At 37.9% G+C, this 72,089-nt stretch overlaps 2 long non-coding RNA genes and 6 other non-coding genes across 9 annotated transcripts; 2 read left to right on the forward strand and 6 right to left on the reverse strand.

Moving 5' to 3' along the window:
* Nucleotides 1-19,398: 19,398 nt before the first annotated feature.
* Nucleotides 19,399-19,594, reverse strand: LOC141654365 (U2 spliceosomal RNA). Its single transcript, XR_012547925.1, has one exon. It is a non-coding gene; the product is annotated as a U2 spliceosomal RNA (small nuclear RNA).
* Nucleotides 19,595-20,211: 617 nt separating this feature from the next.
* On the reverse strand, nt 20,212-20,430 carry LOC141654124 (small nucleolar RNA U3). The gene has a single exon (XR_012547695.1). It is a non-coding gene; the product is annotated as a small nucleolar RNA U3 (small nucleolar RNA).
* Nucleotides 20,431-21,536: 1,106 nt separating this feature from the next.
* On the forward strand, nt 21,537-24,790 carry LOC141652187 (uncharacterized). Of its 2 annotated transcripts, XR_012547014.1 has the most exons (4): nt 21,537-21,706; nt 21,806-21,873; nt 23,212-23,297; nt 24,660-24,790. It is a non-coding gene; the product is annotated as an uncharacterized LOC141652187 (long non-coding RNA). The 2 variants fall into 2 exon arrangements; XR_012547015.1 differs by lacking the exon at nt 23,212-23,297.
* Nucleotides 24,791-28,284: 3,494 nt separating this feature from the next.
* LOC141652188 (uncharacterized) lies at nt 28,285-30,055 on the forward strand. Its single transcript, XR_012547016.1, has 3 exons — nt 28,285-28,470; nt 28,570-28,637; nt 29,987-30,055. It is a non-coding gene; the product is annotated as an uncharacterized LOC141652188 (long non-coding RNA).
* A 3,481-nt stretch (nt 30,056-33,536) lies between these two features.
* On the reverse strand, nt 33,537-33,724 carry LOC141653989 (U2 spliceosomal RNA). The gene has a single exon (XR_012547574.1). It is a non-coding gene; the product is annotated as a U2 spliceosomal RNA (small nuclear RNA).
* A 1,296-nt stretch (nt 33,725-35,020) lies between these two features.
* On the reverse strand, nt 35,021-35,139 carry LOC141654140 (U5 spliceosomal RNA). The gene has a single exon (XR_012547707.1). It is a non-coding gene; the product is annotated as a U5 spliceosomal RNA (small nuclear RNA).
* Nucleotides 35,140-56,277: 21,138 nt separating this feature from the next.
* LOC141654319 (U2 spliceosomal RNA) lies at nt 56,278-56,473 on the reverse strand. Its single transcript, XR_012547880.1, has one exon. It is a non-coding gene; the product is annotated as a U2 spliceosomal RNA (small nuclear RNA).
* Nucleotides 56,474-57,767: 1,294 nt separating this feature from the next.
* On the reverse strand, nt 57,768-57,886 carry LOC141654141 (U5 spliceosomal RNA). Its single transcript, XR_012547708.1, has one exon. It is a non-coding gene; the product is annotated as a U5 spliceosomal RNA (small nuclear RNA).
* Between the last annotated feature and the right edge of the window lie 14,203 nt (nt 57,887-72,089).

The raw sequence follows: 72,089 nt of genomic DNA on the forward strand, positions 1-72,089 counted from the left end.
AATTCGAGTCAGAGTCGGAGTCAGAGTCGGAGTCTAGAGAAGTTCCTAGAGAGTCTCCTCTTGTCGTCATTCCCACCCCCCTTGTTTCTCCTAGCTTAATGTCAAATAGCAACAGTAGTTCGGGAAATGTCCCAACAGCTGTCCCTTTGCCACCACTGACTACAGATCAGATGGCTTCTTTGTTTCAACTTTTCTCGAATTTTAATATGAATAAATCAGGTTCTGCTTACTCTTCGTGTTATCTTGAATGCAATTCTGTTTACGATGACGATGAGGATGACCCAGACTCAATCGAAATACCTCCCTACATAGCCAAAGAAATACTACAAGAAGGGGAAGGGGGACCAGTGATAGAAAATACTGAACCCATCAACGTAGGAACTAAACTAGAACCCCAAGAACTTAGGATAGGGACGACCTTGAGCCCCACCGAAAAGGGCCAGTTTCATAGACCTCCTGCACGAGTTCAAAGACGTCTTTGCTTGGTCCTACAAAGATATGCCCGGGATCGACAGGGACATCGCAGAGCATATAATCCCAATCAAACCAGGTTTCAAACCCGTGAAACAAAAGCTTCGTCGAATGAGGACATAATGGGCTCTTAAGATCAAAGAAGAAGTCGATAAACAATTCAAAGACGGGTTCATCAAAGTTTCCGAGTACTCAGACTGGGTAGCTAACATAGTACCCGTACCCAAAAAGGATGGGAGAATCCGTGTTTGTGTTGACTTTAGAGACTTAAACAAAGCGAGTCCCAAGGATGACTTTCCTCTACCATATATCGACATATTGGTGGATAATACAGCAGATCACGCGTTACTATCCTTCATGGATGGATACGCAGGATATAACCAGATCAAGATGGCCATGGAAGATATGCATAAGACCGCCTTCGTCACTCAATGGGGAACCTATTGCTACACGGTTATGCCATTTGGATTAATCAACGCCGGAGCTACATACCAACGCACCGCAACTACACTCTTACATGACATGATGCATAAAGAAGTTGAGATATACGTAGATGACATGATTGTCAAGTCCAAGGATAGAGAGGGGCGCATTGCGAACCTTCGCAAATTCTTCTCAAGGCTACGGAAGTACAACATGAGACTCAATCCTCAGAAATGCGCATTCGGAGTAACATCTGCCAAACTCCTGGGGTACGTTGTTAGCCAACGAGGTATAGAAATAGACCCTTCTAAAATCAAAGCTCTAATCGAAATGCCGCAACCTCAAACAGAGAAAGAAGTTAGAGGATTCCTAGGCAAGGTGCAATACATAAGTCGATTCATATCGAAACTCACCATGATCTGCGAACCTATCTTCAAGAAGTTAAAGAAAACAGATCACACCATGTGGGATGATGACTGTCAGAAGGCTTTCGACCGAATCAAGCAAATACTAGCCAAACCACCGGTGCACATGCCACCGCAACAAGATCAACCTCTTGGTTTATATCTCACGGTAACTAAAACGGCCATGGGCGCCATGCTAGCTCAAACCGTAGGAAAAGAAGAAAGAGTTATCTACTACCTTAGTAAGAAGTTCTTGGAGTACGAGTGCAAATACATACCACTCGAGAAGACATGCCTCGCTCTTGTGTGGGCAATGAAGAAGCTACGCCACTACATGCTTAGCTACTCCGTCAAAATATACTCTAAAATGGATCCTGTCAAATACCTCTTCGAGAAACCCGTTCTCAATGGACGTTTAGCAAGATGGACTTTGATGCTCTCAGAGTTCGATCTCAAGTATGTACCTTTGAAAGTTATAAAGGGGCGCGCCGTTGCCGAATTCTTCGCAGAAAATCCCATCAATGATACACAAACGATAGACACCTGGTCGTTTTCGGATGAGGATATACTCCAAACGGATGTAGACTCCTGGGACCTCTATTTTGATGGAGCATTGAACTTAAGAGGATTTGGGATAGGAGTGTTTCTCATTTCTCCTGAAGGCGAGCATACACCAATATCTGTCAAACTCGACTTCGAGGTGACAAATAATGCAACAGAATACGAAGCCTGTCTCATTGGATTGCAAGCGGCAGTAAGTTTAGGCATCAAGAATCTTCGAGTACATGGGGATTCATCTTTGATCATCAATCAAATTACGGGATCTTGGAAAATCCGAAGCGAAAGCTTAGCACCTTATCAAGCCAGAATAGACCAAGTTGCCCACTTCTTCGATCAAGTAACCTACCTACATCTACCTCGAGAATAAAATCAATTTGCAGATGCTCTTGCAAAACTTGCATCTTTGATTAATATGTCGGACAGCATGGTAGAAATGCCTTTATGCATCGAACGACGATCAGAGCCAGCTTATGTGCACCAAATCACCAATGAAGAGGAAATCACAGAGGAACCTTGGTTCCAAGCGATCCTAAACTTCAAGCTCAATGGCACCTATCCACCAGAAATGGACAAAAGGAGACAACGCGCTATCCGCTTTCTAGCTTCCCAATACATTCTCATGCAAGGAGAACTATACAAAAGAACACCTCTTGGTGTAATCCTACGTTGTCTTGATCATTCACAGGCACGGAAAATGATGGAAGAAGTCCATGATGGAAAATGTGGCCCTCACATGAGTGGACCCATGATGGCAAAGAAAATCACACGTTTGGGGTATTATTAGACCACGATGGAATCCGATTGCATCAAATATGTAAGACATTGCCATAATTGCCAAATCTTCGGGAATGTGCAACATGTCCCTCCTTCATCGCTTTACACCATGACATCTCCCTGGCCATTTTCTGCTTGGGGAATTGACATCATCGGCAAGATCACTACAGCCGGAACAGGAGGTCACTGTTTCATCCTAGTAGCAATCGATTATTTCACCAAGTGGGTAGAAGCGGCTTCCTACACCGGTCTTACCAAGCCAAGTGGCAAAGTTCATACAAACCAACATTATCTCGTCGATACGGTTGCCCACATGAGATCATCGGTGACAACGGATCACATTTCAAGCCGAGATCGAACAATTGCTAGCCAAGTACAAAATTAAGCATCACCACTCCTCGCCATATAGACCACAAACCAATGGCGCGGTAAAGGCGGCAAACAAAAACGTTGTCACGATTCTCAAGAAAATGATTGACAACTATAGGGATTGACCAAGAAAGATACCCTTTGCTTTATGGGGATACCGTACTTCTGTTAGGACGCCCACTGGGGCCACCCCTTTCTATTTGACCTACGGCATGGAGGCTGTACAACCAGTGGAGCTAGAAGTACCATCCTTGCGTATTTTACTCGAAAGTCAAATCCCAGAAGCCGAGTGGAAGAGGGATAGATATGAAGAACTCATCCTCCTGGATGAACGAAGGTTACATGCATTACATAATGTGCAAACATACCAAGCACGTATCAAACGAGCCTTCAACAAAAGGGTTAGGCCAAGGAACATCAAAGAAGGAGACTTGGTCCTCAAATCAATTAGAGCTCTTTTACCTGTCGATCCACGAGGAAAATTCAAACCCAATTGGGCCGGACCATTTCTAGTCAAGTCCATACTTCCAGGGGGTGCAGTTAGAATCACAGACCTAGATGGGAACGAATTTGCCAACCCAACAAACCTCGACCAACTGAAACGTTACTATGCCTAGAATAGGAGCAAAAAAAAACGCGCCTCGCGTAACCTCACGTGTCGCTCTTGTGGCACGATATAAACGGCCCCTGGCCAAGCTGGATCAAGCTAATGTCATCTTGCTCTTGCATTTTGACAATTTGTCATTCTCATATCATCAAATAAACTAAATTGCATTTTAGGAGTAAGTAAAGCTCATGCTTATTTTCTAAGTTCATTACAAGCTATTGCTTAGAACAATTATTCTTTTACATTTACTCGAACTACGCACAAGGGTTTGATTTCATTTTCTAAATGAATACGTAGGCAATCCTTCACGGGATACAACCCATTTAATTATTTTAAAAAGTAAATAGAAGGACATTTGCAATTGCATTTGAAATTCGACAAGAATAATAAAAAGAAAATCACAACGGTTTCATAACCGATTAACCTTTTTATTTCATTTCATTAATAATAATAATAGTACGTTACATAATAAAAATAAAATAGGCTAGGATTCTAAAAACCCCAACTTCTTCTTAAAATAATAATAATAATAATAATAATAATAATAATAATAATAATAATAATAATAATAATAATAATAATAATAATAATAATAATAATAATAAAGACTTAGGCTATTCTTCCATTTTCCCTTTGCCTTTGTCATTTTTGTCAAATTTCTTGTCCCGACCTCGAGTTGGACGCTCTTGCGCCACTTCGGACCTAATCACCAACGGTCTCTCTCGTGGTCTTGCTTTGCCATTTTTGTCAACCACCATCTCGACGGCAGGAGAAGTCTTCGGTTTTTTCGAAGGATGGACAACTCGAAATCCGGCTTCTTCCTCTCCCTCAGTCAGATACTTCTCCTTCTCCTTTTCCACCTCGCGAACCTTGTGGTCAACAGGCTCGCGCTTCCTTAATCTCTCACGCTCCTCCGGAGTAGTAGCTTTCCTCCACCGCAGATAAGAATCCGACACCCATAGAGTACTAACAGAAGAACTCAAGAACCACATGTTTCTTTGAGCCCATTCTCTTCGACCCTCAGTAGTAAGCGCCACGGCAGTCTGCGGGATAGTGTCAAGCTTTGGAATCATTTGTTTCAATCCAACCTGCCTCATCAACCTCTCCGGGAAGATGCATACCATAAACTCCAAACCGGGAACGCGAATAGATCGGGTAGGATCCAAGGAAGATACTCCAGTGACAGATTTGAGATGCCACCATGGTACGATCCATCTAATTACGGGGCCATCTTCACTCTTCAGTTTGTTCTCCCAATAGTTGCAGACTCGAGTGAAGTCCACCATGTAGAGCCTGGTCCTCATTGCAATTGAGCGAGCATGATAAGCAGGAACTTTAACTGGGGGCTCGATCAATCGAAGACGCTCCATAAGCCAGACCTAACAAAAGCGGGTATAAAAAAAACGAAAAAAACAAACAATTCTTTTACCTGCAATATAATGGGACTTCCCAGATAAGGAAGGTCACGGTTGGCTTTCCTGTTATCTAACCCCAACAGGATCTCTTCTAAGCACAGGCAAGCTGGGCTCCTGCGCAGCTCCATTTGCTCAATCATGCTCAAGTAACGAGGGTCGCCTCTCAAATCCTCATCAACATACCCTTGAAGGACATATACATGTAGAAGGCAAAACCCGAATGCCCTTCGCCAGGCAACATAAGAGATAGTGGGATCTGCCCTATTAATGAATCGATCGATGAAATCCAACATTCGCACTCCTTTAGAAGTCACAAGACGGTCCACATCAACTCTTGCCAACCCAAGCAAGTCTCTAAACTTGTTCTTATACCCCTGAGAAGTGGAGGGAATAGCAGGCAAGTCTTCCGGGTCCCAACCACCAATCGCAGCAATTTCTTCGGGAAATGGGCAAATGTCGCCTCCAAGGAAGGCAAATACGTGATCATGCGGGTCCCAATAATCAAGACAAGCATCTAGGAACGTTTTGACTACCTTGATCAGCTTCAAACTCAAGAGCGATCCAAAATTATAAGCACCCATGTCATATTTCTCCACATTAGAGAACTCATTTGTCCATTCTTTTAGACGAATTTCGAGAGTATTCATGATGTATGCTTATTTTGGGAGCTTTATGTATTAAGACGAAGAAAAGACGGAAGAATTATGAGAATAAAACCTCCCTCGACGTCTCTATTTATACTAAAAGTTGTTTCCTAAAATCCGTCAGGACGGGCGCACTGGGGAACAGGCGCAGCACCTGCTGCGCCTCTTCCTCAGCCTTCCTTCTGTGATTTTCCGCGCTAGATATTTCCTAATTTCCTCAACGAATAATTTCCTATTCATACGGGTTATTATTTTGGTAAATACGTCAAGTTGCCATGTTTCGTGTTTCCTAATTCCACGGGCACGCATTTCGAGGCGATATCGACATTTTCGTCATTTTAGCACACTTATACATTTCTTTTTTCTTCTTTTCCGGGAATTATCTCACCAATTTAATTTAATTTATTCATTTTCAAACTTATACATTTCTTTTTTTTATTTTCTTTTTCGGGGAATCATTTCACTCCCGTTCCACATTACCTTCCAAACTTATATGTTTCTATTTTTTTCTTTTTTAGGGGGTAGCCCTCCCTACCATCTAGTCATTTCCGGCAAAATTTTTGCATTTTTTGCATTTCCAAGTTGTTTTGCGCTAATTTAGGCCATGTGTACAAATGTATGTTCTATATGATTTTTATGTAAATTTCGGCAGCATGACGGCATAAACCGTCATCTACCAAACCTGTTCAAAGCTAACCTGCAGGTACAAACAAAGCAACCCAGCAGCAAAGGCACTCGGGCCATCATATATACAACCAAGAGAGGATATGTACACCAAACTAGGGGATCGAGCCCCAAAACAAAGTCTGAATGTCCAAAAATGTAAGTCCCAAAAATGTACAAATGTACAAAACACAAACAAACAAAAAAAGAAAACAAAAAGCTACTGATGGTCGCCATCTAGCTCAGCAACTCTCGCCTCGAGAGCAGCAACCTCGGCGTCGCGGACCTCGAGCTCCCTCAGCAGGCGAGCTGTCTCCTCCCGGGACTGGGCAAGCTCTCGCTCCAGCTCACGCTCCCTCTGCAAACAACAAGAATTAGCTCATGTCAATCATTTCAAGTATAAGGAAAATTAGAAAATTCAAAAATGAAGTAAATGGAAGGTTCATACCTGACGTCCTCGGCCGCCAGCAAGTGCCTCAACGGCAGTAGCCCGCAGCCGGTTGGCTACCCTCCATAAAGCCACTAACCGGGATGGCGCAACCTGCATTTCAAAAGAAAAGATTCTTAACGATTGGACAAACTCGAGCAAATGTGTTCTTACACAAAATTATACAAGTTAGGAGACTCACCCTCCGAATCAGATGCTGCCACTCGTCCAAGCCAGCATCTCTCACCGCCGCATCAAAGTCGCGCAGCTCGGAGATCGTCGTCATCCCCGTCGCGTCAGTGTACTCAAGGGTCTCGGGGTACTCTGGGGGCTCGATGCCCGCCGCCTTGACCTCCTGCAAAATCAAATGATTTCCATTAACCGATGATCATTCATCGTGTTCCCAAAATAATAAAAAATAAAGGAGGGTAAAGCACTTACCACAACCGGCCAGTACGCCAATCTCCCGTAGAGGAACGCCGAGTAGTCCTCGCCCGGAAGAAGAAGGGCGTCGCCATCAACGCCAGCCAGGTCAGCCTCCCTCTCAGCCTCAGAAGGCTCCCTAAACATCGTCAGAGGAGGATCGATGGGAACCGTCAAGACGTCCTGAGAGCACTGACGAGCCAAGCGCTCACCCAAGTACCACACAGGACCCATCGACGTCCTCAGCAGCAACCGGCTCGAGCTCCTAGGTCGAAGGACGTCAGCCACAAAGGGAGGAGCGCCAGCGTACTCCACCCAAGGCCTGGGCACCCACTGGGAAAAGCAAAAAATAAGTCATTCTTATAATCAGTTCTGAAAAAGTAATGAAGAAACAAACGAAGGTGAAGTACTCACGCCGTCCAACTGAAGAGCGTTCACCTCCCGTCGACAGACGTCGTGGAAGGAACGCCGACTCCTCGTGCGACACATCACCCAATCCCGCACAACGGGATAGGCCTTCTCCACCGGCTCCGTCCTCTTGGGCGCGAGGCCCGGAAGGTAGGAGTACACCCACGCCTGTAAAACAAGATAGTCAAAAACGATCTTTCGTGATTTGACAGAAAAAGGAAATGATCTTTCATGAAATGAAATGAAGGTTCATACCTCCAACAGCAGTCCAGGGCCGACAGCAGCAGGAGAAGTCCCCTTCTCCATCAACTCCGGACGAACCATGGCCCTCATAAAGCGGATGAGGACCGCAAAACCAGCAGTGACCCAGTCCCAACGGCCTAGGGAGCTCAGGTCAGAAAGAAAGGGAATGAGCTTCGTCGAAAGCCTATCTCGCTTGTCTCCGAGGTAGATCGAAGACAGAAACCACCATAGCCACAAACGGACTCTCCGCTCTGCGGTACAGGGATAAGGAGTCGTCTCCCTCCCCTCGATCACCACTGACGCCGGGGTATTCCCCGCAAAGTAGTCCGAACGTAAGAACTAGGCACCAAACCAGGTACTGCAGCCGCCTTCGGCGCCAAGTTCCAGCCGATCAACCTCCTAGCCTCAGCCGAGTCAACTCTCATGGCTCTCTCCGGCCACTCCACCACCTCAGCCCCACACGGCAGACCAGAAATCATGCCGTAGTCCTCTAACGTGACCCCCACCTCGCCGAAAGGCATGTGAAACGTGGAGGTCGTGTCCCAAAACCGGTCCAAGAAAGCTCGGATGAGACTGAGGTTAGCCCGAAGCTTCCTCCTCGCGATATCCCTCCAAGCATGCACCAGGGCGCCGAATGCTCCCCGCTCGATCATGGCTCGCTCTTCCGCCGACAGCCTCTCGTAGCACCCCATCGCCGTCGTGTAGCCCGAGAACGATCTGATGTTCCCGGCCTCCTATGTTGATTTGAAACAAAAGCTATCTTTAGCTCAGATGAAGAAGAAAATCTATGACAAATAGAAATGGAAGAATATGAATGAAGAGTGGTGAATTCGATTTACTAAGCTCTTCACCGTCCTGTAGGACAGGTGACCCTCCGCAGCCCAAAGCAGGTGCCTATTGTCCCAGGTCTCAGTCCACGCAGGTGCTCCCCTCAGCTGGTGACCACCCCGTCCAATGTTGGCCTGTCTCGGGGCCTCCTCCTCCTCAACAACCTCCTCCTCGAGGACCTCGTCCTCAGCAGCCGTCGCCGCAGCAGTGAAAGCCTCCTCCAACGCCTCCTCAAGCATCTGAGAAGGGTCAAGAGCAGTGTCCACATCCATGGGATCCTTCCCGAATGTAGAAGCCTCGTCGCCTGCAAAATTAAAGTGAATGTAGGCCGCGTCAAGTGACGACAAGCCTTAATCAGGGGATTTTCGAGTTTTCGGAGCTCCGAAATCGATCTTTTCTCGCCACCTTTGGCCTTTTTTCTCACAAACCCGACCACTCATGTGGTAATTTGGGTCAAGTCAAGCCTAAGTTTAATCATAGTCATGGGTTCGAGTCGGAATTTTGACAGCATTTCGTTATAACGGCGATTATGCCCTAGGAAGTGTCCTGAAAAAGCCGTCACCAATCAAAATTCCGAGATGGTAGGAAGTTTATCCATCATACAAGGATTCCAAATAACAAGTTTCGTCACAAATGGGCAATACTAAGGCTATTTTCGAAGCGATTTACGGTTTAGCTGTGAAACCGTCTCAATTTCACTCGAATGCTCAAAACTCGATGAAAATTCGAAACAAATACATGGTTATGATCCTTATATTACCAATTAGCCATTTATAAGGTCAATTTTGAAAGGCAAAATCATTTGGGGGAAAAGCCCCAAATTTTCGACTAATTAGGGTCGAAAACCCTAATTTTGTCAGTCCCATTTGATCAAAAATGCAAGATTAATACACATACCTCGATTAGTCATGGCAAATGCAAGCTTTTGGATCAAATTTTGACGTAAATGGTTGGAATTTGAGAGAGAAATTAAAGAATTATATTTCGAAAATAATGAAACAAACCCCTATGTTTCATCGGGTTTTTACGCAGGATTGACACGCCAAGAAAAAAAAGCAGCAGGTGTTGCGCCTCTTCCAAGGGATGCAGCTCTTGTTGCGCCTCTTCCTCAGTTTCCCTCCATAGGAATTTTCTAAGATTCGTTATAAGTTCGTTATTTTTGTGGGCCCATCTTTGGTGCGCCTCTTCCTCGATGTTGTATCACATATTTGGTCCGTTTGACATATATTCTTCGCCCGGATCCGTATTCCCAAGCCAACAGCAAACTGTTGCCCTATTTTCGCCAAAACCTAGCTTGCTACAACGAGCGGTTCTTCTTTGACAGGTGTTTCGACACGCCTTTATTATGTTCCCCCAGCGAGAGTACACGAATAGACATTCCCTCTCGAGACATGGAGAACAGTTCTCGATTATGTTCCCCCAGCGAGGGTACACGGATAGACATTCCCTCTCGAGACATGGAGATCAGTTCCCGATTACGTTCCCCCAGCGAGAGTTCACGGATAGATATTCCCTCTCGAGACATAGAGATCAACATCGACCCCAAGCTCTTCCGAAGTTTGTTTGAAGCCGACCACAAGCAGATTTCTCCCAGCAGCTCCTGACTACGTCCTGCTGCCTCCTCCCAATATCGCGTTTTGTTTCCCCTGGAGTTTCAACGAATTTCAGGTATGGTCTCTTCTTATGGCTGGCGAGCCTCCTTACGTAGTCTAATGGACTTTAACCGACCCTCCCCGATAGTCGACAGACTCTAAAATGTTCCCGACGACAGGTCCTTGGTTCAGACCCCTTGAGCCGCCTCGCATCGCCATAGTCGTCAGGTTGTAATCTTCGATTGACCTGATGGCTATACTTTGACTTTCGCCTTGTCCAAGCCTCAGTCAAAGTGGGGGCTCAGAGATACCTCATTTTCGCACCTCCCGCAAACCACCCGGTGATGATTGGGCCGCATGTTTGGTACGCGGAACGATTTGTGATTCGTAAGTTTATCGTCGGTGATCGCTCAAACACTTATGTCTACCTCTTAATTATCATCTACGTGCCGATACGGTCGTTCGGGCGATAATTAGAGTACCTTTGGAGTCCGGGTCAAAAACCGTCTTCATTTTCTAAAACCGAGTCGAATGTTTGGAATGTTAGGATATTTCTATTCCATATTTTGCAATCTTTTAATCTTTGGTAAAGTATTTCCCGTAATATTCACACAAGATATTAAGGAAAACAAGATTAATCCGTTATTCCATAACCAAAACATGGAAATCTTTCTTCCGCAGGAGGAAACCACTTGGGAAAGAACGCAGCAAGTGTTGTGCCTCTTCCAAGAGACGCAGTGCCTGCTGCGCCTCTTCCCAAGTCCTTTTCTGCGTATTTTTCGTATCTTTTTCATATCTTTTCGAGATTCACTTCCAAAGTTTCTCCGAAAACCCTATTTCCTCCGTGTGATTAGTATAAATAGAGACCTTCGGTCTCACATATTTCTCACGCGAGTGTCCGCCCTTCTCTTCTCCCTTTGCATTCTAGACCACGTTCTTACTTTTTGGCGTCTACGTTCTTGAACTTTCGACCACGTAAGCTCGGATCTTTCTGAGTACCAGCCTCGTTTTGCATGACCTACCAATTTGACCAACTCCACCATAATCAACTTTAATCAATCTTGTTCGTTTTCCTCTTACGAGGGCACTTTCGCCTACATTCGAGTCGAGCATCACTAAACGTTAACTTAGTTCATCTCGTTTCGTCAAACATGTAAGTCTGAGGGTGTAAATCCCTATTTTATTATTGTTATTTATTTTTGTAATCACAGTTGTAAGATTTATGTCGAAAGTATTCTTAAAACCGATTTGTAAAACCTTGTTTAAAAACCCTTTTTACGGATTAGCATAAGACAACCGTCGAGAAAGAACGCAGCAACTGCTGCGCCTCTTCGAAGGGACGCAGTACCTGCTGCGCCTCTTCGTGAGGCTGCCGCAGTTCCTGCTTCCTTTCTTCTTCCTTCGTCTTTTGTTCGTCCTTTTGTTTTTCGCTTTGTTATCAATTGTTCGTTGTTTCATTAACATAACAATTTAAGTATGATAATTTTGACCTGTAATTCATTAATCATTATTAATTAATTCATCTTTCAAAATCCCGACCTAAATCCCTTATAATCCATATTTGCGGGTTTTCGTCATTAAGTCAATTCGGGTTTTAGAGATTCGATTTACCCATATTGAATCTCTGGAATTCGTCGTTGATATATTTGTATCTGTTATTTACCGTCACCATCATTAATCCATCATTATAAATCTGTTTAGCCTAATTAATTTAATTAGTTTGTTAATTTGTAATTAATAATCTTATAAACCTAATTAATTCGTTCTATTTAGTTTTTATTCATGTTTTATCGTTTTTATGACCTCATTCACATGTAAATAATATGCTAATCACTTTCATCTGAGTCAATTATTCATAATCGATCATTAAAATCACCAACGAACGTTAACGATTTGCAATTCCGGCTTCACAGCCAGAACTGAGCCAAGGAACGGACTCAGCAACTGCTGTGCCTCTTCCAAGGGACGCAGCTCTGCTGCGCCTGTTCCTGGTTGATTTCTATTTCTGAACTCCCGTTTCTGCTTTGACCTAGTTTAGTTTACGTATTTAATTAACTATTATTCGTATTATCACCCTAATTTCTGTCCGTTAATTCATTTATTTATTCTTTCTCAAATCATCTGTTTTAAAAGTATTTTCGACATAAATCATTAATCCAATGTAATTATTGTAATTTTCCTTTATTGTATTATTATTGTATTTCATTTACTGTATTGCTTGTATGCCTTCACATATAATTAATTCTAAATCCTACCGCGACATTAATTGTATGCTAAATTACGTGTTTACCGACTTAGTATTAATTCTCACATGCTAGGATTAATCTAATAGATGTTGCATTACATGCATATAAATCGACAACATATCGAGTATAGATAATTTCCCTAATCATTAGTATAGGCCGCTATCGAGGCGGGCGGGATTAGGTGTTCGATCAAAAGAGCTTCCTAATACGTACCCTCACCCCTTACTCCAGATCTCTGTGAACATCCGTGTTCATTGGCATCCACGAGAGTCATTCTAGACATAGAATGCTAAGGGTAACGAGTTCTTGGTGTTCATGTCATTACTTTGTGTCTTGACATGACACGAGGTATTCGAACGGTTTCCAATTTTCCACAATAAATTGGTGGCGACTCCACAAATGCAAACGCTTGTTTCCCAAGCGCCCCCGTGGGCCCGCGTCCACAGGTTCACTCTTATATCTTACTGCTAGTCATCTAGATATTCTTTATATTGTGTGTTTGTGTGCCCGATTTCAGTCAAATCCTAAAGAATCACATTTAACAGCTGTAAAGCGTATTCTTCGATATTTGATTGGAACTCGGGACTTATATCTATGGTATCCTATGGAATGCAATTTCACTCTCACGGAGTATTCAGATGCAGATTATGCAGGTTGCTCAGTTGAGAGAAAGAGTACCTCTGGTATTGCTACTTTTGTAGGACTGTGTCTTATCTCTTCGGCTTCCAAGAAACAAAACACGGTTGCTCTATTTACTGCCGAGACTGAATATCCTGCTGCTGCTCAATGTTGTTCTCAAATCTTATGGGTAAGACAACAGTTGCGGGATTACGGTATGATCATTAATTGTGTTCATATTCTTTATGATAACACTAGCGTAATTAATATTTCAAAATAAGGTGCATGCCATTTGTGGGTGAAATGGGTGCATGCCATTTATATAAAAGGAAGAGTTTGGAAAGATTATACTCCATCTGCCAATTCCAACTGGGCTTGGAGAAAAATCTGCCAGACTAAGAACATTATGAAAGACTGTATTTGGAATCAGAACAATGTTTACTCTATCAAGATGGGGTATGAGTGGTTACTGGCTGCAACTTCTACTGTGCCATGGTACCCGTGGTCATTGAACAATTGGATTTTGCCTAAGAATGGTTTCATTTGTTGGCTTGCTGCTCAAAACCATCTTCTTACTCAGGACAGATTGACAACGATGCACATTACTCAAACAAACTGTTGTTATCTATGTGGTCTGGTACCTGAAGATCATAATCATCTTTTCTTCTTATGTGCTTACAGCTACAAGTGCAGCAGCTTGATATCTGACTGGTGCTCTGTTCAGCTTCCAGACCAAAATTGTTTTCAATGGTGGACAAAATTGAGAAGTAGGAGCTTATGTCAGAAGAAGATACTTGGAATGATCCTGTCATCACTGGTTTATCATTTGTGGTTGGCTAGAAACAAGAGTTGGCAGGAGCAATTTGTTTTCAGGCCTGATATCTTAGTTGCTCATATTAAACAAGATGTGAAGACTCATTTGTTGAATTGTAAAATTAAATGTAGAAATGATCGAGTCCTGGAATGGCTGCGAGTCATTAGAAGTACCTAAGGTGGGTCAGATTGTGTCACACCTTAAAAAAGTATGGTTGTAAGGAGTTTTTGATCTTAATGAAAAGCTTTACACTTTCCCCAAAAAAAAAATTAATACTTCAAAAATTCCTGTTCAACATTCCAGGACAAAACATACTGACATTCGTCATCATTTTCTCCGTGATCATGTAGAAAAAGGGAACATATGCTTAAAATTTTGTAAAACTGAAGATCAGTTGTCCGATATTTTTATTAAACCTTTGGCCATAGAACAATTTGTGAAAATCCAATTAGAATTGGGTCTCTTGTATAGTAGCTCATAGTAACGTACGTCCTAAAATTGAAACCCCCCAATAATTGACTAATTTGGAGAGGTCGTTATTACGTGTTGGTAATTTGTCCCATATCTTTGAGGTTGAGGTGCAATCTGCTTACTCTAGTCGTTTTGTTTGTCTTATATAGATTAGTAGTGAGTTGACTATTGTGGGATGTTAATCTCCATATCTTATGCATATATTCTATGGCAAAATAAATCCGTCTCCTCTCGCCTTAATCAAACCTTACCTATATTACCTCCAACCGTCCCTCCTCATAAAACCTCACCTAATATATCAAAAATCTTCATCTACCCGTCTCTCTCCTCAAATTGACCCCAAATCAACCAAAAAATCCTAACTATCTTCGACGGCAACCATGGTCAAGAAGAAAACCCAATCCACCACCACTAAAACAACGACTACCTACAAAAACACCACCACCACCAGATCCAAAGCTACACTCACCGACAAATCCCCTGCCTCCGACATACCCGAAACCCCAATCAAACCCAACACCACACCTTCACCAGAAACAACCACCATACCCGTCAACACCGTTCCCAAATCAAAAACCCGAACATCAAAACCCTTTTCTTCACCCTCCACCGTATCCACCCGCTCGAAAATCTTACATGCAATTGAACTTGAGCAGCCCGTCACGGAAGTCAAAGAGCCATCAACTGCTCCACTGGATCCGAGGAATAACAAACCGGTATTCAAGAGAGCTGCAAGAACTCAAAAAGGGGTGAGCAAAGAGGTTACGATAAATGAACCCACGGAGTGCGAAAACCGAGAAGAAGCTCCGGTTGTGTTGGGTAAAGGGAAGGAGAAATTAATGGAGGAAGAGGATATTTGTGATGAATATTGGGACGATATCTTTGATGATGCAGTGATTAATTCCAAAAGTGAAATAAAAGCAAAGGGTCGATCTTTAAAACGCAAGCGGACCAAAGATGATTCAGATGATGATGATGACATCCATAATGTATCCGCTACGCTTTGTACCTCGATTGACAAAGACCGAGTTATTGATATTCTCAAAGGCTTGGGGTTGTCAGAGACGGCAGTACAGCGATGCATTCAACTATGTGAGCACCCAATTCTTCTGGGTCGCTATTATCCGCAACATTGGTTACAATATGAGAAAGCTTTTTCTTTTTTCATGGAAATACTTAAAGCTCAAAACTGGGTTGGTATGTTTTCTGTTCATACTGTGGTTTTTGTTCCTGAAATTCTTCAATTTTATCAGTCTATTATTGTCCGTACATCTGGTGATTTTCTGTCTGCGGTGGTCAATGGGAAGCCATTTATGGTGAGTACTGAAGAGGTCGCCAAAATGTTTAATATTCCAAATACGGGTCTTGAATTGGCTGATCCGAATGGTTGGCCTCCAATAGAAGGACTTGGTTCTTTGGTTGTTTTGCGATACTTTGATCCATATGCTACTGTGAACACTCGTATTGCCCTGGTCGTTTGAATGGACCACATCAGTTTCTGTTTAACTGTATTCGTCGCACTATAATACCTCGCACGTACTCTCGCGGTTATTGCTCTATCCCCGATTTGTTGCTCCTGTTTTGTCTAATGACGGGGAGACCTGTGAATGTGGCTTCTATAATGTTTTTTCACATAAAGGAAGTTGCAGCTGAATTGCATAAGGGTGTTATGGCCGTCTCTAAGAGGAAGTCAAAGCGTGGGGCTCAGACGAAAAGAGAACTTCCGTATGGTATGTGGCTGACACATATCATGTGGCATAAGAAAGTGTTACCTACCGATGGATATTGTGTTTCTATGAAGGACTGTATGACCGATGGGTTGTTGGGTCAAATGCATCTTTGCATTGTTGATGATAAGCTGGTTGGGTTGAGTGGAGATGGCTATGCAGGGGCGGGTTCAAGTTCTAGTAGTCTTCGAGGTGTCACGTCACAGTTGAGGGCTCTTTATGACATCGTGGTTGGTCGCTAGGGGACAATAGCGGACGACGTCGAGCTTATCAAACCTGTGCTTACCCCACTCTAGGCTCTACCTAACCTTCTCGAGCGTATTATCGCTCGTCTCCCCCTCCACCTTGATTTGCTCTGACATCACCCTTTTATTTTGCCTGTGCTTCTTTATGCTAAGACTGTACGTTTAATACTCTCTCTAATGGTCGGTACTTGCTATGATGATGTCTATTTTGATTGTGTACGGTAGTTGCATTAATGCCTCCTTGACCATGGTAATATGCGCTGACACATTTTGATCGTCTCTCTCCTTTGATGATGTCAAGAGAGGGAAAGGTTTGTGGATGTTAGCTTACTAAGTTAGCTATTTACTATTAGACTTTTGACTATGATCTTCTCTTGTTCCGTGAACATTGGTTTAGTTTATGTACTGATCTTAATGTTTCCTCTTTCTATTTATGTTTGTCTTGATATGTTTGTCTTAATAATGATTGAAGCATTCTTATGTTGAAGGGGAACATTTTTAAAGGGACTTGCCATCATCAAAGGGGGAATTTGTTGCACTTATTATGTTGATGATGACAAGTCCTTCATCTTTACATTCCCTATTCCCTATTAACTTATGAGGTTTGCTAGATGTGTCATGACAGGTACATAAGGCGGTCACTCGTGTTCGGAAGACGGTTGAAGCAGTGTTTCAAGTCTTGGATGAGTGTCTAGTAAAGTGTAAGAGTATAAAACCTGTGTTTACTCCTTTTGATCGGTCTAATAAATCACGGCTTATTATATTTGATAAAGAGATTTCGAAATATAATTTTATCATATGTTTTTGACAAAAAATAACTTGTTGGAAATTTCCTCTTTTGGTGCTAAAATATATCTTTTGGTTTGGTGAGGAATTTGTGTTTAGTAGGCAACTAAATATTACGTACAAGATAAAGATAAAGATTTTATTTTGTAATATTTGGTTACCTAACTAAGAGGATTTGATTTGGTCAACTTTTAACAATTATATAAGGGAGGAATATTATTGTTGCCGGAGTCACGAAAAATACACTTTGAATTTTGAGAGCATTAGTTTGATTTCTGTCAAAACCGTGGACTTCAAGTTTTATTTTTGCAAATCGTTTTCAAGCATTAATTTTGTGTTTGCAAAATTCTTTTTAAGGCGTGTTTTAAGATCGTTCTTGAGTACACAAGTTCTTATACTCATAAGGATATTTTGTTCTCCATCATTCCGATTGTTGAACCATATAAGGAGACAAATTGTGTTGTAATCTTCTTTTTGTGAGATAGTGCTTTTGGGGTACGGGTTGTACTCGAGTCGCTTGATCGAGGTTGATCGTGGGGGTTTTCTTTGTAATCGAGTTTGGTTATAAAGAAAATATTAATAAGTGAGAGGGTGGACGTAGACCTTTAGAAAGTAGGTCGGACCACGTTAAAAATCTTTTGTCTCGTGCCCTTTCTCTTTATTTGTTTTATTTATCGCTTAATTGTAGAGTTCTTGTTTCACGCATACGACCAAAACAGTACAGCACAATTCGTTTGTTTGAACAGTCACCGAGACTGTTCAATTCGCATGTGTACTGTTTCAGTATCGAACGAGAACGCTATTTTAGCTTTAGAAGTTTACAAATTTTAAAAATGGTACTTAATTCACCCCCTCCCCCTCTTAAGTATCGGATCGATAAACTCAACATATAATTATTTTGTAGTCAATAAATGTCGTTTTCGTTGTATTTTGTTATGGCCAGCAATTATAAACCCAAAAATTAGGGTACAAAAACAATGAATAATTTTAACCTAATTCAATGGCCGTCAATTATAAACCCACAAATTAGGGTAAAAAACAATGAACAATTTCAGAGCAATGAATAACAATCAATTTCACGACATTTCCAAATTAACAGAAATCAAACAATAACTTACAAACAAATTCGAAAGAAGAGATAGAAGAACAACTTACATCAACTACTAAAGTGATAGATGGTGATGGATGAACAATCGATCAATAATTAAGGTTTAACTTGGATTATTGCGGAATTTTGGGGGAATCTTTTGGGGAAATATTTTGATGAAATTAGGTTAAACGGGTGAAAGAAGGGAAGTAAATGAAGAGTCACAACTTGAGTGATAGTTGTAAACGCGGGGCAATTTCATCACTTCATAAATTTTTTCACCTGAAAATGGCTTTGGGTGCAAATTATAACCTGAGATATTAATTTGGGTGTAATTTAATAAAAAATTTGACGTGGGAGTAAATGTAAAAAAGTGGATTAAGCGTGGGTGTAATCGATTATTTACTTTATTGTTTAGTGGTCATGAGTGTTATACAAGTGTGAGAATTGGGCAACTATATTACAGAGTCTAAACTGAATAGTTTTCGAGGGTGTTTAGTTAGGACCTGACCAACGATCACCAAAATATGGTGTGCCTTAACTTAAATAAAATGTTTTTGCTAATTCTAGAAATGATCCAAATTACTACATGATCTAGGAATTTATGTAAACATCAAATATTTAAGTTTTAAACTAGATATAAAAACTGAGGTACTATACTGCTATGCTAATTAGAACAAATGTAACAATATATAACAATTGCATTTTAGTGGCAAGCCAAAGCACTTGGTTACTACAAACACGATTAAAATCGACTTTCTCAATTCTTTTTTTCAGTATAATTAAGGGAAATTTTGAAAAAACCGTATACAGTCAACTAACGAGTATGTCATGTCGAGCGAATAGTTACTCACTCTCTGCATATTGTTGCTTAGATTTTTAGGCTTACCCGCTAAAAGGCAAAGATGATTATAAGGAACTAAAAATACGGAGAAGCAAGTACTCCGTTAGAAATAATATGAGGATCCTTGACGTAACTTGAAGAGGTGATTATATATTACACAAATCCATAATTCTTTATCAAATGTGCAGCTGTGTGAAATAATCAATAACCCATTTACACGACTAAAGATTCTAGCTCAAGTCAGGATATTAATTGAATAAATTCCAGATCAACGGATAACACATCAAATAAATGATTAAACTGAATTGGAGAGGTGCGCCAGGCCCAAGCAGTAGTGCAACGCACGGGCGACGCATGAAGGCCCAGGCAGCAAGCTACCTTGATGGACCTCCCCTCTTAAAAAATAAATTTAATATCGTGTGAGCCAATGGCCCACATATCAGATATTAAACTGATAAGAACAGATACTACACTTGATCTTAGCCAAAAGGCCGAGAAAGGTATGCCTATTAAAAACGACCGGTGCGGTTTATATATTCTGACGAGTCCTCTCCTTTGAACTATCTGCTTGATGTGGGACGGAATCAGTTCACTTGTGACTTGTCTTTTATCATTCAATTCTATTCTATCTATCAATTTATTGCAATGATCCTGCGTGAATCCTAATCATCTAAGCTATATATAGTATGCATGGTCTCAAATTTATTTTCCTTTTCATACGGACTTAATGTACACACAACCCCATCTTCATTGCTAGGCAAATTTAGTGACTTGCAGAGATATAAAGGTTTGAAACTCCCTTTCTAACCTCGAAACTCTTTCAAACCTCCATAACTAATGGTCACTCGCTGAAAACCCGCAAACTTAGATCGTATTGTTAAGAACTGACAACAAACATATTGTTAAGAACTCCATTTATTTATTTTTTAGCTGTAGGCAGTATGTCTACTACTTGCCTGCTGCATTTTGGCATACGAAGTCCGTAAACCCGATCTGGTTATGAAAAAAAAAGAGGGAAGTGCTTAGAAACGCTCGATTGCATTACGCCATTAAAAGATCTCGCAAGTCCACGATGAACATATTGATATACACAAGGTAAAAATAAAATAACAAAAGGGGGAAGTGCGTCAGACAACCATGCGACCATCCCAAGCCCACGAGTGGACTGAGGAACGATCCTCTACAGCAAACCACTGGTCCAAAGATTCAATGGCAGCCGTTAATCACGCTCTGATCGCATGGCTATGGGTTCATCAACCACACTTTGTTTCCTGCCTCTGTAGATTTCAAGGATACAGAGGTACGAGCCTATAGAACAGATCCTGTTCAAGTAAGGTCGTGTCAAGTATCCTTTGCTGGGCTTCTATAAACATCCGTTTACTCCACTATTTTGCAAGTATGGGTTATTTTAAATAATAAAGAAAAAAATCTTATGCACATATTCACAATGTACAAATTCATTTGCATAATGTGTTTTTCCATTTTTTAGGGGAAGGGATGCGTATTGTTATGTACATTGGAATTGAATCGAAAGTAATTTTTTTGAATTTGGAATCATGTAAGTTTCACCCCAAAAAAGCAGGTTCGTAGAATACTAAGCAGGAGTCACTGCCAGCCTCAACGCATATTCCAACGACCTTAAACCCGAATTTTTTTCTGTAAAATTATTTTTTATATGTCCGACAAATTTAGAAAACCAAGCGGATTGGAGAGAGTGCATTATATGTATAAATATAATTATTGATTTTAATCTAGACCCACGATTTTTCACAAGATGAGAACTTTTATTGTAACACCCCGTATTTTATTAAGACGGATAAAATTCTTTTAATTGCTATTTTGAATTTAATTACATCATTTAACGATTTATATATATATGCTTAGCTAATTAATTAATTTCATCATAATTCGATACGTTAATTTTAATAATCATTAATAAGTTTATTTAAAGTTAGTTCGAGTTTATTGAAATTAGTTCGAGTTTATTTATTTAATAATTTCCGTTTCTTTACGAGTCCTTGTGAAAGTTGTTTTAAGTGAACCCGAGATGGATTTTGGGAACAAAACCGTCCAATTAGCTATTTTGAGCTTATTTCACTAAATTAGCAATTTTTATTAATATCCGTTAGTTTTGTAAAAATCGCTAATAATTCCGATTCAAGCTGATATTGTATTATTTACGTTAACTAAATTTGAGTTTATTTTATTTTCACTCATTAAATTTATTTATTATTGATTCCGTTTTATTACTGAAACTTTTACTTAAATCGGTTAAATTTAACTCGAAACGGTTTTAATAACGATCGAAATTTCTTAACGATGAAGAAACGTACGTATAATTAGTAGCTATTTTAGCAAGCTAATTGGTGTTTCATTATTATTATTATTATTACATTATTATTGTTGTGGTTGATCATGCGTGACACCCCACACCTCCGTCCTCTTTTCCTTTCTTTTTCGTTCTATCAGCAAACAACAGACAACAACAACATTGAAACAACAGCTCCTCCGTACGCCATTTCCCATCGTTCAAACCCCAGATCCCGCCTCCATTCTCAACCAAATTCCGTAATTTTTGTACCATTCTCTTCCCCTTTCCTTCCTCCTCCTTTTAAGGTAAGAAAGTCTCCTTTTTGTAGTGGTTTCGTCTTTCGCCGTCTTATAAAAGTGTCGTCTTTTAGCTTCTTTATTCCGTTTTCTTGCCCTTTTATGAAGGATTCGAAGACCCGGGGTGAGGCTCGTGCCTTGTGGACCATTTATTCGAAGAATAAGGAGCGTTTAAGGTAACGGTGATAGGTTACTCGAATTATTTATAATACTAGCTATTATATTTCCTATTGTTAAGTTAATTAATTGTGAGATGGGGTAATAAAATTGTATAATTGAGATGGAAGGTTGTTAAACATGATTTGCTTAAGATTGTGCAATTAGTATTAAAAGAGATGCATGGAATATAGAGTAAAGTTAGTTATGAGGATGCTGATCGAAATGCTAAACAAGTATTGATTAATTAGTAAAGAGGAGATTTTGGTGACGTGGTGTCTTAGAGCTGGGAGTGACTTATTAACGAGTACGTATATGGTATGTTAGTACTGAGTTTGGAGATTATCAATTGGCTCTCAACTTTATGTTGTTGGTTTATAAAGAAAGTGGTGGTCGTGACTTATGGCCCTTGGATGCAGGTTTGAGACGGTTTTATACAAGTTTTATTTATCCATTTTGAGAAAAGTTGGTACCTTTGGATTCATGGTGAAGTGGGTGATTATGTTGGGTAATTTAATTGGGTGAATACTATCATTTTAATGCTTAAAATTTCGTCTTAAGACGGTCACAAATGAGCTTCTTTAATAGTGAAAATGGGTTTTGTCGAGCAGTTTTAGCGGGCTGTTTTGACGGGTTTCTTTATGTTAAATTGAACCAACTTTCTTGCTATTGTCTCAAGTACATGTACATATTTGGATTGGGTCTTTTGTACGGGTGAAATTAGTCTTGGTTTGGCCTAGGAAACCGTCCTAAGACGGCTGGACAGTAGGGATTGGCTGCATCTTTTTGTTGCTTTGTACTATGTTCGGTGCGGTGGGTCGTTTCGTGCAGGATCGTGGCCAGGCCTTGTAGGCCTTGGTGAGCCATGTCGAGGGTACAACCAGGCCGTGGTCTGGGCAGTGCCGGCCATGGCTAGGCCGTAGTCTTGGTTAGATTAATTTTGACCATGAAATACGTGTATTCGACCTTAATTCATTTAACTTCCGTCACTTACTTTTGCATCCTAAATTGTTTTCCTACCGCCCATTTATATTTATATTTCTCACATGATTATATGTTTGAATTTTACATAAGTATCAAGTTGGGCTTAATGTGATTTAATTGTTGGACTCCTTATAGATTGCTTATTGGACTCATAAATGAGTCACTTGAGCTTTGTCACATTTTATTCCGTAATTTCATATAACGTAAATTATTCATCGTCACTCATAATATTTTATTTAACCGGCATGTTAAATTATATAATGGAATATTTATTATTATAAGACAAGTTTGAGTTATTCGAGTTATTTAAATCCCGTCTCATATTTTATATAACGATAATTCGTTAATATCGTCCTTTCACATAATTATTTTAGGTGACTCATATGTGGTTGAAGATGAAGAGTAATTTTGGGTTTTAGAAGCTTTCTCAAGTTATTACTTGTCTCTTTGCTAGCGTAAGGTAACTATTCCGAGTTACTCGACGAATTAATGTCACATTAGTAGTAAAAATTATGTTAATGGTAAAAATTAAGTTTATATTAGTAGTTGCACATGTTAGGATAGATTATAAAATAAAATTGTAATGAATAGGCTCAAAATAAATTTTATAGTGCTAATTGTAATCTTTTGTTGATTGTCAAAATCGAGCCTTAGTCCCTTTGACCGATTCGATGTCGGTCAATTGAGTGAGTGATTGGTCGCCGCAATTTAACCCGCACTGCCGCAGGTGGGGTTGCGGGTAAAAATTCGGTTGGATGAAATTTTATATGAATTGGATAATCGGCCTTTTTCTTGTTTTAGGCCATTTATCAAGTTTTAGTCACATGTATAGTTGGTTGAATTTAATAGTTTCTTATATTGTAAAAACGGCCCTAGATTCCCTGAAGCCTTTAATATTGTTGGATTGTTCTGCTGAATAGACATTTATATAGCCTTTCACATGATAGAATGTTAGCATTTATGTTGGTAAGTTGGACTCTTTGCTCTTATGGTTAAGTGGGTGTCTTACTTGTCTTGTGTGGTGTGGGCTAAAGTATTCAAGCTGGGACTAGCTGGGACTAGGTCCTAGGTGAGTGTTTTGGCCTTCATCATAGATAGGTCTTTATAGTCTCTGACGAGTATATGTTCACTGCTTAATAGCCTTTGTGTTCCTGACTAGTGGATTTATATCCAAGTTGGGGCATGACCTCGTTACTTATTTTGTTAGTAAGTGGTCAGCTTAAGTACTAGCCAACCCTTTGGTGGACTCCTTAGGGTACTCACTTTGTTTTAGAAAAATTGTGGGTCTTGGGTGCGGTGGTGTGTATCCGCATGTCTAGGTCTGCGCAGATTTTAGGCTAGGGTTGTGTTGTGTCTTGGCCATGTTTTATTAATATTAACCGCTGAGCCAAGATACCGGTTCGATTACCTTCCCTACCTCGTGGTATAGACTCGAGTTACAGAGTGACTATTGACGGTGCTAAGAACTTATGCCTGTCTTTGATATATTGCCCTTTCTTGTTTGATGATTGTATGAATCATAGAAGGTGAGATGCAAGCCGGCTATGGTTGATAGAGTTTGGATTCCTGGATGTTATGTGATTCACATGATAGTGTAGTATGAGTCGGTCTAGTATTCGCATGCTAGGACTATGTGTTGATGTATTTTTGTTCACGTGATAAGCACGATTGTCTAGCATCTATATGCTAAGGCTATGTGTGATTCGTATTCATATTCTTATGTTTACATGTTATATTAATTATGACATTTCGTGGCTGGGAGAACTCGGAGTTACTCCCCACTGACTGTGGCTTTCGTATTTGTATAAAGTGCGAATGACAGGTAGGTGATGCATATATGGGGTACATGGACGAGCTAGCGAGCAAAGTAACCTTGGGACCTAGACTGGTTTTATTTCATTGTGACCCTTAAACCCTTTTTATGTCACATACATTTTAGGGACATATGTCTCCCTCTTTACATTTGGTTGTATAATTTGCTATTCACGACTTTAGCAATGGTTAGGTTATGAAACTTCTAGTTAGACCTTGTATGTTTGACACCTTCCAATTTGGATATCTTTATAACAGGTTCAGGTTTTAAAAATTACAGGTTTTTACCCAAATGAACCTATTACAAACATATCCTGTCAGTTTTTCTGTAGAATTACGTGTTTACTTTTCCGCAATAAATGAGGGTGTCACAGTTGGTATCAGAGCATATTTGCTCCCGACGCACGTTTGTGCACCCCAATATAAATAACTTGACCTTAAAATAATAAACTTGAGAGATGGGTAAGATGGATAGACTTAGGACCTTATGTTGTAGTCTCTTTGTGTTTGCTCTTTGTTAGGAACTAACCTGTTTGTTGATTGTCATTTAATAATTGTTGCGTTCTTGGATCAATGACCGTGAGCTTATCTATAGCTAATGGAGTTATTATCCTTATTATAAAAAAAAATTTGAACTAAAGGTTTTGAAAATATTTTAATGTTTTTCACTGGTTTTAACGTCAATTAGTGTTAAAGCTTGTTATTGGAGACGTCTGATAATTAGTTTTATCATTTGTTGGTGTAAAAATGTATTTTTATGTCTTTGAATTGGAATATTGATATTCTTGAGTGATCGCCAAGAGTATCTCCGTTCCATTGAAAGGACACTTATATTTTACGAAGATCAAGATTTAGTGCCGATTGCTGAGGATTGAAGATTTGTTCAACCTTTGAAGAATGCTTTTACTTCCTTGAAGATGTTTCTCGTTCTTTTTGTATCTCGCCTTATTCTTAATCTCTTGGTGCTTATCCTCCTTCTAAAATCCCTTCAGTTTTACTTTAAAAGCTACGCTTGTACTCCTAACTTGTCTTTTGTTCCTTGCTTATCCTCCCTTAACGCCATTTGATAGTACTCTTTCTTGTGAGGAATGTTGACCTGGGTTGGAAAATTCGACTTTTGAGGAGATTGTTTGTGTCTGGCCCTTAACCCTGGCTTTGAGAAGTCGTGATGTTAGAAAGACTTAGGTAAGGTGATGAGACATACTTAGTGATTCTTATACCTAGTTCCTTGACTAAGTAAGTCGAGTTGTGATTGGCTTCCATAATCACTTTGGACATGAGAGTTTGATAATGGGTATGACCATATGAGAAAAGCTAATGTGGGATTATTAGTTGGCTCTTGAGAGTTCTTGAGTTGAGAGAGATTTAGTATTGAGAAGAATTTGTTAACCCTATAGTTGTATAGACCTTGAGGTCGCATTGAGCACTTGAGATGATGGGATGATGTCGTAGTGAGTGTAGCCGAGTGTAGTTCCGCTTTTGGGAATCCTTGATAAGTAAAAGGATAGAGAAACTTGAGATCCTATTGATTTTTCAGATTTTGGGGTTGGTATGTTACTACCTTGTTTTGAAATGAGAACCTTGTGGAATATTTGAGGAACCTTCTCTTGGAGTTTAGAGCTTGGTATTGGGATTCTTGATTGAAGGTTTACCTTTTTGAGAAACCCATAGTTGACACTAGTTGGATACGAATATATCTTTGTTGGAAGCCTTGACCTTAGGCTTGTGAAAGTTGTTTCTGGATGTTTGAGGATTTGGAGCGATGAAATCACACTTATAGTGGAGTACCTTGTTTCAGGGAATAGATTAGGATGAGGTAACATAAGCGATTGAGGAAAACCTTGGGAGTGATGTGGTTATGAGTTTTGTTGTTAGGAAGTTTTCGGAACCGTTTTGAGTGATGTTGTTGTTTGAGATAAGAGTGTCTGGCGTTTCTTTGTTGTTTAATTTTCCATTTCTCCTCGTTCATAAGCGTTACCGTTCATACCTCATTTCCTTGCTTCATCTTGCTCCTCCTTTAAATTTGACACTCGTATCTTGTGAAACTATATCTTTGACATCCTTGTAATTTTGACTTCAATTTTTACCCTATGAAAGTCATTATAGCTCTCTTGTGGCTTAAGTTTGAGCTCTCTTAACATACTTTGTTTTTATGCTATCTAAGTTACTTTCCTTTTTGTACAATTTCTAAATATTTCAAGCTACCATTTTTGGTTCGTTGCTAAAATTTTATGTTACTATTACAAAATTTTCCCTACTTGTAAAGATTTGGAAAAATGAAAATTCGATTTAATTCTCTAATTGCTCTTTGAGTATAGACTTCTTTATCATAGTTTTGAGTTGCTAAACCTGAGATTTTTGTAAATTTTATCCAATTTCTATTCACTTTGATCTAATTATGATGCTTTTGTCAAAGTTTAATTTTACACTTTCAGGGATTTGACCCCCAATTGGGTTTAAAAGTGAAACCTTTATTTCTATTTTGGCTTTTTGCAAAAGAAAATTTGGGTAAATTACCTTTTCTTTTGATTTTAACGTTGATCGGATGTTAGAACTCGTTATTAGAAACGTTTAATAACTTGTTCTACTCTTGTCGACGAGTGATTTTCGGTTTTAAATTTGTCTTTGACTTGGAAAGTTAGCGCTCTTGTGTGCACGACAAGGGCAATTTCGTTCCATGAATGAGACTTATACATTTGAAAACTTTTCATTAATGTTTTGAAAGTATTTTGATTTTCGATTTATACAAATGATTTGCCTTTGACCTTATCTTGGATTTGGAATGTGATGTTCTTGAATGCGCAACGAGAACACTTCCGTTCCTACGATGAGAATCGGTTACGTTGGAAAATTTTATTTGAAACTTTTGAAAGAATTTTGATTCTTACGATAAGTGACCTTTTAAATGTTTTGTTCGATTCCAATTTCAGTTTTATTTTTATAACCTTTCATTTATACTTTCAAGTTTCGAGGACGAAACTTTTTAAAAGATGGGGTGATTGTAACACCCCGTATTTTATTAAGACGGATAAAATTCTTTTAATTGCTATTTTGAATTTAATTACATCATTTAACGATTTATATATATATGCTTAGCTAATTAATTAATTTTATCATAATTCGATACGTTAATTTTAATAATCATTAATAAGTTTATTTAAAGTTAGTTCGAGTTTATTGAAATTAGTTCGAGTTTATTTATTTAATAATCTCCGTTTCTTTACGAGTCCTTGTGAAAGTTGTTTTAAGTGAACCCGAGATGGATTTTGGGAACAAAACCGTCCAATTAGCTATTTTGAGCTTATTTCACTAAATTAGCAATTTTTATTAATATCCGTTAGTTTTGTAAAAATCGCTAATAATTCCGATTCAAGCTGATATTGTATTATTTACGTTAACTAGCTGAGTTTATTTTATTTTCACTCATTAAATTTATTTATTATTGATTCCGTTTTATTACTGAAACTTTTACTTAAATCGGTTAAATTTAACTCGAAACGGTTTTAATAACGATCGAAATTTCTTAACGATGAAGAAACGTACGTATAATTAGTAGCTAGCAAGCTAGCTGGTGTTTCATTATTATTATTATTATTACATTATTATTGTTGTGGTTGATCATGCGTGACACCCCACACCTCCCTCCTCTTTTCCTTTCTTTTTCGTTCTATCAGCAAACAACAGACAACAACAACATTGAAACAACAGCTCCTCCGTACGCCATTTCCCATCGTTCAAACCCCAGATCCCGCCTCCATTCTCAACCAAATTCCGTAATTTTTGTACCATTCTCTTCCCCTTTCCTTCCTCCTCCTTTTAAGGTAAGAAAGTCTCCTTTTTGTAGTGGTTTCGTCTTTCGCCGTCTTATAAAAGTGTCGTCTTTTAGCTTCTTTATTCCGTTTTCTTGCCCTTTTATGAAGGATTCGAAGACCCGGGGTGAGGCTCGTGCCTTGTGGACCATTTATTCGAAGAATAAGGAGCGTTTAAGGTAACGGTGATAGGTTACTCGAATTATTTATAATACTAGCTATTATATTTCCTATTGTTAAGTTAATTAATTGTGAGATGGGGTAATAAAATTGTATAATTGAGATGGAAGGTTGTTAAACATGATTTGCTTAAGATTGTGCAATTAGTATTAAAAGAGATGCATGGAATATAGAGTAAAGTTAGTTATGAGGATGCTGATCGAAATGCTAAACAAGTATTGATTAATTAGTAAAGAGGAGATTTTGGTGACGTGGTGTCTTAGAGCTGGGAGTGACTTATTAACGAGTACGTATATGGTATGTTAGTACTGAGTTTGGAGATTATCAATTGGCTCTCAACTTTATGTTGTTGGTTTATAAAGAAAGTGGTGGTCGTGACTTATGGCCCTTGGATGCAGGTTTGAGACGGTTTTATACAAGTTTTATTTATCCATTTTGAGAAAAGTTGGTACCTTTGGATTCATGGTGAAGTGGGTGATTATGTTGGGTAATTTAATTGGGTGAATACTATCATTTTAATGCTTAAAATTTCGTCTTAAGACGGTCACAAATGAGCTTCTTTAATAGTGAAAATGGGTTTTGTCGAAAGCGAGTTTTAGCGGAATTTGTTTTTGACGGGTTTCTTTATGTTAAATTGAACCAACTTTCTTGCTATTGTCTCAAGTACATGTACATATTTGGATTGGGTCTTTTGTACGGGTGAAATTAGTCTTGGTTTGGCCTAGGAAACCGTCCTAAGACTATTTGGACAAAGAGGGATTGGCTGCATCTTTTTGTTGCTTTGTACTATGTTCGGTGACAATTGTGGTCGTTCGTGCGGGATCGTGGCCAGGCCTTGTAGGCCGCGGCTGAGCCATGTCGAGGGTACAACCAGGCCGTGGCTGGGCAGGTGCCGGCCATGGCTAGGCCGTAGTCTTGGTTAGATTAATTTTGACCATGAAATACGTGTATTCGACCTTAATTCATTTAACTTCCGTCACTTACTTTTGCATCCTAAATTGTTTTCCTACCGCCCATTTATATTTATATTTCTCACATGATTATATGTTTGAATTTTACATAAGTATCAAGTTGGGCTTAATGTGATTTAATTGTTGGACTCCTTATAGATTGCTTATTGGACTCATAAATGAGTCACTTGAGCTTTGTCACATTTTATTCCGTAATTTCATATAACGTAAATTATTCATCGTCACTCATAATATTTTATTTAACCGGCATGTTAAATTATATAATGGAATATTTATTATTATAAGACAAGTTTGAGTTATTCGAGTTATTTAAATCCCGTCTCATATTTTATATAACGATAATTCGTTAATATCGTCCTTTCACATAATTATTTTAGGTGACTCATATGTGGTTGAAGATGAAGAGTAATTTTGGGTTTTAGAAGCTTTCTCAAGTTATTACTTGTCTCTTTGCTAGCGTAAGGTAACTATTCCGAGTTACTCGAATTAATTAATGTCACATTAGTAGTAAAAATTATGTTAATGGTAAAAATTAAGTTTATATTAGTAGTTGCACATGTTAGGATAGATTATAAAATAAAATTGTAATGAATAGGCTCAAAATAAATTTTATAGTGCTAATTGTAATCTTTTGTTGATTGTCAAAATCGAGCCTTAGTCCCTTTTGATTCGATGTCGATCAATTGAGTGATTGGTCACCGCAATTTAACCCGCACTGTCATCGCGGTGGGGTTGCGGGTAAAAATTGATTGGATGAAATTTTATATGAATTGGATAATCGGCCTTTTTCTTGTTTTAGGCCATTTATCAAGTTTTAGTCACATGTATAGTTGGTTGAATTTAATAGTTTCTTATATTTTAAAAACGGCCCTAGATTCCCTGAAGCCTTTAATATTGTTGGATTGTTCTATTTGAATAGACATTTATATAGCCTTTCACATGATAGAATGTTAGCATTTATGTTGGTAAGTTGGACTCTTTGCTCTTATGGTTAAGTGGGTGTCTTACTTGTCTTGTGTGGTGTGGGCTAAAGTATTCAAGCTGGGACTAGCTGGGACTAGGTCCTAGGTGAGTGTTTCGGCCTTCATCATAGATAGGTCTTTATAGTCTCTGACGAGTATATGTTCACTGCTTAATAGCCTTTGTGTTCCTGACTAGTGGATTTATATCCAAGTTGGGGCATGACCTCGTTACTTATTTTGTTAGTAAGTGGTCAGCTTAAGTACTAGCCAACCCTTTGGTGGACTCCTTAGGGTACTCACTTTGTTTTAGAAAAATTGTGGGTCTTGGGTGCGGTGGTGTGTATCCGCATGTCTAGGTCTGCGCAGATTTTAGGCTAGGGTTGTGTTGTGTCTTGGCCATGTTTTATTAATATTAACCGCTGAGCCAAGATACCGGTTCGATTACCTTCCCTACCTCGTGGTATAGACTCGAGTTACAGAGTGACTATTGACGGTGCTAAGAACTTATGCCTGTCTTTGATATATTGCCCTTTCTTGTTTGATGATTCTATGAATCATAGAAGGTGAGATGCAAGCCGGCTATGGTTGATAGAGTTTGGATTCCTGAATGTTATGTGATTCACATGATAGTGTAGTATGAGTCGGTCTAGTATTCGCATGCTAGGACTATGTGTTGATGTATTTTTGTTCACATGATAAGCACGATTGTCTAGCATCTATATGCTAAGGCTATGTGTGATTCGTATTCATATTCTTATGTTTACATGTTATATTAATTATGACATTTCGTGGCTGGGAGAACTTGGAGTTACTCCCCACTGACTGTGGCTTTCGTATTTGTATAAAGTGCGAATGACAGGTAGGTGATGCATATATGGGGTACATGGACGAGCTAGGGAGCAAAGTAACCTTGGGACCTAGACTGGTTTTATTTCATTGTGACCCTTAAACCCTTTTTATGTCACATACATTTTAGGGACATATGTCTCCCTCTTTACATTTGGTTGTATAATTTGCTATTCGCGACTTTAGCAATGGTTAGGTTATGAAACTTCTAGTTAGACCTTGTATGTTTGACACCTTCCAATTTGGATATCTTTATAACAGGTTCAGGTTTTAAAAATTACAGGTTTTTACCCAAATGAACCTATTACAAACATATCCTGTCAGTTTTTCTGTAGAATTACGTGTTTACTTTTCCGCAATAAATGAGGGTGTCACATTTATATTCAAAATATTTAAAACATACTTCGTGTTAATACTCTTTTTAACTTAATAAGTGTAACATTTTACTTATCTTAGGTTAAATAGAATTCTAGAAGTTCCTTAATTTCATTTGATCACCGATCATAGCTGTTCTGAATGGCCCTAATTTCGCCACAAGTACATACTAATATTTGCAATATTCTTTAACTATACTCATCACTGTACTAACTCCGATCCCCATAGGCTGAACCCCACAATCCAAAACATGCTTGGAAATTCACGTTTACTCCTTGAAGACAATTTGTGTAATTTATGCTCGTGAAATTTTACTTGAAAACATCCGGAATTAAAAAAGTGGTGGTTCATTGGAGAGAGCCCATTGCGTGTTTGATGGGTCCGGGTGGCACCAACCTGTTATCCTTCCACTGACAGGTAGGGGTGGCATAATCCGGTCCGGACCGGAAAAATGTACCGGTCCGGACCGGAATCTAGTGGACCGGAACCGGAATTAAAAATTCCGGTCCGGTCTCCGGTCCACCATTTTCCAAGATTCCGGTTTCCGGTCCGGGACCGGTATTTTCCGGTCCGGACCGGAATGCCCGAAATTATTGTTATTTGCATTTTTTTCTTAATTGTATTTTTATTCCGGTCCAACCGGTCCAATGGACCGGAATTTGAAAAAGTGGGTAATTCCGGTCCAACCGGTCCGGTCCGGTGCCCACCCCTACTGACAGGAGAGGAAGGTTTGCGTTGCTCTGTGAAACCAGCCTCACGAGTTCCCCTCCACTTTAGGATCCATGATCTCCAAGCCTTCGCTCAAAGCCCATGGATCAACTCCCAACTTAGATAGGGCAAGCCAGCAAATAGCCAGCCCAAGACGCGACCCAACGAGCTAACTCCATGTTCCATCACATTGATACCCCCACTTGGGTCACAAGCTCACGTTACTAAGCTCAGCAATGGAAGTTGTTATAGTGAAGTTTATAAACATTTGATATTAATTTCATTATATTGGCGTGGGTGGAATAATACATACCTCATCCAGATTAGCTCTCTGTGCTTGCATTTAAGCAATTAATAATGTTATTAGCAATGTTGTATGTGAGAACCTATATTCTGTACTGCAAACTTGTAATCCACCCCTGAAAATTATTTACGAACTTAAATTACTTACTCGACGACAAGAGTTGAATGTGGGGTGTGTATTGTATACAACGATTTTATTTAGCATTAGTACTATGCTCTGAAACGGTTGTAGTATCATGATGTACGAAAATCATGTCTAACCGCCACACAATCAATGAAAAACGTTGAAGGGACATGTAAAGACAAAAACAAATAATCAATGATTTCGTTTCGTTCCAACTTTTTGTATGTGCTTCCACTTTGTCTCTACATGATCTACGAATTAATGTAGACATCAAATATTAAGTTTTAAACTAGATATAAAAACTGAGGTACTACACTGCTATGCTGATTGGAACGAATGTAACTACACCAATCACGTTTTAGTGGCAAGCCAAATCACTTAGTATTAAAATCGACTTTCTCAATTCTTTTTTCAATATAATTAAGGAAATTTTGTAAAACGTCTACAATGAACTAAGGAGTATCGTCATATGACGACTAGAGCATATTATCGAGCGACGAGTTACTCACCGACTGCATATTGTTGCTTAGAATTTTAGGCTTCCCAGCTAAAAGACCAAGATGATTAAAAGGAACTAGGCAGCAAATAATAAATGATTAAACTGAATTGGAGAGGTGCGCCTGGCCCAAGCAATAGTGCAACGCATGGGCGACGCGTGAAGGCCCAGCAAAGCTACCTTGATGGGCCTCCCTCTTAAAAAATAAATTTAATATCGTGTGAATGGCCCACATATCAGATATTAAACTGATAAGAACAGATACTACACTTGATCTTAGCCAAAAGGCCGAGAAAGGTATGAGTATTCTAAACAACCGTTGCGGTTTATATATTCTGAGGAGTCCTCTCCTTTGAACTATCTGCTTGATGTGGGACGGAAATAGTTCACTTGTAACTGGTCTTTTTTCATTCTATTCTATTCTATCTCTCTAATGCAAATTGCAATTATCCTGCATGAATCTCAATCATCTAAGTTATAGCATGGCTCAAATTTATTTCCCTTTTCATACGGATTTGATGTACACACAACCCCTCTTTATTGCCTGGCAATTTTAGTGATTTGCAGAGATATAAAGGTTTGAACTTCCTTTCTAACCTCCATAACTAATGGTCACTGATTGCATACCCGCAAACTTAGATCCTATATTTAAGAACCGACAACTTCTAAAATAACCACGTTCTGTATTTTCAAATGGTTCACGAGTGGTCAACATGCCAAAAGCAACGTTGGAAGCGAAAACAAAAATACACTAAAGTACCTCCACAAGTCCTTACTGAAAACTAAAGTTGATACAAGGAAAAATGAATGCTGCATATATACGAAAACATAATCAATCTAAACAACCAAATAGTCATTTATCTAACCCAAGTCATTAGACATATAAAAACCACCCTGCTGTGAAAAAATGCCCAAGTTTGTACTTTAGGAATAACCAACTCATATAATTAGAAGACTTGTAATATTATGATTTATTATACTCCCTAATGAGATAGAATATCCGATATCGTATGGATGTCTACGTTATCGTATGGATCTCAACATTTCTTGCCAACCGACAGCCGTTCTTGTTGTTCTTTGTACTGTTGAACAGTGGTGCATCTTACCCTTCCCCTCGACGAAGTTTATTAATTATATATTTCTTCTTTCAAATACGTGAATTGAACATATTAATTTTATATTTCTTCTTTCAAATTTTCATCTATTGTTCAAATAATTGATAAGTGAGTTTTAATGAAAATGAATCATGGGAGAGAGCTAATCACACAAGATTAAGTTTATTAAGCTCCATCTTTCAATAATTAAAGGAACTTCTCTTTATTGCTGCCAAACAAAAATAGGTTTAATTAAAGGCGAAGTAAAAAAAGGTGGTGGTTCATTGGAGAGAAGCCCATCGACTCAGTGCATGTTCGATGGATCCTCGCTATTGAAAATCAAGAATGTAAAGCAAGTGTCAACCTCTCACGACATTGTCATACTCAAAACTAATCATCCACCAAATTTGGAATTACTATAATGGAGTCATTTATTCACCCAAATAATGGTCAGGAGATCTCAAACTAAATAATGGTCAGAAAATCTCAAACTTGAATTGATGGAAGCTTCACATGAAAGCTTTCCTCCAAAAACTTACTTATGCCACTAAAATGCAGTGAGCACACGGTATTCTTTAGTAAAAGGCGAAAGAATAGTTTGCTTTGTGCTCACTACATGGCTGCATGAGTAACTTTGGAAACAATAAGTTGTTATACTGACATTTGGAGCTAAAAATAGTATCCTCGGTAATGTGGGATATTTGTTTCGTCGTTTTTCCATCTAGTGAAATAATAGAGGCGTAGAGGAGTAATCTTACTCGGTATTCTGTACTTGTAATATACCCCCTCCAATTCGTTATAATGTTCCCCTTTGTTTTTTGCACGATACTTGAGAAATACTATTAAAAATGAATAAAGGACATTGGTGGGGTTGGTGTTAGGAGAGAGAGATAAATTATTAGGGGTTAAATAAGGAGTTGTGGGGTCAAAACATTAAGAAAAGTAATAAAATAGGAGTCAAAGAGTTGTGTGGGGTTTGGTGATAGGAGAGATGGATGAATAAAATAAAAGTAAAAGTTACCAAAAAAAGAAAGGGGAACATTACTTGAATAATCCGTTTCGGGAAAGAGAGAACATTATAGCGAATAAGAGGGAGTATATGATATGTAGTATGGAGTAATAGCAGAAGCAACTTCAACTATTCGTAGTTCAATTTAAAAAAGCTAACAAAATTCATTTTAGCAATTTTCCTTGTAGTGTACTAATCTTATCTTATCTTATCTTATATATATATATATATATATATATATATATATATATATATATATATATATAGATTTAGGATCCGGTGAGAACGATCACTCGGTGCAAACGGTGAGAACGACCTACATCAATAGGATTTTATAATGATTTTATACGGTCTGCCCGCCTACTTTTTCTAATTTTCGCGGTTCATATATATTTGTGATATTTTTTCATTTTCTTCTCTCTCCTTTCATTTTTTTAATTTCGTTCTTCTCTCTACCTTTTTCCCCCAAATCACCATAAACCCTAATTTCTTCCCCAAATCATTTCATCGTCAATTTCCGGTGAATTAATTGTTGATAACGATGAACGATTATCATTCGTCTGCCGTTTACTCGTTCTAATTTCCTTAATCGCTCTATTTCTATGAATTTCGCAAGTAATTTGGTATGATTTGATCTTCAACTTTTAGTTGTTAATGTCTATTTCTTCGATTTTTTGTTTTATTAAGCTGGGTTATCCTTTAATAAGCTGAATCTAACTTCGTCGTTGTCTTTCGAAATCATTAATGCAGGTTTACCCTAATTTCTTCCCCAAATCAGTTGTTCGTCAATTTGCGGTGAATTAATTGTTGATAACGATGATCGATTATCATTCGTCTGCCGTTTACTCGTTCTACTTTCCTTAATCGCTCTATTTCTATGAACTTCGCAAGTATTTTGGTATGATTTGATCTTCAACTTTTAGTTGTTAATGCCTATTTCTTCGATTTTTTATTTTATTAAGCTGAATTATCCTTTAATAAGTTGAATCTAACTTCGTCGTTGTCTTTCGAAATCATTAATGCAGGTTTATCTGCGTTATAGTTGAGTTTCTGTTAATTAGGTATTTGTTTCACTGTCGTGATTAATTTTAGGTTTATTTTTGTTTATGTTCGGCTTATTCATTGATTTTATTTGATATTTACTTCCGTTCGGTTGCATGCAGGTTGTTGTTCTGTTTCAATTTAAGAGCATCGTCGTCTTGGTGTATTCTCAACTAGGTATTATATTTTCCCTACTTTTTTTGTTCGATTTTACATTTTTTTTCCTCCTTTTTGCTGTGTTATCATTCTAAGTTTAACATGATTGTAGTTTTGAAGTTTTTCTTCCTGAAATTTGTGTTGTTTACAACCCTTTTTTTTTTGTTTTTTCTTGTTGAGCTAATTTTATGTGTATTTTCCACGTTATGACCTTGTGTTTGCTTTCAGAATTAAGTTTGTGTGTGCTTTATCTGCCTTTTTGATACGTTTAAATGGTTCCGTATCAGCTAGGTACGTCACAACGGTTATCAGTCACACTAAGTCAGTTGCTAGGTACATTCATGTGGTTTGTTTGACTTAATGATATGTCCTACGTATTTGTGGCATTTTTGTATGCTTGGCATAAGGTGCTTGATATATGCTTTTTTTGACTTTTTGTATTATTTTATTTATTTGTTTTTGTTTTGTTGTGTGTTTCAGTTGGAGTTTTACACTTAATGAGTATTTTAGGGTGTAGGTGCACTTTAATACGCGTTAATCACGTCATTTAGTCCATACGTACGTTATTTTGAGTTTAATAACAATGACTGCATTAGTGCCCTTTCAAGAGGGTGACCATATCTGCATTTGGTCTGCAATTTATTTTTTTTCCGCTGTAACGTATCTGTGATGCCCTTGGTATGTAGGGAGAGTATTTTTTTCATGGATTGTTTGTGTGTTGATGTGAGTTTTGTTCATTTATGGGGTTATGTGCCAGTCAGGTACGTCAATACGGGTTATATGTACGTTGAATGAGTTGCTGGATACGTTTTTTAGTTTATGTTGTGTGTATCAATGTACCTATGCATATTGTTTCTGGAAACGTTTTTCATGGCTTGTTTTTGTTTAGCTTGGTCATTTTCAATGAGGCTACTATGTGTTTTGCACCGTGAGATATAGGTTCAGTTTATCACATATGTCCGTACGCATTTGTTGTTTGTTAGGTACATTGATTACATTGACATCTACATTGTTTTATGATTACAGGTGTCATTATGAAGAGAACACGTTCAGAAACGTCGGCACTAGACGGAGCAGGGACAAGCAGACATCAAGAAGTCCCTGTCACAAGTATGCAACAAGCTGGATGTGATCCTTCTGAAGATTTTCCGGTATTGAAAACAAGGATGAGTCCTAGCGGTCTTCTACAGTTCATCAATAGTGGCCTCTCCGACAATCAAATCTCAGACATTCAAGAGATGGGCTTTGGCGGTATCCTGTGCCTTAAAACGGATATCCTTCCCGGGCAGTTAGCACACTGGCTTGTCTCAAGATTTGATCCATTCACGTCTTCCCTCTTAAACAACCAGCTGCCTATTCGCGATGAAGATGTTCATCTTGCCATGGGGTTACCTATGGGTGAGGTAGAAATAGTGCAAGCGACTCGTTTTGATCAGACCGAGGTGTTTGTAGAGATGGTTAATGCATGGAAGTCTCAGTTTGAGGGTGTTGACAAAGTTATCAACACCCACATATTGCATAAGATGGCTGAACAGAGACAAGGTGGGGACGATTTCAAGAGAAATTTTATCGTATATGTTGTGTCTGCGTTTCTTATGGGAATTAAGGGAAGTGTTCCAAGTGTGCGAATACTCAAGTGTTTGAGCGATGTCTCCTTGATTCCAAAACTGAGATGGTGCGATTTTACCCGAAGAAACTTAAATGCAAGTGTCGAACAGTGGAGAGATGAGAAGGAGAAGGAGGCCAATGGGAGCTGCAAGAAGATCTATAAAGGTCCTATAATGGTTTTAATTTTCATTTACCTCGATAGGATGGTTTTTAAGGCTAGATCAGTTAAGCGGGTGTTCCCAACATTATGTACATGGACGAAGGAAGCGATATCTTTGCGAATATCTAAAGAAAAAAGGGAAGCTCATCGGTTTGGTTCGGGTTTCATTGATACGCAGTTGGTAAAGCACCCAGATTGCTTTGGTCCTGAGTATGTGGAGAGTCGTGGCAGAACAGCACCTGATGTTGTGTCTGAGGATGATGATATTGTTGGCAATGATGAGGATGATGCGGCTGACAACAATGGACGTGATGGGCACGATGCCAACAGATCACATGTCAGTTCTTGCATTGAAACGCTGGCAAGCACAGCGAAAGCCCTTGCTACTGCATTTCAGAATTTTGCAGATTCTATTAATACTGCCAAGCGTATAATGCCGAATTCTGCAGTTGTTTGTCAGCTGTCCGCCATGGCAGACTCTCTACTAGGGGGTTTCCAGTTAACACCACCTATTGTACTTGAAGATGAGGTTGGGACAAAAGTGGATCGCGGACGGGGTGACCCAGTTGTTGGTGGCAATGACATGCGCACTGATGAATCTGCTGCTGCCCCGGGTTCAGGTGCAGATTCACGCACTGTTAAGGAGACGCCTGCTATAGGGGGTCTCCGAGGTTCATGGCGGTCATGTTCCATCTACACCAGAAGGCAGTAATGACGACCCTTGTTGGAACGATCCTACCTTTGTGGCAGCGGCCATCGCGTTGGGTAACGCGTTCAACAAGGATCCAGTGGATGTACCTGTACCAAAGAAAAGACGAGTTGCTCCTGAGTTCCCGACCTTCAACCTATTTCAATCTCAAGATAAATCGCAGCCAGCTGGTTCTCCGGACTGTCCTAATGCACCTGTTGTCCCCCCCCCCCCCCCCTCCGTCTGCTGCTCCTAATGCACCTGTTGTTTCTCCGGACTGTCCTAATGCACCTGTTGAATCAGTTCACGTAGTCCACCATGCTGCCAACATAGAGAACAAGAGAGACGTAGTTGTTCCAAATGTATACAAGTCACCCTTTATTCAAAGGAATATATCTATGTTTTCTGAATTGAGCCAACCGGAGAAAGATGTTTCTGACTTGGTTTTTGAGGAGGGATATGATGATAGGTATTTATAATCTTTTTTTTTTACAACCTATTTCAATTTCAAGTTAAATGTTTAATCGTGATCAGTTTGTGGGGTAATTCGTTAATATATCAGAACGTATCTATATTTTTTGTTTAATGTTTCTGACTGTCTTGTTATTTTCAAGCGAGGTATTGTTCAGAATCGTTTGTTCAGCTAAGAAGATACGATTTAATGTCCTTTATCTCAGACACAAAGATTTCTACAAATATGATAAATGCATGGGCTAATATATTGAACAAGCGAGAGGAGTTAAAAGCTGCCTCATCCCCTTTGCGTTTATATACTTTTGTTACTCATAATGTAAGTTATCCTATGATTGATCTATGTTTGTTTTAACCTTTAGTTTTAATCAATGATGTGTTTTCCTATATAGATATTCTTGCATTAATATGCTATTGTCCTACCTGACTTTATTATTTTTGTTAAATATGTTTAACTTCACGGAATTAAATGTGAAAATATAACCGAATACGATAAAGTCAAACTGGTGAGCTTCAACTATGTCTTTTTTATTTTTAGTAACATTCGTCAGTTTTGTCCATTTTATGTTTCCACTAAGGCTGATATATGTGTTTCAAAACCAGGTGTTGTTCCCATTTACACTCCGTGAGCCGCATCTGATTTGTGTCAACATGTTGTCCCGAAAGATTGAAGTCATTCATCCTATGCGTCCTAATTCAGTAGACTTCTCTGATTCTGTCCGCATGGTGGTGATAATATGATTTTGCGCATACCAGTTCACTTTGTCAAACGTTGGATTTAGTTTTCTTCACTCCGTTAATGTTTCTGATGGTAATCTGACTTTTTCAGAGGGATTTTGTTCGATGTGACATGACCCCTAAATCATCCAGATTTAAGGCAGTCCCGTTTTACTCATGTGAAGAATTCGTCCCCAAAACGCATGTGATTGACGTCGTGGACGATGGCATTTATCTGATGTGTTACATGGAGATATATACGGGGTGCCGCCAAATGCTCAAAACTCAGATCATAAATGTAAGATACGTCCTTTTTTTGTCTATGTACGTTTAGTAAATAATTAATCACAAATTTCTCATTAACAAGTTTTACACATATTGAATCATCCAGTCTAGATCAGGGGCTGCAATTGGCAAGATCCTTCTTAAACAGAAGATGAAGTACTGTTTTGCTGTTTTTTCGTGCCCTCAGAACGAATTATCAAAACAAGTGTTGATGGCTGCGAAGCGTCTCAACGTCAAATCCGGGCAAGCACCCATATTTTTATTTTTCTTCTTTTTTTTGGTTTTCTTTTTTGTTTGCAAGTGATCGTTAATCTTACTAATTATATTTTCCTTCTTCGTTTTTTTAAAGGAAACAAGCGGCTGTACAGGAAGTGGAATATACTGATATGCACCTGTTAGACTACGTGTTCCTTCTACGTGCGGGAGAATCAGCTAAAGAGTAATGTTTCATCCTTTTTAGCATGTTTACCTTGTCAACCTTATATGCGTTGTTAGAAATAGCACATACTGAGCTTTTTCGTTGGTGTATACGTTATTTTTGTAGTGACGTAGTCGTCGAGTCAAGCTTTGGGCAAGTAACAAAAGAGGGCATGTGCTCTCCGAGACCTCGGAAATGGGTTGTGGATATGGTATGGTCACTTCTTAATTTTCATACGTGTTTCTTTCTATTTTATGTAGTATACAACAACACTCGTTTTTTCAATTTAGGTGATCGATATGTTCGGGATCTATTCAACTATGCTCAAGCCAGATTTGTTGTATATCCCATCTACCGCACGTGTGAGTGTTACCCTTTTCATCCGTGATTCAATTAATATTATCAGTTTGTATGTTTGACTTACTAATCGATATGTTTGTCTATTCTAGCATCTCAATCCTCAACGAGATAAAAATCTTGGTCGCAATTACATCAAAACATCATATATGCCTAAAGATGGGATGTGTGTGAAAGCTGTAAGTATATTGTTGTGTCTTTTTTAAATGTGGGTATGTAACACTCTGTATTTTTCGTTTATGAAGACCAAACTCATTTCATTCATACCATACGTCTTGTAATTTTGTCAACAGATTTTTATACCCATCATTGATAACGAACACTGGTTTCTTATCGTGTGTGATACGGAGATGAAGACGAACTATATTCGAACTCACTACGTCCTAAGGATATCCAGGGATGACATGAACTTGCTGCGGAAGTGGTATATTTTTTTAAATATTATAAATGTTTTCGTTCAGATAATGCTTTCCTTAATGATTCATAACTAATAGGTTCAATGTATCGTTTTGTTCTAGGTTAGTAATGTCTTCAAGATCTTATCTTAGGTCCAAAGGGTACAAGCATCTTGTAGGGGTGCCTCTAGCTAAGTTTTCGACTCTGATTGTTCCTCAAAGACAAAATCTGTAAGTACACATCTTTTTTTATTTACTTATCACCTGAGTATGTCACACTAAGTCAGTTGCTAGGTACATTTAATGCAGTATGTGCGTCGCGACGATATGTCCCATGTTTTTATTTGATTTTTGTATGCTGGACATAAGGTGTTTGTGCACGAATGATATAGTAAGGCTGCCTGTGTTGGTACTTATTTTAGTTTTGTTTTGGTGAAGGTTTGATTGCGGCGTTCATGTTCTCAAGTGGTTAGAAGCTGGACGCAACCAAGATCTGTGGGAAGACAATAGCAACTTCAAGGCGTTGGCTGTATATAGGAAGGACGTCGCGCTCAAATTGTTACGTTGGCAGGAGAACAAGCGTAAGGTATTCAAAATTAATCTCATTTTTCATTTGTCTTTATCGTCAGTTTTAACTGATCACATTTATTTAAGTACAAGGTTTACATCGTTTTTTTTTTCATGTCTGATATGTAGGTTTACTAAAAGTCATGGAAGCGGCTTTGCGTTTGGCAGGATTGTGGCAGGATTGTGGCTGACATGTAGGCTTAGTAAAAGTCATGTATATCTTATGGACTTTGTGATGGTGTAATTGGGGTTCTGTTACATTGTATTAACTTCGTTTACGGTTATCTGAGTATCTGGTTATCTAAGTACAAGGCGTCTTTTGAAACGCCTTTGGTTCATGTTGTTTTCATCTGTGGCATCCTGTTGGATATGGAATCATGATAGTTTTGTCAGTTTGTAATGGAAGGGCATCACCCCTACTTTTTGTGGATAATATGTAGGATATGCATCCCATTCCGTTTGTTTGTGTTTAGACAAATGGTGGTGTCTATGTGGCAATGGGCTGAAAATTGGGCAACCTCTTTCTTTTGCTATGTGGCAATGGTCTGATAAATTAATCGTCATACAATATTACACTACTACGTACGCTCATCATGTATAACATGTGCAACAATCGTGTTTATATACACGCTTGTTTACTTTTGCACATAGACACAACATCAATCGTGATAACATATTAATAATATATACTTACACAACCCACCAACAATCGAATTTTTTTTTAGTGTCATACAATATCAATCGTGTCTAATGAAATCAATCGTGTCTAATGAAATCATTAGGTAATAGATAATTAGATGTCATACAATATTAGGATTTTGTCTATGGAACTTAAATTCGCGAATCATTGTTTATTAATATTTTACGCTGCTTATTTACATAAATAATACTAATAGGTACGATTTTCATGTAAAACATGTGCAACAGTCGTGTTAATATTCACGCTTTTTGTCTCTTGCACATAGTTAGGAAATCATCAGTTATTGGACAATAGCTGAAAGTTTACTTTTTACCAATTCACATATAAAAAAACGAGCAGATTCAATAGCTCTTAATATCAAAAACTCAAGCCTTCCATAAACTTTCACTTGTATATGTTAATACAAGTGTTTCCATTCACAATCCTGATAGATACACTTCCAGCCTTGCCAAATGCACATATAATCCATGTAGATACGCTAGTATCTTGTGATATACGAATAATAAAAAATAAAAGACATACAAAGGAAAAAAAAAAAGATCAAAATAAAGAATGATAAAAAATCACATAGAACAGCTCAAAAATGAAGTCTTCAATCATTCTGCCATTAATCAATATCTTTGTGTTTGTGATCCTCAACTATTTTCGTTGTTCAATCCTGAAACAAAAAAAGGATATCAAACATTAACGGTTACAAAATTTTGTACATACAACAATACTATTTCTTAATCAAGTACCATCTTACAAATTTAATCTGCTTTCCATATTCTCTAATAATGAATACACCATAAATATTAGCGTACCTGTATGAATGGAATCATACTCTCCCAGGACAATTCCGACTATCATGAAATCCTAATTCTCCACAAGCATTGCATTTACTGGGCGCTTTCTTTTGTTCTTTCGTAGCTTTTTCCTTTTGGGACAACATTCGTTTTCCAGACCCTTTCGTCTTTGACTGAATAGGAGGCAAGACAACCACTTCTGTTGGTATTTTTGTTCCTAAGAGCATCTCAAGTTCCCTAGTCTTGTTCCTCATCCTATCACCCGTGTTACTAGTACTACTACATTATGACGTACTGGTTTGTGCGCTTATCTTGTCTTTGAAACCTTTCAGAATGCCCGTTAATTCATCCACATACTCAGGTTTTTGTTCAGCGAGTGTCACACATGAGAACACCTCGGACTATAGGGTACCAATTTTGTGCCGTCTAACATCTAATGAGTTACAATCTTCAATTAAAGTATGTGGCACATTATTACAAATCGGCTGACATGTTGCCAATTTGCTCCACCTATGAAGAGTCTATTGATCCAAAATACTCAAGAGGGGGGGGGGGGGGGGGAATTGAGGATTTAAAACTTTTTGGAAGCTTTTTAGATTGTGCGTATGTAATTGATTATTTAAAGTTTATTGATTAAACTTTAACTAATCAACTAATGATTGTAAGCAAAGTAAACGAAAGAACAAAACAAGAAGAGACACACGGATTTTTGAAGTGGTTCAGTTTCACAAGTCGAAACCTACGTCCACTATTCTCGATTAATAAATTTAGTACCTTTCTACGGATTACAAATTTACTAACCCAACTCGTACAACTAACTCTAGCTGTAACTCAATGAGTACCGTTAAATACTCGAGTGACTAAGTTACGCTAATAAGAAAGCACTAATGATTCTAACAAAGGTTCACGTTAATGAACAAGTTAAGAAATCAACTAAGCACTATTATCTTATAACGATAAATGAAGAACAAGTATGCGAGTTTTATAACACACGACCTTTCAAAATTGCAAATCGGTTTTTGTTGAAAACACACGGTTTGCTCTTTAAAATATGAAAACAATTTTTTATGCTTAAGGTCTCTATTTCAGATGTTGTAAATAGCAAAGTATTTATAGGCAAAGAAGAGGTAGGCTACACGGTTTCTACAAGAACCCTAATAGCCGAAATAATAAGATATAATTACAAATTATATCTTCTCATTATCTCTTTCCTAAAAGCCAAAAAAGATAATAAAGAATATTCTAAAAGATAGAATATAATCTTTCCAAATATTATCTTTACTATAAATTTTAAGATTATGATAAGATTTCCTAAAACAAGAATATCTTTTACCATAAACAAATATATTAAGTAAGATATACAAGATATGTAAAGATCTTATTATAGAATAAAATCTTTACCTAATATCTCTTAGGCAACACGGCATAACACGGCTCATAGGCTCGTGAACCATGCAAACCCTAATCTTAGTATATAATTAGAATTTAGGTTTTAGGAGAGGCTAGATGGAAACCCTAATTGATAGTAGAGTCCAACTCATAAGTTGATTCAATAACCATCAATTAACGCTAACAATAAAACCGGACTCCTCACTAAACATACTGACATTCGTCATCATTTTCTCCGTGATCATGTAGAAAAAGGGAACATATGCTTAAAAGTTTGTAAAACTGAAGATCAGTTGTCCGATATTTTTATTAAACCTTTGGCCATAGAACAATTTGTGAAAATCCAATTAGAATTGGGTCTCTTGTATAGTAGCTCATAGTAACGTACGTCCTAAAATTGAAACCCCCCAATGATTGACTAATTTGGAGAGGTCGTTATTACGTGTTGGTAATTTGTCCCATATCTTTGAGGTTGAGGTGCAATCTGCTTACTCTAGTCGTTTTGTTTGTCTTATATAGATTAGTAGTGAGTTGACTATTGTGGGATGTTAATCTCCATATCTTATGCATATATTCTATGGCAAAATAAATCCGTCTCCTCTCGCCTTAATCAAACCTTACCTATATTACCTCCAACCGTCCCTCCTCATAAAACCTCACCTAATATATCAAAAATCTTCATCTACCCGTCTCTCTCCTCAAATTGACCTCAAATCAACCAAAAAATCCTAACTATCTTCGACGGCAACCATGGTCAAGAAGAAAACCCAATCCACCACCACTAAAACAACGACTACCTACAAAAACACCACCACCACCAGATCCAAAGCTACACTCACCGACAAATCCCCTGCCTCCGACATACCCGAAACCCCAATCAAACCCAACACCACACCTTCACCAGAAACAACCACCATACCCGTCAACACCGTTCCCAAATCAAAAACCCGAACATCAAAACCCTTTTCTTCACCCTCCACCGTATCCACCCGCTCGAAAATCTTACATGCAATTGAACTTGAGCAGCCCGTCACGGAAGTCAAAGAGCCATCAACTGCTCCACTGGATTCGAGGAATAACAAACCGGTATTCAAGAGAGCTGCAAGAACTCGAAAAGGGGTGAGCAAAGGGGTTACGATAAATGAACCCACGGAGTGCGAAAACCGAGAAGAAGCTCCGGTTGTGTTGGGTAAAGGGAAGGAGAAATTAATGGAGGAAGAGGATATTTGTGATGAATATTGGGACGATATCTTTGATGATGCAGTGATTAATTCCAAAAGTGAAATAAAAGCAAAGGGTCGATCTTTAAAACGCAAGCGGACCAAAGATGATTCAGATGATGATGATGACATCCATAATGTATCCGCTACGCTTTGTACCTCGATTGACAAAGACCGAGTTATTGATATTCTCAAAGGCTTGGGGTTGTCGAGAGGCAGATACTGTGCGATGCATTCAACTATGTGAGCACCCAATTCTTCCGGGTCGCTATTATCCGCAACATTGGTTACAATATGAGCAAGCTTTTTCTTTTTTCATGGAAATACTTAAAGCTCAAAACTGGGTTGGTATGTTTTCTGTTCATACTGTGGTTTTTGTTCCTGAAATTCTTCAATTTTATCAGTCTATTACTGTCCGTACATCTGGTGATTTTCTGTCTGCGGTGGTCAATGGGAAGCCATTTATGGTGAGTACTGAAGAGGTCGCCAAAATGTTTAATATTCCAAATACGGGTCTTGAATTGGCTGATCCGAATGGTTGGCCAATAGAAGGACTTGGTTCTTTGGTTGTTTTGCGATACTTTGATCCATATGCTACTGTGAACACTCGTATTGCCCTGGTCGTTTGAATGGACCACATCAGTTTCTGTTTAACTGTATTCGTCGCACTATAATACCTCGCACGTACTCTCGCGGTTATTGCTCTATCCCCGATTTGTTGCTCCTGTTTTGTCTAATGACGGGGAGACCTGTGAATGTGGCTTCTGTAATGTTTTTTCACATAAAGGAAGTTGCAGCTGAATTGCATAAGGGTGTTATGGCCGTCTCTAAGAGGAAGTCAAAGCGTGGGGCTCAGACGAAAAGAGAACTTCCGTATGGTATGTGGCTGACACATATCATGTGGCATAAGAAAGTGTTACCTACCGATGGATATTGTGTTTCTATGAAGGACTGTATGACCGATGGGTTGTTGGGTCAAATGCATCTTTGCATTGTTGATGATAAGCTGGTTGGGTTGAGTGGAGATGGCTATGCAGGGGCGGGTTCAAGTTCTAGTAGTCTTCGAGGTGTCACGTCACAGTTGAGGGCTCTTTATGACATCGTGGTTGGTCGCTAGGGGACAATAGCGGACGACGTCGAGCTTATCAAACCTGTGCTTACCCCACTCTAGGCTCTACCTAACCTTCTCGAGCGTATTATCGCTCGTCTCCCCCTCCACCTTGATTTGCCCTGACATCACCCTTTTATTTTGCCTGTGCTTCTTTATGCTAAGACTGTACGTTTAATACTCTCTCTAATGGTCGGTACTTGCTATGATGATGTCTATTTTGATTGTGTACGGTAGTTGCATTAATGCCTCCTTGACCATGGTAATATGCGCTGACACATTTTGATCGTCTCTCTCCTTTGATGATGTCAAGAGAGGGAAAGGTTTGTGGATGTTAGCTTACTAAGTTAGCTATTTACTATTAGACTTTTGACTATGAACTTCTCTTGTTCCGTGAACATTGGTTTAGTTTATGTACTGATCTTAATGTTTCCTCTTTCTATTTATGTTTGTCTTGATATGTTTGTCTTAATAATGATTGAAGCATTCTTATGTTGAAGGGGAACATTTTTAAAGGGACTTGCCATCATCAAAGGGGGAATTTGTTGCACTTATTATGTTGATGATGACAAGTCCTTCATCTTTACATTCCCTATTCCCTATTAACTTATGAGGTTTGCTAGATGTGTCATGACAGGTACATAAGGCGGTCACTCGTGTTCGGAAGACGGTTGAAGCAGTGTATCAAGTCTTGGATGAGTGTCTAGTAAAGTGTAAGAGTATAAAACCTGTGTTTACTCCTTTTGATCAGTCTAATAAATCACGGCTTATTATATTTGATAAAGAGATTTTGAAATATAATTTTATCATATGTTTTTGACAAAAAATAACTTGTTGGAAATTTCCTCTTTTGGTGCTAAAATATATCTTTTGGTTTGGTGAGGAATTTGTGTTTAGTAGGCAACTAAATATTACGTACAAGATAAAGATAAAGATTTTATTTTGTAATATTTGGTTACCTAACTAAGAGGATTTGATTTGGTCAACTTTTAACAATTATATAAGGGAGGAATATTATTGTTGCCGGAGTCACGAAAAATACACTTTGAATTTTGAGAGCATTAGTTTGATTTCTGTCAAAACCGTGGACTTCAAGTTTTATTTTTGCAAATCGTTTTCAAGCATTAATTTTGTGTTTGCAAAATTCTTTTTAAGGCGTGTTTTAAGATCGTTCTTGAGTACACAAGTTCTTATACTCATAAGGATATTTTGTTCTCCATCATTCCGATTGTTGAACCATATAAGGAGACAAATTGTGTTGTAATCTTCTTTTTGTGAGATAGTGCTTTTGGGGTACGGGTTGTACTCGAGTCGCTTGATCGAGGTTGATCGTGGGGGTTTTCTTTGTAATCGAGTTTGGTTATAAAGAAAATATTAATAAGTGAGAGGGTGGACGTAGACCTTTAGAAAGTAGGTCGAACCACGTTAAAAATCTTTTGTCTCGTGCCCTTTCTCTTTATTTGTTTTATTTATCGCTTAATTGTAGAGTTCTTGTTTCACGCATACGACCAAAACAAAGAAGACACATTTTTGTTTGTTTGAAGTCAAGAGACTGTTCAATTCGCATGTGTATCTTGTTTCGATGATCGAACGAGAACGCTATTTTAGCTTTAGAAGTTTACAAATTTTAAAAATGGTACTTAATTCACCCCCTCCCCCTCTTAAGTATCAGATCGATAAACTCAACATATAATTATTTTGTAGTCAATAAATGTCGTTTTCGTTGTATTTTGTTATGGCCAGCAATTATAAACCCAAAAATTAGGGTACAAAAACAATGAATAATTTTAACCAAATTCAATGGCCGGCAATTATAAACCCACAAATTAGGGTAAAAAACAATGAACAATTTCAGAGCAATGAATAACAATCAATTTCACGACATTTCCAAATTAACAGAAATCAAACAATAACTTACAAACAAATTCGAAAGAAGAGATAGAAGAACAACTTACATCAACTACTAAAGTGATAGATGGTGATGGATGAACAATCGATCAATAATTAAGGTTTAACTTGGATTATTGCGGAATTTTGGGGGAATCTTTTGGGGGAAATATTTTGATGAAATTAGGTTAAACGGGTGAAAGAAGGGAAGTAAATGAAGAGTCACAACTTGAGTGATAGTTGTAAACGCGGGGCAATTTCATCACTTCATAAATTTTTTCACCTGAAAATGGCTTTGGGTGCAAATTATAACCTGAGATATTAATTTGGGTGTAATTTAATAAAAAAATTGACGTGGGAGTAAATGTAAAAAAGTGGATTAAGCGTGGGTGTAATCGATTATTTACTTTATTGTTTAGTGGTCATGAGTGTTATACAAGTGTGAGAATTGGGCAACTATATTACAGAGTCTAAACTGAATAGTTTTCGAGGGTGTTTAGTTAGGACCTGACCAACGATCACCAAAATATGTTGTGCCTTAACTTAAATAAAATGTTTTTGCTAATTCTAGAAATGATCCAAATTACTACATGATCTAGGAATTTATGTAAACATCAAATATTTAAGTTTTAAACTAGATATAAAAACTGAGGTACTATACTGCTATGCTAATTAGAACAAATGTAACAATATATAACAATTGCATTTTAGTGGCAAGCCAAAGCACTTGGTTACTACAAACACGATTAAAATCGACTTTCTCAATTCTTTTTTTCAGTATAATTAAGGGAAATTTTGAAAAAACCGTATACAGTCAACTAACGAGTATGTCATGTCGAGCGAATAGTTACTCACTCTCTGCATATTGTTGCTTAGATTTTTAGGCTTACCCGCTAAAAGGCAAAGATGATTAAAAGGAACTAAAATTACGGAGAAGCAAGTACTCCGTTAGAAATAATATGAGGTACGGGTTGTACTCGAGTCGCTTGATCGAGGTTGATCGTGGGGGTTTTCTTTGTAATCGAGTTTGGTTATAAAGAAAATATTAATAAGTGAGAGGGTGGACGTAGACCTTTAGAAAGTAGGTCGAACCACGTTAAAAATCTTTTGTCTCGTGCCCTTTCTCTTTATTTGTTTTATTTATCGCTTAATTGTAGAGTTCTTGTTTCACGCATACGACCAAAACAAGACAAAGACAATTCGTTTGTTTGAACAGTCCGAGACATTTCAATTCGCATGTGTACTGTTTCAGTATCGAACGAGAACGCTATTTTAGCTTTAGAAGTTTACAAATTTTAAAAATGGTACTTAATTCACCCCCTCCCCCTCTTAAGTATCGGATCGATAAACTCAACATATAATTATTTTGTAGTCAATAAATGTCGTTTTCGTTGTATTTTGTTATGGCCAGCAATTATAAACCCAAAAATTAGGGTACAAAAACAATGAATAATTTTAACCAAATTCAATGGCCGGCAATTATAAACCCACAAATTAGGGTAAAAAACAATGAACAATTTCAGAGCAATGAATAACAATCAATTTCACGACATTTCCAAATTAACAGAAATCAAACAATAACTTACAAACAAATTCGAAAGAAGAGATAGAAGAACAACTTACATCAACTACTAAAGTGATAGATGGTGATGGATGAACAATCGATCAATAATTAAGGTTTAACTTGGATTATTGCGGAATTTTGGGGGAATCTTTTGGGGGAAATATTTTGATGAAATTAGGTTAAACGGGTGAAAGAAGGGAAGTAAATGAAGAGTCACAACTTGAGTGATAGTTGTAAACGCGGGGCAATTTCATCACTTCATAAATTTTTTCACCTGAAAATGGCTTTGGGTGCAAATTATAACCTGAGATATTAATTTGGGTGTAATTTAATAAAAAAATTGACGTGGGAGTAAATGTAAAAAAGTGGATTAAGCGTGGGTGTAATCGATTATTTACTTTATTGTTTAGTGGTCATGAGTGTTATACAAGTGTGAGAATTGGGCAACTATATTACAGAGTCTAAACTGAATAGTTTTCGAGGGTGTTTAGTTAGGACCTGACCAACGATCACCAAAATATGTTGTGCCTTAACTTAAATAAAATGTTTTTGCTAATTCTAGAAATGATCCAAATTACTACATGATCTAGGAATTTATGTAAACATCAAATATTTAAGTTTTAAACTAGATATAAAAACCGAGGTACTATCTTTGCTATGCTAATTAGAACAAATGTAACAATATATAACAATTGCATTTTAGTGGCAAGCCAAAGCACTTGGTTACTACAAACACGATTAAAATCGACTTTCTCAATTCTTTTTTTCAGTATAATTAAGGGAAATTTTGAAAAAACCGTATACAGTCAACTAACGAGTATGTCATGTCGAGCGAATAGTTACTCACTCTCTGCATATTGTTGCTTAGATTTTTAGGCTTACCCGCTAAAAGGCAAAGATGATTAAAAGGAACTAAAATTACGGAGAAGCAAGTACTCCGTTAGAAATAATATGAGGTACGGGTTGTACTCGAGTCGCTTGATCGAGGTTGATCGTGGGGGTTTTCTTTGTAATCGAGTTTGGTTATAAAGAAAATATTAATAAGTGAGAGGGTGGACGTAGACCTTTAGAAAGTAGGTCGAACCACGTTAAAAATCTTTTGTCTCGTGCCCTTTCTCTTTATTTGTTTTATTTATCGCTTAATTGTAGAGTTCTTGTTTCACGCATACGACCAAAACAGTACAGCACAATTCGTTTGTTTGAACAGTCACCGAGACTGTTCAATTCGCATGTGTACTGTTTCAGTATCGAACGAGAACGCTATTTTAGCTTTAGAAGTTTACAAATTTTAAAAATGGTACTTAATTCCCCCTCCCCTCTTAAGTATCGGATCGATAAACTCAACATATAATTATTTTGTAGTCAATAAATGTCGTTTTCGTTGTATTTTGTTATGGCCAGCAATTATAAACCCAAAAATTAGGGTACAAAAACAATGAATAATTTTAACCAAATTCAATGGCCGGCAATTATAAACCCACAAATTAGGGTAAAAAACAATGAACAATTTCAGAGCAATGAATAACAATCAATTTCACGACATTTCCAAATTAAGTAAATCAAACAATAACTTACAAACAAATTCGAAAGAAGAGATAGAAGAACAACTTACATCAACTACTAAAGTGATAGATGGTGATGGATGAACAATCGATCAATAATTAAGGTTTAACTTGGATTATTGCGGAATTTTGGGGGAATCTTTTGGGGGAAATATTTTGATGAAATTAGGTTAAACGGGTGAAAGAAGGGAAGTAAATGAAGAGTCACAACTTGAGTGATAGTTGTAAACGCGGGGCAATTTCATCACTTCATAAATTTTTTCACACGAAAATGGCTTTGGGTGCAAATTATAACCGAGATATTAATTTGGGTGTAATTTAATAAAAAAATTGACGTGGGAGTAAATGTAAAAAAGTGGATTAAGCGTGGGTGTAATCGATTATTTACTTTATTGTTTAGTGGTCATGAGTGTTATACAAGTGTGAGAATTGGGCAACTATATTACGAGTCTAAACCTGAATAGTTTTCGAGGGTGTTTAGTTAGGACACGACCAACGATCACCAAAATATGTTGTGCCTTAACTTAAATAAAATGTTTTTGCTAATTCTAGAAATGATCCAAATTACTACATGATCTAGGAATTTATGTAAACATCAAATATTTAAGTTTTAAACTAGATATAAAAACCGAGGTACTATCTTTGCTATGCTAATTAGAACAAATGTAACAATATATAACAATTGCATTTTAGTGGCAAGCCAAAGCACTTGGTTACTACAAACACGATTAAAATCGACTTTCTCAATTCTTTTTTTCAGTATAATTAAGGGAAATTTTGAAAAAACCGTATACAGTCAACTAACGAGTATGTCATGTCGAGCGAATAGTTACTCACTCTCTGCATATTGTTGCTTAGATTTTTAGGCTTACCCGCTAAAAGGCAAAGATGATTAAAAGGAACTAAAATTACGGAGAAGCAAGTACTCCGTTAGAAATAATATGAGGTACGGGTTGTACTCGAGTCGCTTGATCGAGGTTGATCGTGGGGGTTTTCTTTGTAATCGAGTTTGGTTATAAAGAAAATATTAATAAATGAGAGGGTGGACGTAGACCTTTAGAAAGTAGGTCGAACCACGTTAAAAATCTTTTGTCTCGTGCCCTTTCTCTTTATTTGTTTTATTTATCGCTTAATTGTAGAGTTCTTGTTTCACGCATACGACCAAACAGTACAGCACAATTCGTTTGTTTGAACAGTCACCGAGACTGTTCAATTCGCATGTGTACTGTTTCAGTATCGAACGAGAACGCTATTTTAGCTTTAGAAGTTTACAAATTTTAAAAATGGTACTTAATTCACCCCCTCCCCCTCTTAAGTATCGGATCGATAAACTCAACATATAATTATTTTGTAGTCAATAAATGTCGTTTTCGTTGTATTTTGTTATGGCCAGCAATTATAAACCCAAAAATTAGGGTACAAAAACAATGAATAATTTTAACCAAATTCAATGGCCGGCAATTATAAACCCACAAATTAGGGTAAAAAACAATGAACAATTTTGAGCAATGAATAACAATCAATTTCACGACATTTCCAAATTAATGTAAATCAAACAATAACTTACAAACAAATTCGAAAGAAGAGATAGAAGAACAACTTACATCAACTACTAAAGTGATAGATGGTGATGGATGAACAATCGATCAATAATTAAGGTTTAACTTGGATTATTGCGGAATTTTGGGGGAATCTTTTGGGGGAAATATTTTGATGAAATTAGGTTAAACGGGTGAAAGAAGGGAAGTAAATGAAGAGTCACAACTTGAGTGATAGTTGTAAACGCGGGGCAATTTCATCACTTCATAAATTTTTTCACCTGAAAATGGCTTTGGGTGCAAATTATAACCTGAGATATTAATTTGGGTGTAATTTAATAAAAAAATTGACGTGGGAGTAAATGTAAAAAAGTGGATTAAGCGTGGGTGTAATCGATTATTTACTTTATTGTTTAGTGGTCATGAGTGTTATACAAGTGTGAGAATTGGGCAACTATATTACGAGTCTAAAATGAATAGTTTTCGAGGGTGTTTAGTTAGGACCGACCAACGATCACCAAAATATGTTGTGCCTTAACTTAAATAAAATGTTTTTGCTAATTCTAGAAATGATCCAAATTACTACATGATCTAGGAATTTATGTAAACATCAAATATTTAAGTTTTAAACTAGATATAAAACCGAGGTACTATCTTTGCTATGCTAATTAGAACAAATGTAACAATATATAACAATTGCATTTTAGTGGCAAGCCAAAGCACTTGGTTACTACAAACACGATTAAAATCGACTTTCTCAATTCTTTTTTTCAGTATAATTAAGGGAAATTTTGAAAAAACCGTATACAGTCAACTAAGGAGTATGTCATGTCGAGCGAATAGTTACTCACTCTCTGCATATTGTTGCTTAGATTTTTAGGCTTACCCGCTAAAAGGCAAAGATGATTAAAAGGAACTAAAATTACGGAGAAGCAAGTACTCCGTTAGAAATAATATGAGGTCCGGACCGGAATGCCCGAAATTATTGTTATTTGCATTTTTTTCTTAATTGTATTTTTATTCCGGTCCAACCGGTCCAATGGACCGGAATTTGAAAAAGTGGGTAATTCCGGTCCAACCGGTCCGGTCCGGTGCCCACCCCTACTGACAGGAGAGGAAGGTTTGCGTTGCTCTGTGAAACCAGCCTCACGAGTTCCCCTCCACTTTAGGATCCATGATCTCCAAGCCTTCGCTCAAAGCCCATGGATCAACTCCCAACTTAGATAGGGCAAGCCAGCAAATAGCCAGCCCAAGACGCGACCCAACGAGCTAACTCCATGTTCCATCACATTGATACCCCCACTTGGGTCACAAGCTCACGTTACTAAGCTCAGCAATGGAAGTTGTTATAGTGAAGTTTATAAACATTTGATATTAATTTCATTATATTGGCGTGGGTGGAATAATACATACCTCATCCAGATTAGCTCTCTGTGCTTGCATTTAAGCAATTAATAATGTTATTAGCAATGTTGTATGTGAGAACCTATATTCTGTACTGCAAACTTGTAATCCACCCCTGAAAATTATTTACGAACTTAAATTACTTACTCGACGACAAGAGTTGAATGTGGGGTGTGTATTGTATACAACGATTTTATTTAGCAATAGTACTATGCTCTGAAACGGTTGTAGTATCATGATGTACGAAAATCATGTCTAACCGCCACACAATCAATGAAAAACGTTGAAGGGACATGTAAAGACAAAAACAAATAATCAATGATTTCGTTACCGTTCCAACTTTTTGTATGTGCTTCCACTGTCTCTACATGATCTACGAATTAATGTAGACATCAAATATTAAGTTTTAAACTAGATATAAAAACTGAGGTACTACACTGCTATGCTGATTGGAACGAATGTAACTACACCAATCACGTTTTAGTGGCAAGCCAAATCACTTAGTATTAAAATCGACTTTCTCAATTCTTTTTTCAATATAATTAAGGAAATTTTGTAAAACGTCTACAATGAACTAAGGAGTATCGTCATATGACGACTAGAGCATATTATCGAGCGACGAGTTACTCACCGACTGCATATTGTTGCTTAGAATTTTAGGCTTCCCAGCTAAAAGACCAAGATGATTAAAAGGAACTAGGCAGCAAATAATAAATGATTAAACTGAATTGGAGAGGTGCGCCTGGCCCAAGCAATAGTGCAACGCATGGGCGACGCGTGAAGGCCCAGGCAGCAAGCTACCTTGATGGGCCTCCCCTCTTAAAAAATAAATTTAATATCGTGTGAGCCAATGGCCCACATATCAGATATTAAACTGATAAGAACAGATACTACACTTGATCTTAGCCAAAAGGCCGAGAAAGGTATGAGTATTCTAAACAACCGTTGCGGTTTATATATTCTGAGGAGTCCTCTCCTTTGAACTATCTGCTTGATGTGGGACGGAAATAGTTCACTTGTAACTGGTCTTTTTTCATTCTATTCTATTCTATCTCTCTAATGCAAATTGCAATTATCCTGCATGAATCTCAATCATCTAAGTTATAGCATGGCTCAAATTTATTTCCCTTTTCATACGGATTTGATGTACACACAACCCCTCTTTATTGCCTGGCAATTTTAGTGATTTGCAGAGATATAAAGGTTTGAACTTCCTTTCTAACCTCCATAACTAATGGTCACTGATTGCATACCCGCAAACTTAGATCCTATATTTAAGAACCGACAACTTCTAAAATAACCACGTTCTGTATTTTCAAATGGTTCACGAGTGGTCAACATGCCAAAAGCAACGTTGGAAGCGAAAACAAAAATACACTAAAGTACCTCCACAAGTCCTTACTGAAAACTAAAGTTGATACAAGGAAAAATGAATGCTGCATATATACGAAAACATAATCAATCTAAACAACCAAATAGTCATTTATCTAACCCAAGTCATTAGACATATAAAAACCACCCTGCTGTGAAAAAATGCCCAAGTTTGTACTTTAGGAATAACCAACTCATATAATTAGAAGACTTGTAATATTATGATTTATTATACTCCCTAATGAGATAGAATATCCGATATCGTATGGATGTCTACGTTATCGTATGGATCTCAACATTTCTTGCCAACCGACAGCCGTTCTTGTTGTTCTTTGTCTTGTTGAACAGTGGTGCATCTTACCCTTCCCTCGACGAAGTTTATTAATTATATATTTCTTCTTTCAAATACGTGAATTGAACATATTAATTTTATATTTCTTCTTTCAAATTTTCATCTATTGTTCAAATAATTGATAAGTGAGTTTTAATGAAAATGAATCATGGGAGAGAGCTAATCACACAAGATTAAGTTTATTAAGCTCCATCTTTCAATAATTAAAGGAACTTCTCTTTATTCCGCCAAACAAAAATAGGTTTAATTAAAGGCGAAGTAAAAAAAGGTGGTGGTTCATTGGAGAGAAGCCCATCGACTCAGTGCATGTTCGATGGATCCTCGCTATTGAAAATCAAGAATGTAAAGCAAGTGTCAACCTCTCACGACATTGTCATACTCAAAACTAATCATCCACCAAATTTGGAATTACTATAATGGAGTCATTTATTCACCCAAATAATGGTCAGGAGATCTCAAACTAAATAATGGTCAGAAAATCTCAAACTTGAATTGATGGAAGCTTCACATGAAAGCTTTCCTCCAAAAACTTACTTATGCCACTAAAATGCAGTGAGCACACGGTATTCTTTAGTAAAAGGCGAAAGAATAGTTTGCTTTGTGCTCACTACATGGCTGCATGAGTAACTTTGGAAACAATAAGTTTTTTTTTTTTGACAGCGGAAACAATAAGTTGTTATACTGACATTTGGAGCTAAAAATAGTATCCTCGGTAATGTGGGATATTTGTTTCGTCGTTTTTCCATCTAGTGAAATAATAGTGGCGTAGAGGAGTAATCTTACTCGGTATTCTGTACTTGTAATATACCCCCTCCAATTCGTTATAATGTTCCCCTTTGTTTTTTGCACGATACTTGAGAAATACTATTAAAAATGAATAAAGGACATTGGTGGGGTTGATGTTAGGAGAGAGAGATGAATTATTAGGGGTTAAATAAGGAGTTGTGGGGTCAAAACATTAAGAAAAGTAATAAAATAGGAGTAAAAGAGTTGTGTGGGGTTTGGTGATAGGAGAGATGGATGAATAAAATAAAAGTAAAAGTTACCAAAAAAAGAAAGGGGAACATTACTTGAATAATCCGTTTCGGGAAAGAGAGAACATTATAGCGAATAAGAGGGAGTATATGATATGTAGTATGGAGTAATAGCAGAAGCAACTTCAACTATTCGTAGTTCAATTTAAAAAAGCTAACAAAATTCATTTTAGCAATTTTCCTTGTAGTGTACTAATCTTATCTTATCTTATCTTATATATATATATATATAGAGGCCGGATCCGGTGAGGCACCTCATTACGGCGAGGCGGCCGGTCTCATCAAATTCATTCATGTTGGGGCGGACTGTGAATGTTGCGCGCTTCAAATTTGGGCTCAAAATTTGGCCCACTGAGTTTATTATATCCCAAATATTAAAAAACACGGTACTCAAAGTTTCTTCATCATCAAGCTACAGTTCTTCTTATACTTGCAGCCATCTTTCCCAAATCTCCTCCATAACCTAATCAATAGCAGCGATTGTTCGTAAATTCCAATTGCAGCGATTTGCCGATCAACACAGCTACAACAATATCGTGTTTTGATCAACAAGCTACAACAAGGAAACAGGTATTTGAGCAAATTGATCGACAATTGCAGTTATGATGATATTGTGCGATAATTTCAGAAGATTTGGTTCGAATTTCATCAAATTGAGCGATTTTGTAAATATAATGTTCGAAATTGATGCAGATTGCGCGATTTCCTTTACCTAGCGATTTTGTACTACTTATTACATAATTTTTGACGATTTTTGCAGCTCAAATTGCCATGGAGATTGTAGATAAAACAATGGTTGATGATAATAGTGTTTGTGAAACAAGTATTTTCTTTTATTGAAGCTCTAATTATTGTTTTCTATTTCAGTTTTAATTTGTGAAATTTTGATGATAATCGAACTTCAGGTCTTTGTTTTGATGTTGTGAATCTCGAAGTCTATTTTGTGAATCACAGAGCTTCTTTTGTGAATAATTGAATTTTTGTGAACCATTTGTTGCTATTTAAGATGGACTGTGATGATTATTGAGGATCATTTAGCAGTTGTGGATATGTTAATGAGAAGATTTTAGTGTTAAGCTTGTCTGGGTAGCTTGTTTTTGTTTGCTAATTTGATGAGATATAAGTATCAACTATCAAGTACTGAGGATTTAAGCTTCTTACTCGATTTCAAAACACATTTATGTCATTGGGTTTTATCCCAATCATGAAGTTCAATACAAGGGAGTTGTTCTTGGTTCGCGTAGTTCTTTTTGTTTATTTTGTTCTTTGCCTTATTTTGTGAATCTCAGTTCTTATTTTGTGAATCTCATACCTTATTCAGTGAATCTTAAGGCTTGTTTTGTGAAACTTGATCATCATAAGTGGTTAAAATCACCTATTTTGCTCTTTTCTTTATTAGGTGAATCTCAGACTTTGTTTTGTGAATCTCAGACCTTGTTCAGTGAATCTTAGAGGTTGTTTTGTGAAACTTGGTCATCATAAGTGGTTAAAATCACTTTTTTTGCTCTTTTCCTTATTTGGTGAATTCCATACCTTATTTTGTGAATCTCATACCTTATTCAGTGAATCTTAAGGCTTATTTTGTGAAACTTGATCATCATAAGTGGTTAAAATAACCTATTTTGCTCTTTTCTTTATTAGGTGAATCTCAGACTTTGTTTTGTGAATCTCAGACCTTGTTCAGTGAATCTTAGAGCTTATTTTGTGAAACTTGGTCATCATAAGTGGTTAAAATCACTTTTTTTGCTCTTTTCCTTATTTGGTGAATCTCAGACCTTATTTTGTGAATCTCATACCTTATTCAGTGAATCTTAAGGCTTGTTTTGTGAAACTTGATCATCATAAGTGGTTAAAATAACCCATTTTGCTCTTTTCTTTATTAGGTGAATCTCAGACTTTGTTTTGTGAATCCCAGACCTTGTTTAGTGAATCTTAGAGCTTGTCTTGTGAAACTTGGTCATCATAAGTGGTAAGGACTAGAGCACACCTCGAGAATCAATTTCTTGATCGTTCCTCTAATGGCGGGGAGTAGAGATAAGGGAACAACTCACATGATGAAAACTAGTGGAATGATTTAATTATTTTAAAACCAATTAGCTCAAATGGCAGAGCGTTGTGCAATGCACAAGGTGTGGGTTCGATTACCATGTTGGTTATTGACTGCTACTGTTACTTCAAAGCCTAATTGGTATTTCTCTAGTGGACTTTTGGGTTTTGGCATTTTCTGTCATGTCCAATTGCACCCAATTTAGATAATTTCTAACATTGACTTTACAAAGGACTCAAAATTGTAATCCTTTGCTCCTTTAGTGGCTCTGACGACGTTTTGGCTTATGCACGCCGTTTGTGCGCATCTAAGTTTGAGCTTCTTCTACTCATCCTCAAGTTTGCACATCTAAGTACGGATTTGGCTAACTCATCCTCAATGTTATTGTATTTAAGTTTAATACACTAAATTCTTAAATTAACTAGGCTATATGAGATTCGAACTCATACCTTTGTGCAAGATTTGCATATTGCTCTCCCATTTGAGCTAATAGCCTTTAAGATATACGAGTACATAACAAATATTAAATAAGGGGAACCAGGTTTAGGGTTCACATAATATACTCCAAGCTTCACAAAATCAAGTCGAGGTTTCACAAAATTAGGTTTATGTTTGAACCTTATTTTGTGAATCTTGGAGCTAATATTGTGAATCTTGGAGCTAATCTTGTGAATAGGGATGTCAATGGGGCGGGGTGGGTGCGGAGGAGGGGTAACCCGCACCCGCCCCGCGAGTCTATAATGCGTACCCACACCCGCCCCGCGACCCGCGGCGGGTTGAACTTTTCAAACCCGTCCCCGCCCCGCGGGGACCCGTTGACCCGCCAAATTACCTATCTCCTCCTAAACAATTTTAAAAAATATAAATCTAAAATCTAAAATATACTAGTCGTACTACTTATACAAATAAGTTTTCGCAAAATATACATTCAATTAACTAGTACACAAGTTTTTCAAACCATGAAAGAGTTTTACAAACAATGAAACGCATGTGCAAAATAAACAAAGCTGCTTGATCAAATTAGCAGAGCTTCACTCATTGTTCCCTCAAATCATCTAAAGCTCCGTTAGCATTCTTACCAAGTATCATTGGTTTGGGCTTTTTATCCTCTTGTTATAATTTTCTTTTATTATTATAGTATAATTACTAATACTTATTATAGGTGGGTTGGTGATTTGGAGATGAATGAGACGGGTATAAGCGGAGCGGGGACATGCGGAGCGGGGCGGGCGGGGTGGGTATGGGGCGGGTTTCATGTGATACCCATCCCCGCCCCACGACCCGCGACGAATGATAGTTTTGAAACCCATCCCCGCCCCATGACCCGTCAAATCATTACCCGCGCCCGCCCCAAGTGGGGCGGGTGCGGGGCGAGACCCGCCAAAACCCGCCCCACTGACATCCCTACTTGTGAATCCTGGACCTAATTTTGTGAACCCTGGACATAATACTGTGAATCTTGGACTTGATTTTGTGACTTGGGGCTAATCTTGTGAATGCTGGACTTGATTTTGTGAATCTAAGACCTAACTTTATGAAACTGGGTCTTTATTTTGTGAATTTAGGATATGATTTTGTGAATCTCATTCAAAATCAGTGTTAAAGAATAGCCACATCAACCACACTCATTTTTCACCATCATCGAAATGTAAGGACTAGGTGAAGATCAAACCAAGGATTACCTCTTGTGCCTCCATAGTGAGGTTGAGTGTCCCAAAATTGTCAGCAAAATGAGCTCAGGCCAACTCATCAGCAGTATCAAGGGAGACATATATGTGCCTAATCGCCTCGTTCAATAAACAAGATTGTTAAGACGGTACTGATACACCAGAAACTCCAGTTTAACGGAACTCAATCTACACTGAGAAATTCCCAGGAGCTTTCATCACAATCGGTTTGCACCACTATGATTAATTGAAACAGTGAACCAACCAAGGGCAAGGGAGAAGATTCAATCAAAATGATCACTGTTTAGAGATAACGAAATCGCAAAGATATCCGAAGACCGGGCGGCAAACGAAACATTCCAATCGGGTTATCACATGTTCGAGTCATTTCCAGTGAGGTGCTCTTGGATCATTTTTGTGTACGAGTCAATTTGGGTTTGGACAGTTTTTGGCGTTTTTGCGAGTTCATCTTGTCATTTTCTGGTCGTTCTAGGTCATGGCTATTAATTTTAGTAGGCTTGGTTACGGTCGATTATGCGGTCTAATTGTATCCCTTGGTCCACACAGGGACTGAGTATATCAAGGTTCCCAGACCGAATGAGATTCCAATTGTCATGGATGCATATGCATATGCTCTCCACGGATGACTGCTCTTTCTCAGTGCATTAAACTCTGCCATTAAAGTTGAGACGGTGCTCAAACAGCCCATGAGACCGAACGGGATGCCTGTGGCATTAAGAACACCAATATCAGCCCATGAGTATATCAAGGTTCCCAGACCGAATGAGTTTTTGCACGATGATCCCTGATACTTAAGAACACCAATATCAATCCAATACCAGTAAACACAAACTGCGCAACTCTCGCCATCTTGAGCATTACGAGTATTCTTCAAGCTTAACGTCTCACAGCTCAAACATACACTCATTTCCTAAAATATAAACTCAAGATCTCATCAAATTCCACTACAACTCTCTATAACCAGCTCATGCAATCACAGCTCACTGTCATTACCGCCATAACTTGCTTAATTCCTCTGGATCACTACCTTCAAATCCGCTAGTCCACTAAACCACACAACAATCATTCGCATAATCACTCGCATTACACACAAAACCGAATTCCAAACCTAGATCATTCCGATATTACACAACAACTCAAATAAACACACAATTCACAAAGATAACACAGCAATTAACAGTAACTACAGCTTAAAATATCAATCTAATACCAGAATCATGATCGCATCATGATCGCATTAGACAGGTGTAAGAAAATACAACGCCGGACAAAGAATGCTTACATCTGAACATTAGTGGATCGAAATTACCTAACTTTCGGATGATAATGGAGATCGAAAAGCTCAGTGGTCATGGTGGACGGAAGCTCGGTGAGAAATGGCGGCGAAATCTGGGCTGAAGAGAGGGAAATTGAACGGAGTAAACGCGATCGAGTAAATGAATAAGGGGAAATCAACAGTTTGTTGGGTTATATAAAGGGACACGTGTCAACATCTGAGGCACTTGTAGTTGTTTAATCCAATGGTTTAGAAGGTGTCCAGCCGCCTCACCCTAAGAAGGGTGCCTCACATGATTCAACCTCTCTCTCTCTCTCTCTCTCTCTCTCTCTATATATATATATATATATATATATATATATATATATATATATATATATATATATATATATATATATATATATATATATATATATATAGATTTAGGATCCGGTGAGAACGATCACTCGGTGCAAACGGTGAGAACGACCTACATCAATAGGATTTTATAACAGATTTTATACGGTCTGCCTACTTTTTCTAATTTTCGCGGTTCATATATATTTGTGATATTTTTTCATTTCCTTCTCTCTCCTTTCATTTTTTTTAATTTCGTTCTTCTCACTACCTTTTTCCCCCAAATCACCATAAACCCTAATTTCTTCCCCAAATCATTTCATCGTCAATTTCCGGTGAATTAATTGTTGATAACGATGAACGATTATCATTCGTCTGCCGTTTACTCGTTCTAATTTCCTTAATCGCTCTATTTCTATGAATTTCGCAAGTAATTTGGTATGATTTGATCTTCAATTTTTAGTTGTTAATGTCTATTTCTTCGATTTTTTGTTTTATTTAGCTGAGTTATCCTTTAATAAGTTGAATCTAACTTCGTCGTTGTCTTTCGAAATCATTAATGCAGGTTTACCCTAATTTCTTCCCCAAATCAGTTGTTCGTCAATTTGCGGTGAATTAATTGTTGATAACGATGATCGATTATCATTCGTCTGCCGTTTACTCGTTCTACTTTCCTTAATCGCTCTATTTCTATGAACTTCGCAAGTATTTTGGTATGATTTGATCTTCAACTTTTAGTTGTTAATGCCTATTTCTTCGATTTTTTATTTTATTAAGCTGAATTATCCTTTAATAAGTTGAATCTAACTTCTCGTTGTCTTTCGAAATCATTAATGCAGGTTTATCTGCGTTATAGTTGAGTTTCTGTTAATTAGGTATTTGTTTCACTGTCGTGATTAATTTTAGGTTTATTTTTGTTTATGTTCGGCTTATTCATTGATTTTATTTGATATTTACTTCCGTTCGGTTGCATGCAGGTTGTTGTTCTGTTTCAATTTAAGAGCATCATCGTCTTGGTGTATTCTCAACTAGGTATTATATTTTCCCTACTTTTTTTGTTCGATTTTACATTTTTTTTCCTCCTTTTTGCTGTGTTATCATTCTAAGTTTAACATGATTGTAGTTTTGAAGTTTTTCTTCCTGAAATTTGTGTTGTTTACAACCCTTTTTTTTTGGTTTTTCTTGTTGAGCTAATTTTATGTGTATTTTCCACGTTATGACCTTGTGTTTGCTTTCAGAATTAAGTTTGTGTGTGCTTTATCTGCCTTTTTGATACGTTTAAATGGTTCTGTATCAGCTAGGTACGTCACAACGGTTATCAGTCACACTAAGTCAGTTGCTAGGTACATTCATGTGGTTTGTTTGACTTAATGATATGTCCTACGTATTTGTGGCATTTTTGTATGCTTGGCATAAGGTGCTTGATATATGCTTTTTTTGACTTTTTGTATTATTTTATTTATTTGTTTTTGTTTTGTTGTGTGTTTCAGTTGGAGTTTTACACTTAATGAGTATTTTAGGGTGTAGGTGCACTTTAATACGCGTTAATCACGTCATTTAGTCCATACGTACGTTATTTTGAGTTTAATAACAATGACTGCATTAGTGCCCTTTCAAGAGGGTGACCATATCTGCATTTGGTCTGCAATTTATTTTTTTTCCGCTGTAACGTATCTGTGATGCCCTTGGTATGTAGGGAGAGTATTTTTTTCATGGATTGTTTGTGTGTTGATGTGAGTTTTGTTCATTTATGGGGTTATGTGCCAGTCAGGTACGTCAATACGGGTTATATGTACGTTGAATGAGTTGCTGGATACGTTTTTTAGTTTATGTTGTGTGTATCAATGTACCTATGCATATTGTTTCTGGAAACGTTTTTCATGGCTTGTTTTTGTTTAGCTTGGTCATTTTCAATGAGGCTACTATGTGTTTTGCACCGTGAGATATAGGTTCAGTTTATCACATATGTCCATACGCATTTGTTGTTTGTTAGGTACATTGATTACATTGACATCTACATTGTTTTATGATTACAGGTGTCATTATGAAGAGAACACGTTCAGAAACGTCGGCACTAGACGGAGCAGGGACAAGCAGACATCAAGAAGTCCCTGTCACAAGTATGCAACAAGCTGGATGTGATCCTTCTGAAGATTTTCCGGTATTGAAAACAAGGATGAGTCCTAGCGGTCTTCTACAGTTCATCAATAGTGGCCTCTCCGACAATCAAATCTCAGACATTCAAGAGATAGGCTTTGGCGGTATCCTGTGCCTTAAAACGGATATCCTTCCCGGGCAGTTAGCACACTGGCTTGTCTCAGGATTTGATCCATTCACGTCTTCCCTCTTAAACAACCAGCTGCCTATTCGCGATGAAGATGTTCATCTTGCCATGGGGTTACCTATGGGTGAGGTAGAAATAGTGCAAGCGACTCGTTTTGATCAGACCGAGGTGTTTCTAGAGATGGTTAATGCATGGAAGTCTCAGTTTGAGGGTGTTGACAGAGTTACCAACACCCACATATTGCATAAGATGGCTGAACAGAGACAAGGTGGGGACGATTTCAAGAGAAATTTTATCGTATATGTTATGTTTGCGTTTCTTATGGGAATTAAGGGAAGTGTTCCAAGTGTGCGAATACTCAAGTGTTTGAGCGATGTCTCCTTGATTCCAAAACTGAGATGGTGCGATTTTACCCGAAGAAACTTAAATGCAAGTGTCGAACAGTGGAGAGATGAGAAGGAGAAGGAGGCCAATGGGAGCTGCAAGAAGATCTATAAAGGTCCTATAATGGTTTTAATTTTCATTTACCTCGATAGGATGGTTTTTAAGGCTAGATCAGTTAAGCGGGTGTTCCCAACATTATGTACATGGACGAAGGAAGCGATATCTTTGCGAATATCTAAAGAAAAAAGGGAAGCTCATCGGTTTGGTTCGGGTTTCATTGATACGTTAGTTGGTAAAGCACCCGATTGCTTTGGTCACGGGTATGTGGAGAGTCGTGGCGAAAAAGACTGATGTTGTGTCTGAGGATGATGATATTGTTGGCAATGATGAGGATGATGCGGCTGACAACAATGGACGTGATGGGCACGATGCCAACAGATCACATGTCAGTTCTTGCATTGAAACGCTGGCAAGCACAGCGAAAGCCCTTGCTACTGCATTTCAGAATTTTGCAGATTCTATTAATACTGCCAAGCGTATAATGCCGAATTCTGCAGTTGTTTGTCAGCTGTCCGCCATGGCAGACTCTCTACTAGGGGGTTTCCAGTTAACACCACCTATTGTACCTGAAGATGAGGTTGGGACAAAAGTCGATCGCGGACGGGGTGACCCGATTGTTGGTGGCAATGACATGCGCACCGATGAATCGCCGCTCGCCCGGGTTGGTGCGATTCACGCACCGTTAAGGAGACGCCGCTATGGGGGTAGGTCGCCTCCGAGGTTCATGGCGGTCGTGTTCCATCTACACCGAAGGCGCAATGACGACCCTTGTTGGAACGATCCTACCTTTGTGGCAGCGGCCATCGCGTTGGGTAACGCGTTCAACAAGGATCCAATGGATGTACCTGTACCAAAGAAAAGACGAGTTGCTCCTTAGTTCCCGACCTTCAACCTATTTCAATCTCAAGATAAATCGCAACCAGCTGGTTCTCCGGACTGTCCTAATGCACCGTTGTTCCCCCCCCCCCCGTCTGCTGCTCCTAATGCACCTGTTGTTTCTCCGGACTGTCCTAATGCACCTGTTGAATCAGTTCACGTAGTCCACCATGCTGCCAACATAGAGAACAAGAGAGACGTAGTTGTTCCAAATGTATACAAGTCACCCTTTATTCAAAGGAATATATCTATGTTTTCTGAATTGAGCCAACCGGAGAAAGATGTTTATGACTTGGTTTTTGAGGAGGGATCTGATGATAGGTATTTATAATCTTTTTTTTACAACCTATTTCAATTTCAAGTTAAATGTTTAATCGTGATCAGTTTGTGGGGTAATTCGTTAATATATCAGAACGTATCTATATTTTTTGTTTAATGTTTCTGACTGTCTTGTTATTTTCAGCGAGGTATTGTTCAGGAATCGTTTGTTCCAGCTAAGAAGATACGATTTAATGTCCTTTATCTCAGACACAAAGATTTCTACAAATGTGATAAATGCATGGGCTAATATATTGAACAAGCGAGAGGAGTTAAAAGCTGCCTCATCCCCTTTGCGTTTATACACTTTTGTTACTCATAATGTAAGTTATCCTATGATTGATCTATGTTTGTTTTAACCTTTAGTTTTAATCAATGATGTATTTTCCTATATAGATATTCTTGCATTAATATGCTATTGTCCTACCTGACTTTATTATTTTTGTTAAATATGTTTAACTTCACGGAATTAAATGTGAAAATATAACCGAATACGATAAAGTCAAACTGGTGAGCTTCAACTATGTCTTTTTTATTTTTAGTAACATTCGTCAGTTTTGTCCATTTTATGTTTCCACTAAGGCTGATATATGTGTTTCAAAACCAGTCTTTGTTCCCATTTACACTCCGTGAGCCGCATCTCGATTTGTGTCAACATGTTGTCCCGAAAGATTGAAGTCATTCATCCTATGCGTCCTAATTCAGTAGACTTCTCGATTCGTCGCATGGTGGTGATAATATGATTTTGCGCATACAGTTCACTTTGTCAAACGTTGGATTTAGTTTTCTTCACTCCGTTAATGTTTCTGATGGTAATCTGACTTTTTCAGAGGATTTTGTTCGATGTGACATGACCCCTAAATCATCCAGATTTAAGGCAGTCCCGTTTTACTCATGTGAAGAATTCGTCCCCAAAACGCATGTGATTGACGTCGTGGACGATGGCATTTATCTGATGTGTTACATGGAGATATATACGGGGTGCCGCCAAATGCTCAAAACTCAGATCATAAATGTAAGATACGTCCTTTTTTTGTCTATGTACGTTTAGTAAATAAGTAATCACAAATTTCTCATTAACAAGTTTTACACATATTGAATCATCCAGTCTAGATCGGGGCTGCAATTGGCAAGATCCTTCTTAAAAGAAGATGAAATCTGTTTTCTTTTTTTCGTGCCCTCAGAACGAATTATCAAAACAAGTGTTGATGGCTGCGAAGCGTCTCAACGTCAAATCCGGGCAAGCACCCATATTTTTATTTTTTTTTTCTTTTTTTTTTCTTTTTTGTTTGCAAGTGATCGTTAATCTTACTAATTATATTTTCCTTCTTCGTTTTTTTAAAGGAAACAAGCGGTCAGACAGAAGTGGAATATCTTGATATGCACTGTTAGACTACGTGTTCCTTCTACGTGCGGGAGAATCAGCTAAAGAGTAATGTTTCATCCTTTTTAGCATGTTTACCTTGTCAACCTTATATGCGTTGTTAGAAATAGCACATACTGAGCTTTTTCGTTGGTGTATACGTTATGTTTGTAGTGACGTAGTCGTCGAGTCAAGCTTTGGGCAAGTAACAAAAGAGGGCATGTGCTCTCCGAGACCTCGGAAATGGGTTGTGGATATGGTATGGTCACTTCTTAATTTTCATACGTGTTTCTTTCTATTTTATGTAGTATACAACAACACTCGTTTTTTTCAATTTAGGTGATCGATATGTTCGGGATCTATTCAACTATGCTCAAGCCAGATTTGTTGTATATCCCATCTACCGCACGTGTGAGTGTTACCCTTTTCATCCGTGATTCAATTAATATTATCAGTTTGTATGTTTGACTTACTAATCGATATGTTTGTCTATTCTAGCATCTCAATCCTCAACGAGATAAAAATCTTGGTCGCAATTACATCAAAACATCATATATGCCTAAAGATGGGATGTGTGTGAAAGCTGTAAGTATATTGTTGTGTCTTTTTTAAATGTGGGTATGTAACACTCTGTATTTTTCGTTTATGAAGACCAAACTCATTTCATTCATACCATACGTCTTGTAATTTTGTCAACAGATTTTTATACCCATCATTGATAACGAACACTGGTTTCTTATCGTGTGTGATCTGGAGATGAAGACGAACTATATTCTGAACTCACTACGTCCTAAGGATATCCGGGATGACACTGAACTTGCTGCGGAAGTGGTATATTTTTTTAAATATTATAAATGTTTTCGTTCAGATAATGCTTTCCTTAATGATTCATAACTAATAGGTTCAATGTATCGTTTTGTTCTAGGTTAGTAATGTCTTCAAGATCTTATGCCGGTCCAAAGGGTACAAGCATCTTGTAGGGGTGCCTCTAGCTAAGTTTTCGACTCTGACTGTTCCTCAACAGCAAAATCTGTAAGTACACATCTTTTTTTATTTACTTATCACCTGAGTATGTCACACTAAGTCAGTTGCTAGGTACATTTAATGCAGTATGTGCGTCGCGACGATATGTCCCATGTTTTTATTTGATTTTTGTATGCTGGACATAAGGTGTTTGTGCACGGATGATATAGTAAGGCCGCCTGTGTTGGTACTTATTTTAGTTTTGTTTTGGTGAAGGTTTGATTGCGGCGTTCATGTTCTCAAGTGGTTAGAAGCTGGACGCAACCAAGATCTGTGGGAAGACAAGAGCAACTTCAAGGCGTTGGCTGTATATAGGAAGGACGTCGCGCTCAAATTGTTACGTTGGCAGGAGAACAAGCGTAAGGTATTCAAAATTAATCTCATTTTTCATTTGTCTTTATCGTCAGTTTTAACTGATCACATTTATTTAAGTACAAGGTTTACATCGTTTTTTTTTCTCATGTCTGATATGTAGGTTTACTAAAAGTCATGGAAGCGGCTTTGCGTTTGGCAGGATTGTGGCAGGATTGTGGCTGACATGTAGGCTTAGTAAAAGTCATGTATATCTTATGGACTTTGTGATGGTGTAATTGGGGTTCTGTTGCATTGTATTAACTTCGTTTACGGTTATCTGAGTATCTGGTTATCTAAGTACAAGGCGTCTTTTGAAACGCCTTTGGTTCATGTTGTTTTCATCTGTGGCATCCTGTTGGATATGGAATCATGATAGTTTTATCAGTTTGTAATGGAAGGGCATCACCCCTACTTTTTGTGGATAATATGTAGGATATGCATCCCATTCCGTTTGTTTGTGTTTAGACAAATGGTGGTGTCTATGTGGCAATGGGCTGGAAATTGGGCAACCTCTTTCTTTTGCTATGTGGCAATGGTTTGATAAATTAATCGTCATACAATATTATTGATCGGGTCCATTTGGTGTTCACAAATAAGCATATGTGGTCGTTGGTCAATGGCCGATACAAAACACAATTTATACTTCACAAACAACTCTACAATTAGTAAAGAGGCAAGTAAAGGTCGGATCCCAAGGGACGGGTATTGAAATGAGAATTCTATTGTAACTAGTAGTGTCTAGGGGTGTCACAAATTGGGTTGATGTAGAAGGTTACTAAACTAAAATAGCAATGAAAATAAACTAGCAAGATGGATAAAGATAAGGGGTGTAAACAATTGATTAAAGGCACTAGGGTGTCATGGGTTCATAGGGGAATCATGGGATATGATCATACAAACATGTTCTCAAATTATAAGCAAGCAATTATTGTTGTGATGGATTGAGTTGGGTTATATCTTACAATCCTAGGAAAGTTTGGGTCCCGGAGCCGAATCGATTAGATTGTACAACACCTACAAGTCGACTTAATCTTTCCTACTCAACACATGCATGGTCTAACAAGACTCGAGTTGGGTTATGTCTTACAAGTCAAGTTGAAAGGATAGAAGATGATAGTAAATGCAAGGATTCATAGGCTTAGCATTTCATCAAACATAACATGTGCATGTATTAAGATCAAAACAAGCAAGCAAATAAGATATGAAAGCATATTGATTTAAGCATGAATCATTCCCCATGTTGGTTTCCCCTAATCACCCATTAAACCCTAGCTAAGAGACTACTCACTCATTATCATGTTGATCATGCTAGAAAGGTTGTCAATCATACTAACATAATGAAACATGATGAATAAATGAAAGTAATTAGCAATAATTAAAAAGGGATTAAGAGATTATACCTACTAATGATTCCAATAATAAAGCAAGAATAATAGAAGTACTTGAATCCTAGATTGAGAGGTTGTCAATCTCCCAAAATAACCCAAATAATCTTCAATTACCCAAAATAAAGTAAGAACAAGAGAGAGATTAAGAAACTAGATCTTGGATTAAAACTTGATTAATACTTGATTACAATATTAAAGAGAGATTTGATTGATATTAACTACTCTAATTCTTGATAAAAGGAACATGCTCCTCTAATTTAGACTAATGGGGTATTTATAGTGAAAATTAGGGAGGATGCATTAGGTTAACTAAGAGCTTAAATGACGATTAAGTCCCTACTTAGGGAGACTCCGGTCTTTTTCGAGGGAAGGGAGTCTTTTCGTAGCTT

The sequence above is a fragment of the Silene latifolia genome, chromosome 4 (genome assembly GCF_048544455.1).
Source record: "Silene latifolia isolate original U9 population chromosome 4, ASM4854445v1, whole genome shotgun sequence".
Taxonomy (NCBI): domain Eukaryota; kingdom Viridiplantae; phylum Streptophyta; class Magnoliopsida; order Caryophyllales; family Caryophyllaceae; genus Silene; species Silene latifolia.